The sequence below is a fragment of the Lontra canadensis genome, unplaced genomic scaffold (genome assembly GCF_010015895.1).
Source record: "Lontra canadensis isolate GAN:19392208 unplaced genomic scaffold, GSC_riverotter_1.0 scaffold18, whole genome shotgun sequence".
NCBI lineage: Eukaryota > Metazoa > Chordata > Mammalia > Carnivora > Mustelidae > Lontra > Lontra canadensis.
The window spans coordinates 10,743,618-10,815,706 of record NW_022631012.1 but is presented as its reverse complement, the minus strand read 5'-3'; the positions used below and the strand labels follow the sequence as shown (position 1 = coordinate 10,815,706).

General features: G+C 40.0%; 1 protein-coding gene across 2 annotated transcripts; it reads left to right on the top strand.

Annotated features, from left to right (window-relative positions):
• The first annotated feature begins 20,294 nt into the window (after positions 1-20,294).
• CD28 (CD28 molecule) lies at positions 20,295-48,001 on the top strand. Of its 2 annotated transcripts, none has more exons than XM_032859998.1 (4): positions 20,295-20,385; positions 40,923-41,279; positions 41,518-41,642; positions 47,220-48,001. In XM_032859998.1, the coding sequence occupies exons 1-4, from the start codon at positions 20,295-20,297 to the stop codon at positions 47,346-47,348; spliced, it is 702 nt and encodes a 233-aa protein (XP_032715889.1). In that variant the 3' UTR covers positions 47,349-48,001. The 2 variants fall into 2 exon arrangements, with proteins under 2 accessions (XP_032715889.1, XP_032715888.1); XM_032859997.1 differs by having other exon boundaries at positions 20,334-20,515.
• Positions 48,002-72,089: the final 24,088 nt, after the last annotated feature.

Below are 72,089 nucleotides of genomic sequence, written 5' to 3'. Positions count from 1 at the left end.
GTGTATGTGTATAAAATATTACTTTTTAATGTATAAGCATATGGGCTTATATAAACAGACATAAAGTATATCTATGATATTAACTTTCATGGCGTAGGGAGTAAGTAGAAAAAAATGTCTAAAAATGTTCCTGGGTTGGGAGCTATAATGAAAATAAATAGTTTAGAAACAGTGCCCTTCATGTTATCTTCATGCTGTGCAGAGGAGATAATCTACTTCTATGCAAATTTACTTTCTCTTCATACTGTAGTTATACTATAGTATATAGTACATAGTTTATACTATAGCAGTAACTAGGAAATGACCATGATGGGATGAGGCCAAGTGGTAGCATGGTTAATAAATGATGGAAGATGCTGAGGCAAATTGATAGGCTTCTTAACAGCCTCACTATAAATCTAACAAACCTGGGCTCAAATAGGCTCTGTATTGGCAATAATGAAGTGGTAGGAAGTAAATCCTTTTTTGCTTATTTACAGAATCTTTTTGACAGGATCTATATCTTTCACGTGTACATGTATAGTAGACATTCTTTTAACTGACCCCCAAGAAACTTACTTGCCAGACTAAGAGAGGTTCTCCACACTCTCTGTAATACTCCATGGCTGACATCCATGGCACGTTGAACACTCCAGAGTGGCAGGCTACACTGTTATAACACACACTTCTGTTCTCCCAAGCGGATTATATGTTTACTAAGAGATAGCTTGGTTCATTCCCAAACCACTTGCATTTTTTCCTATATTTAGTTTTTTATTTAATGAAATAGCAGGGAATCCTGTGAAAACAAAAAGAGGATTATTGTTTCCACAAACACCAAGTTGAATACTTTAGAAAAAGTCAATAAAGAGAGTCTCAAATTTAAACTGAGAATAGTCAAAGGAGTTGTGTGCTTATTCCCAGCCATGTTCAATTACAGGTACAGAAAAAGTAGGGCTTTGAATTTAACCAGGCTTGGGATTTTGCCAGAGGACTATGAAGGAAAGAGAGAAGGTCTAGGGAGTTAAGGTGTATATGAGTTAGAGAGTATAGTAACTGATCTTGTCTTTAAGCTGGATAAGGAGGAACATGAGAATACAAATGGCAGGAGAGAAAGGATGGTAGGCATGGTCGGCTAGAGGGGTTTGAGGTACTGGAATCATCAGGAATATTGGAGATTGTAATTGGTTGGATAACGAATGCTTGAAATTGAGATTATGGAAGGGGTACAGTCAATGGTAATGACAAGATAGGATTGGGTGGCCCAAGTTTTGTAGAGGACAACTCAACAGGAGTGAATAGAAAGGTTATGAGAGATCACATTCTATTGGAAGGATATTGAAATCACCAAGAATTACTCCAGGAATAGGGTTGGAGGGAGATAGTGAAATGGCTCAAGGAATAAAGAGGTGACTTTCAATTTGGTGAGTGGCAATTTAGTAAGTGCGGGAGGTGCTCAGAAGACAGAGAGCACTGGTCTGCCATGCTGGGAAAATCGTGGAGCAAAGCGGTCATGCCTGAGTGTCGAAGGTTGAAGAGTAGGGTCGGGATAAACGGAGGGGGTGGGGAAGGTGTTTCAGGTGAGGGTCATAGAATGAGCAAAGGACAAATGGCAGGAAGGAGTGTGATGTATTTCTGAGGTGGGTGAGTTTACTGGGTGTGGTGGCTTTGGACTGTGAAAGGTTTGAAATGCTGGACTGAGGCTTTTTGTTTTTGTGCTTTTCACTTTTTTTTTTGCAGAAAAGTAACTATTGTTTGGCTATTGTCTCCTCTCAGAGTGCTGATCTTTACTGATGCTATCTTGTGAGCCAGAATTCATTCTTGCATTGAAGTTTAAGGCGGTGAGAAATTGTCTATACTTGTAAACACTGGTAAATAGGCAAACACATTGAAATATGAAAGGGCAGATGGAAATAAGTTAGTTAGAAAACAAAAATTGAGTCTGGGCCCAAGTTCATGTAGAGGCTATGTTTGCAGAAGCTTGTGCCCGGTAAACCTCAGATTCTTTATCTTTGAGCACTGATCTTAGAGTTCTTTATCTTATAATGTCACTCCTTCACTTCTGTGATTTTTTTTTTCCATAGAACTAAAAGTGAACTAAGTTAGTTCTACCACCTCCACTTCCCTTTGACTTTCCATTCACTATTTTTATAAAGCACAATAACAATCTTCTGATTTGAGGGGAGATATTGTACCATCCAGAGAACCTGTAGGTAGAGACAGCCTGACCAGGGTCTTCTTCTATTTTTTTTAGCTAGAACAACATGGAAAGCCAAGTTATCAGAAAGTTTCTAGGTGAAGTGTAATTAGAAGAACGGTCATTTCTTTGTTGGTGACATCAGGCTCTGCATGCCCAATGTGTCTATTCCCTAAAGTATTTTCCGTTACTTTTTTTTTTTTTTTAGATTTTATTTATTTATCTGAGACAGAGAGAGAGGGGGAGAGAGAGCGAGCGCATGCATGAGCAGAGGGCAGAGCAGAGGGGGAAGGAGAAGAAGACTTCCTGCTGAGCAGCGAGCCAGTACATGGAGCTCCATCTCAGGACACTGGGATCATGACCTGAGCCAATAGCAGACGCTTAACTGACAGAGCCACCCAGGTGCCCCTTTCTGTTACTCTTCATCACTTATTCCAATCAGGGTCCTGGGGGCAAAGAGATGGCACACTCAAAGATATCACTGAGGAGAGGATAACAAAAGGACTCTACAGGGGTGAGGGCAGGGTTAAGGGTACTCACAAAGGTGATGAAGCACCCAGGGAACTAGCAGTGTTGGGGTGCTGTTACTGCTCCTAGGTCTGAAGGGACACGGAGAGCAAGTGGTGTTAGAGAACCCAGCATGAACATAGCCATGGGAAGGGCAGCCAACAGGAGCTGTGGCCATAAGGAGAGGAATGCAGCCACTGCCCAAACCTCACCAGTCAGGGAAGGAGCAGACAGAATAAACACTCCAGTCTCACTCTGTCCCCACCCTCGGGCTTCTCCAATGGCTGGAACCCAGCTGGACGGCAAGAGAGTCCAGATGATGCAGCCAAAGTGGCCAGCCTCTCGAGGTCCAGCAAAGAAGAGAAAATGAAGACTAGGTCTGGAGAGGAGAAAAAAAGAACCACCAGCACGTTATTCTTTCGACTCTTCAATTCTCCAGAGTTTCATGTGCTTTCAATTCCTCCCCAAAGCAGTACTTCCTTAAGATTCTGAAAAATTAAAAATCTAAAAAGATTCTTTTTGTTATTAAGCCAGTGTTAGGGTTTTGAAGAAGGGTCCATAAATAGAATATACTAGGACAGAATCCAAATGAATGGCAGGTGGAAGCCAGAATAGCTTGTTTGTGATTGGTCACCTTAGGTTGTAGGGAATGACTTAGCGTGAGGACCTCTGAGTCTACCACCTGAGCCCAGAATTCCATCAGTCTCCTCTGGCATCAAACCGTGTTGGGGAGAGCCTATTTCCGGAAGAGAGTAGAGAATGCCTGCTTCCTGTGGGCAATTTGCCTCCTCTCCCCAAAGGAGGAAAGGCCTACTTACCAGGGCAGAGCTGGAAGCTTTAAGTCTAGCTTGTACCCCTTGACGGCAGCTCTTTCTCAAGAGGGAGAGGGGTGAGACTGGGCTGCACCTGCCTAGATCTTCTTCCCAAATCTACCAAGCAGAGAATTCTCTCTACTGCCTGGGAGCAGAATGCGATAGGAATATTAGAGGGGACTGCCTTTTCTTTCTTTCTTTCTTTTTTTTTTTTAAGATTTTATTTATTTATTTGACAGAGATTACAAGTAGACAGAGAGGCAGGCAGAGAGAGAGGAAGGGAAGCAGGCTCCCTGCTGAGCAGAGAGCCCGATGTGGGGCTCTATCCCAGGACCCTGAGATCATGACCCGAGCCGAAGGCAGAGGCTTTAACTCACTGAGCCACCCAGGCGCCCTGGGACTGCCTTTTCTTGACCACATTTTCTCATTAATTGATTCATTCAACTTACAGACTTCCAGGAGCTGGACACCCAGATGCTGGGAATGCAAAGATGAATAGGATGTGATTTATCCCTGGATGGTGATCTGATGATCAGAAGAACAGACAGTAGTTGTTGAAGGTAGACCTTAAGGCGGGACATGTTTTTCATATCATTCGTCATGAAATATTGACAGCCACTGTATTAGACAGATACCACTGCTAAATTTATTTTGTAGATGAAGAAGTTGAGGCTCGGCAAGTTTCAGGAACTTGCTCCAAGTCACAGAAACAAACAAATCTAGGTAGTTTGGCCCCAGAGCTAGTCTTCTTGACCTCATCCCATGTCACAGACCAGTAGAGACAGGCCTGTGAACAAGTCGTCACAGGGTACAAGTGAACAAGTCAGTATAATGAATGAAGTAAGTGCTCCTGGAGGGATGTACCATGTGCTAAGGGAGCAGAGGAAGAAGTGACTAAACAGGACTGGGTGCATATTTGTGCAATGTCCCTTGTCCATTGCCAGAAATTAACACAGTGGAGTCGTTTTAGGGCATGCTTTATTATTACTACACACAGATGAAGATATAGAGCTCAATTCCTGTTGTCCTGCTGACTCTCTCAAGCATAACAGCACTTAAAATAATTTCTTCCTGACATCTTGGACCCCTTCCAAGAGCTCTGTTCCAGCTTTTGGACAAGGCAGAAACAGGAAGAGGATGTCCTAATGTTCCCTGACTAGAGATCTCAGTTGGAAGTTGGAATAGTTTTGTGATTAAAATCGTTGTTGTTAGGACTCTGTTGTCCTATACTATACATATGAGTGATCAACTATATTAAAAAATCAGCCATGATACATGTACTATAAAAATCACTAAAATCCACTGTGTAGTGGCACCTGGGTGGCTCAGTCAGTTAAGCATCTGCCTTCAGCTCAGGTCATGATTTCAGGGTCCTGAGATCAAGCCCGCAGTCAGGCTCCATGCTTAGTGGGGAGTCTGCCTCGCCCTCTCCCTCTGTCCCTTCCGCTGATGTACTCTTTCTCTCTCTAAAAAATAAATAAAATCTTTAAAAAATCCACTGTAAATGGGTATACTTTCATACTTTATAAATCTTAAGGCAAATGGTGATGATGATTTTCTCCTTTAGTGTGGGATTTTCTCACTTTTTTTTGTTATGACTTTATCATAATTTAGTAGTAATATATCAGAATTTCTGATAATAAGACAACACATTCACTTTTCGATATCATCCTTCTAGGTAGGCGTTATTGCAATTTGGCTTCCTTTAATGACTCACTTCACAGCTTATCTTTAAGACATTAAACATCCATATCTTTGGTTTTTATGTCACTCCATTCTAGAGTAAATATCACTAAGCTTATCTGAGCAGATCACATACTGTCAACAGGTGCTGTTGTCTCTGCCAAGTGATGGCCCCATTCATGCCAGGATATTAAGCACATCCTGAAGTTGGGTGTAAACACCAGGTGGGATTCTAATCCATTCAGCATAGAGCCCCTCACTCTTTTCCTCCTTGATGAATGAAAATCTCTGGGAAGTCCCTGCTCAGGAATTTTCTATACTTTTTGAAGTCTATGAGTCTCATTCCAAAATGACTCAGGAAGAGGGCTGGATAAATTACTCCCCCGCCTCCTTTACTCACAACCTATTTCTTGGAGTGACCTCACAAGCTCACGGAAAAAAGTCCAGGTTAGCACGTAGCCCTTTCTTGTTCTAGGTTACACTTTTGGGGTTTCAAGGTTGGAGAAATCCTCCTTCCTGTCCAAAGTTGAAATTGCCTGAGACTTTGTGCCCCTGACTCATCACTACATTATTTTCCTGCTAGGGCTGTAGAGAAGCCAGAATGAGACAAGGTGATCCTTACAACCACGGGATAACCTCTAGGTCTTAAGGTAGCCAAAGTCATGTCTTTGGTTTGAATAAATGATGGCAATACTCAGAACCAACCAAAGCAAGCAGCAGAGGAATGTCCCAGGAGGAGGTACAGCCCTGTGTACTGATTTGGCCAGAGACCGCCACACAAAGTGCACAGGTGGGGGATTCTGCTCTCATGGCCCTTCCTTCCTTAGGCCTACTCGTGTACCATACTGGCATGGGTGGTCTGACTAATGGGCTTATTTTGGAGGGTGGCACAATGCAATAGCTTTGCAGGAAAAGAGGCTGTGTCTTCTGGTGACTTAACCATCATCAAAGCATTAACATGAAATTGACAATTGTAGAAAACCACTGGCTTCCTCTTGGTACTGATTCTCCCTTTTTTTCCATAGTAACCCCTCATATGTAGCTGGGAACGGCCTTGAAGCTCTGTTGGGTCCTACAACCAGGTTTTGGCTAATGGGATATAGGCAGAAGTGGTGTTTTTTCTGGTTTGTGCCTTTAAAGGGAAGGGGCAAGCGCTTCCTTTCTTCATCATACTTTCTGGTTGCCTAGGAGGTTGGTGTGATGGTGATCCCCACCAGACCATGTGGGTCTAAGCATTGAGGAACTACACGGTAGAAGGCATCTGGACCTTGAGCTTTGAGTTGCCATACCAGTCTAGGAGCACTCACTCCCAGACTGTTAGCTGAAAGGGAAGAACCACTGATTGTGTTAAACCAGTATTATCATACATCTCTGTCAAAACAGTCAAGCCTTTATCCTAAATCAGTGACTTTAGATTTTATTAGAATAGAGTCAGTTTAATTGAGAACACTGCTTCGTTATTACAATTCATTTGTTTCAACAGGTAGCATGATTCTTCTCAGAGCTCTGTAGAATTCATGTCTGGTGCTGCCTCTTGGGGGGCTACACAGAAAAAAAAAAGGCTTACCTGCTACATGCTAACCGGGACTTTTTTCTGTGAGCTTCTGAGGTCACTCCAAGAAAGGCCTCAGCTAGAGTAGAGAGTGGAGCTGTGGACTTCTCACTTAGACTCAAAAATCCTTCCCAGAGCTGTCACTTAATCCAAACGTTGCCATATTTCTCTGGTACTCCCCATGAGTGATGTCTATAAGAGCAGAAGTACTTTCTCAGACATGACTATAATGTTTGAATTTGTTGCCAGGGCATCCATGGAATTTCCATATTCTCTCCCAAGAAAGAAATCGAATATTTCTTTGATGCTACATTCTTCTTTAGCCAGAAATACAAGGCAACCACTGTCTGCTGTAGTGTTTTGGCAGAACTCTGAAGCGTGGCCTGGATCTGGAAACCCACAATCCAAGAATAAGGCACCATTTACGTACAAAATTATTGAATTTGGGTAGGAACTAAGCTCAGCTATGCTTGTGAAGCCACCGTCTTGCAGGGCCAAAAAGAGCTTATTTTTCAAGTAAGTGTGTTTCACTGTTTACTGGCGACTACTAAAATAATTATTTCCTGTGTGGGTCATTGGGAGTGAGGTAATTCCAAGGAGAATGTTCCATTGTGCTTACTGGGCTGGGCGACGCTGCAACCCCAGACATTCCCTTAAAGCAACAGTGATCATGTTCACATGCCCTTTGGCGGGAGATTCAGTTTCAGGATCTTGTGAGAGATGGACAGAAGTAAACACACACACACACACACACACACACACACACACACACACACAATCTCTGATGCCCTTATGTTGGTTCATTTAAATAGTGTTTCAGATGTTTTGGAAAGAGAATGTCTATATGAACCAAGAAAATGCTCTGTGGTCCTTTCAATGTAAAAGCAGACGCTCACTTTGTACAAGTGGCTAATGGTTTACTTGTCTGTCTGGAGCCATGTGAGGGCATGCTTCATTTGCCTTTGTCTTTTCCAGCCCACACGAACAGGCCCATCACTGAGTACAATGCTCATTAGTCATCTGTGCGTGAAGATGTGGCTTGTAAAGGATGTGAATTTCAGGGAGGGGACCAGTATTCCAAAGGAGTGCCTGGGCATCTAGTATTGGAGCATCCCTGAGGCAACAAACACCATGGTTCCAGAGATTAAACAACTCTACTTCCTACCATCATCTTCCCTGGGAAGTAAGGCATGGAATCATCCACACCAGACTGACGTAGCACGTACGGTGAACTGTGGCAGCTGGATCAACAGGTGACAATCAAACTAGGCCAAATGGGGTACCCTTTTTGCTCCATAAAGCAGAGAAATGCTTTTGAATAGATACTATCCGACACTTGACTCTGCCTTACCTTCCATTACTGCTCTGCTGTGAGAGCTCAGTGTGTACCTTACAGATGATAGAGCTGAAGATTATAAAAAGGAATGCTCATTACTGATGAATGCACTTGGCAATTTTTTTTTACTGAGCACCTATTATGTGCCAGGCATTGCACTGGTGTCAAGATATAAAGGGGAACAATCCCAATGTGGTCCTTGCCCTGAAGATGTTTAGCCTCTAATGGAAGAGATAGACAAAAGCACAAATATATAAAATAATTATACATTGTGGGCATTTAAAAAAATAAGCTGGATATTGAGGTAGGGAAGGAAAGAAGTACCTAATTTATCTAAGGTGGCCGGAAATGACTGTCAGGAGGAGAAGCACATCTTGAGAAGAGAGAAGGGAAAGAACATTCCAGACAGAGGAAAAAGCTCATGTGAATGACCCAATGCCTAAAAGAAATGGATGTTTCAGTAGAAATAGGTCTGCAGCAGAATGGAGGGTTGCGGGAGAGGACTATGCTCTAACTGGCAGAAGTCCTCCAATGGTTTTTTGATCCAACACCAGGGACAATATCAATGGAAGATGTGGGGAGCTTGTAGAGTGCTCAGGGGGCTTGAGGTTATCCTGTAGAGCAAGGGGTCTGAACCTGAGTGTGGTCCTTCCACATGTGTAGAAAGTCTCAGTGCTGTGGGTCTCACCCTGCTGAGGAACTGTGGGGCAGAAAGGAAAGCGGGAATTCATCTAAAATGCAGGAGGAAAACAAGGGCAGGTGGAGCTGTAGAGCTTACAAGTCTGGCCCAGTATCTGGCCCACACGAGAAAACCGTGGCTGGGAGTAGCCATCCATGCCCGGTCGGCCCTGGGAACTGGGGGCTAACGAGAAACTGACATTGGCGTCTCTAATGTTATTTGCACTTTCTGCTCCTTGATCTTTCAGGCTATGAGACATCTGGGAAGTGTCCTATGAATGTCATTAAGATGCTGTCAGATTCCAGTTGAGACTGCCGGTCATGTAGTGCTTGGGGGTGTGTGTGTGTGTGTGTGTGTGACCCACAGGTTGGTAGATGAGCTGCTGACATCAGCCAGATGCACTAGTTTATTCTGGGGTTCTTAACCAGGAGTCTGATGTAATCTCGGGTAGGAAAAAAATTACATCTTTGTTCTCACTAACCCCTGTAGCTGAGATTTTGCATTGCAACAATATACTTAGGCCGCAAATCACAGTAATTTCAGCCGTGCTTGTGACTTTGTCATCAGTTGAAATCACAGATATTTTCATATCCCATAGTTGTTGCGGATATCTCAAAATATCACTTATATGTATCGCTACTTGAACATTACGGTAGTTATCATGCCACAGCTAGATCTTGTTATTTAATGTGTTAATATAGTACATTTATTACTATATAATGTTTTAAAAATATTTGAAAACTGCATTTCAGTACTTCTGGTTTTCTTTGCTATGCTATGGATTTTATTGTTTTGCATTTCAAACGTGATTGTGAGAAGGGTTTTAGGCTTCCAGATTGCCAGTGGGTCCCTGACATAAAAAAAGCTAAGACCTACCAGACTTCATGGACACAGTCTTGCCGGTTAAATGTAATAGGAATGTTGGGGACCGAATGTCCACATGTCCACTTTCATAGGAAACCTTTTTGTCTTTTGACTGGGGCAGTAAGTACTCGTCAACCCCCTGTTTGTGCAGACTGAGTTTCTGAGAAATGAAAAGAGAAGGACTAATCTAGGGACAGAGAGAGGAGGGAACATGTCCATAATTTTGGGTACAAAGAGTGCATTTTCACAACCCCTTCCTAAGCAGACAGCCAGAAAAGGGCAACCATAATCTTACAACTCTGACCTCCTGGAAAAGGCCTGAGCCTTCTCCATTTCCTTGGGCTGTAGCCTCAGGGTCTCGGAGGTGACATCGCAAACACACACGATGCAAATTATTAGCCAGTCTGCCACCTCCTACAGCTTAGCCACCTGATAGGTGCTATTTTTAGGAAGTCTAATTTCTCTGCAGAGACAAAGCACTGATAGCAAGCCCTGAGAACTCAGCCTGGTTTCCCAAGTCTGAGGTGGCACCCAGAGATAAGAAATCCTTTTATGCCCCTTTGCTGAGATTAAAATAGTTCTATTTCTGCATTTTTTTTTTTTTTTAAGTAGGCTCCATGCCCAGATTGGGGCCCAGTGCAGGGCTTGAACTCACAACCCTGAGATCAAGACCTGAGCTGAGATCAAGAGTCAGATGCTTAGACTAAGCCACCCAGGTGTCCCTCTATTTCTGCATCTTGAAGGGGAGATGAGAGGGAAAAAGAGATGTTTGCTCACTTTTTCAGAGATTTAAAAAATCGAATTTAAAGCTTAAGAGGCCATTCACTTGCTCCCATCCTCTACTCTCCACCACACAAACTGAAGGATGGTTTCTGAAAATGTCTCTCCTGTTGATTTATGGTCTAGTGGAAGCTCTCTCTAAAGGGTCGGGTTAATGGAATGATGGTTTCATGGCACAGAACACCAGATCGGAGGATTCAACTTCCCTAAGATCAGTTTCAGAGCCAGATCAGTGCGTTCCAGGCCTTTTCTGCTACTTAGTGGTCTTCTGCTCTTTAAAATGAACCAACAATCATGGCTCCAACACAGGGTTTATAGGAGTTCATGTGTGTGAACTGAAAAGTGCCTGGTCAGTGTTCACTAATCTGGATTGCTGTAACTTTTGTCTTCCTAGACAAATGTGCTGGTCTCAAAGAAGTGTCCTCCTTTTTAATTAATGCTGAGGTATTAGATTATGATCTAGGTCTAGTTCCTATTACCCTCTTCCTTTTCCTCCTTCAGATGATCCCATCTTACCTCTTCAGTCTTTCTGCAGTGTCTTCTTTGTCTGAGCATGAAAATATGCTTGCTTCCCTGTACCTTCCGCCTTAATCAGCTGTGCCTCCTGAACTCACACCTCCCTCTGGCTCCTGCTGCCTCCTGTCCCCATGATTGGGACTCATCTATGTGCAGAGATCCGTGTTCTGCTCTGGCCCCAGTGGTAGCTTAGTGGTCAAGACTCTGCTCCTGGACGTGGGGCCTGGGGTTTTCCAGTAATGCCCTAACCGGTGCCTGATTCTGGGGTGCTTGTTGGGGCTGCCCGTCTTAGGCACGGTCTTGGGTAGTACTCTAGCAGCCATATTTGCATTCCCAGTGGCCTGATTCCTTTGCCTTTTTTAGTTGTTCTTGATTTAGAACTGAATTAGCAAGTAGAAGGGAATAATTTGTTTGCTTCCTCAAAGCCCAGCAATGGAGCGATGCCAAGATTTAAGGGACAGGTGGAGAAAAGTCGGCTGCAATTTGATCTGTGTTCGTGGCTTTATTATAATCCTGGTCAGGAAGCCACAGAGAGCCCTTCCTGTCCCTCCCCTGGCTTTCCCCATGCTCCTACCGAACCCGGATGCTGTCTCAGAAACCCTGATCATCGCTGTGGTTTGTGAAGCTGATACCAGTCAGCTGGCACTGATGTAAGAGAGTAAACCTACCTGAAAGCCTGGACCCCGCTTGCTGATGCTCCTTGAACTGTGTCAGCAGCCCAGACAGGCTTGCCGACCCAGACTGGTCTCAGGACCAAGAGCAAACTTCTTCCTGTGGCATGACTGCCCTGAGCGCCTGTCACCTCCATTGCCTTTCCTCAGAATTCTCCCTGCTCCAGCCACAACGAGCTTCTTGTGGTTCCTTAAATAAGCCATGCAGTTTTGGGGTTTTGCAAGTAGTATATACTTTGCCCAGAAGGAAGTTACCATTCTTCCCCATTGCTGATGGGGCCCATTTTGTTTATCCTCCTAACTGTAGCATCCCTGCCCCGAGAAGTTTCTCTAAGCAAGTTAGGAGCTTCTTCCTCAGGATTTCTTCCAGAGTTGAGTCTCCCCTGGACCCTCAGGGTGTAGAACAAGGCCTTCTCTATCGTGGGCACTGAGCTTGGGGTTATTGGGTGAATGAGTGCCTTTTCAAGGTCACTCTAGATTTCCTACTCTTCTTGTCCCGCTTTGAAGCCCACTAAATAATTCCCATTTCTCTAGAAAATTCCTGTAACAATTTGGCATAGCAAAGCTGGATAAACTTCACACAATGAACAGCAGTGCGAGAAATCAGAGTAGATTAGAGGTCTTGACATGGGTGAGATTTCCCTGTGTTTCCAATATAGATTCTGTCCCCTCAATGAAGAGAATGATGAGTTAGCTTTTAGTCACTGCAAATCGGAGCAGCCTACATATATAGGCTATACATAATACATATACAATATATATAAAGTATATAATATATATAATATATATAATATATATATGGCCTCTCATAAAATAGAAACTAAACAAGTTCAGTCTGAAATTTTCCTCCAGATTGTGTATGAAAGACATCATACATACTGTGGTGTTAATGGGTTTTTCTAAGTAGTAGATTTGTCTGGACCTTGCCTCAGACCATAGCCTTGGCCCCCCCACCCCAATTCTACACATTACTCAGTGCTACCAAGAGAAGTGTCATCTGTCACCATATAACATTCTTGCTCCCTTACTGTTGGGCTTCTTGCACCAACTCAGTTATAGTTTTTTTTTCTTTTTATCCTCTTTACCTTTCTTTTTCCCTCCTCCACCATTTCTAGACATAAATGTAGTATCTTCAATTTATAACTTGTACATGTGGAAGGTTAGTAAAAGTGTGTGTGTGTGTGTGTGTGTGTGTGTGTATAAAGATGTGGAAATGTAGTGAGAGGAAAATCCTTCTTTTTCTAAAACGTAAGGGAAAAATTAGAACTTAAACAACTTGAGGCACTTTTAGCTTAGTGGTACATCTGGCACATAGGAAATAATAAATTTTTGCTACAATTGCTCTTATAATTTTTAATGTTATTATTAGTATAAAAGGATCCAGTACCTGAAAGCAGGTTGTTTTTATACCAAAGCATATGTGGGGAATATACTCTCTTGGGCCTCCATTCTCCATAGGAAGTGGAGATTGTATATATTAGCTGGAGTTCATCCAAGCTACTTTTGGGACAAACAGGATCATGTGTTTGGAACAGAGGTCAACAGCTGTTACTCCTCTGTGGCATTCCAGAGATGTGGACAGATGTATTCGGATTGACCTCCTTATTCAGTGAGTGTGGGAACCAGTGGGAAGGGGTAGGGGGAAGGGAGATGCCACAGCAGGGAGGGTGGGAAGGTTCCCTTGGGGCCCAGTAACATGAGAGATCACTGAAAATTCTGTTGAAGTGAACAGTTCAATTTCCTGGAGGTTCTGTGCTTAAAAACATGTGAGGGGATGAAGGCCCTTTAACTTTTTTTCTAAAATGAGGAAAACCAGGCATCACAGTTTTCCCAAGGCCAGGACAAGATTGTACTTCCTGGAGAGGTCAGAGGTTTCCTCCTTACCATTCCACTGATTGCACAGTAGGGAATAGGCGAGGGTCAAATCAGGTTTAATACAAGATGTGGAGTGAAATACATTCCTTATCTGGCCCTCCTAACCCCAGTCATATTTAATTAACATTCCCGTTACTAGAAAATATCCAAATGTCCCAGTGGTTTCAAAAAATAAAAAATTCAGCCTGACTCAGGGCTCTTGGTACCTTTGTGTAATGCCAGCAGTAAGGCAGGCAGTGGGTCTTATAGGAGACTGAAAGAACATGGCTCCATGAGACCATTAGAGTTTCTGAAATAAGATTTGAGAATAGCATAGTAGACTTCCCTCATAGCAATACCTCAGGGTCCTAAAACCTATAAATTTACCTGGTCATAACAGTTTAGCCAGAATCTGGTTGGTAGTAGTGGTAGTAGTCTTTCTCAATCTTCTATGATGATGACTGATATTTTCAGTACTTGCCACTCCCCTTCTGCTTTTTATTTTTATTTTTTTCTTCAGATTACCAAGTGAATGAACTTGTTGGTCATGAAACTGACCTAAAGCTCAGTTTAGCATTGCCTAGGCTCACCACGTGTCTTTGCTGGTGGCACACAGATTCCTGGTCTCCTCATGGTGGATTCCTTTCCTGATGATGTCAAAACTACACACATTTTGTTTCTTCCTCTTGGCTGGGTCAGCAGGGAGGTAATGAGAACAGTGTACTTTTCACTTCAGGAAGACTTTGCAAGTCACATAGAATTCTTGCTGAATCTTTTTTTTTTTTTTTTGTATACTTAACATGTATTAGTGTCAGGTGTACAATATACTGATTCAACAATTCTATGCATTACTCAGTGCTACCAAGATAAGTGTAGTCATCATTTGTCACCATATGACATTGTTACAATAGTATTAACTATACTCCTTATGCTGTACTTTTCATTTCTGTGACTATTTTATAACTGAGAGTTTGTACCTTTTATCCATTTATCTCTTTTATCTATTCATTTGTCTCCCACCCACCCCCTCTCTGGCAACCACCACTTTGTTCTCCATGTTTAAGAGTCTACTTTTTTTTTGGTTGGCTAATTGAACATAATAATAAAAAATAATAAAAAGTAGAGTCTATTCTGTTGTTTGTTTCTTTGCTTCTTTTTGAAGTTGGTGCTAAAGATCAGATGAGCCCATTAAAAAAGACACATTTTCTCTCTAAAAACCTTGCTCCTAACCACTGCACCGTCAATTACATATTCAAGCTGTCCGTTGACCAGGATTGCATCTGTTTCTACCATGACACATGGATCTAGACCAAATCACTCAAATCCCTAATTTGCTACTTTCTGTGTGGTGGTGGGTAAATTACTTAACCTTTCTAAGTTTCTGTTCCTTATTTATAAAATGGAGATATTAATAGTACACACTTTCTAGGCTTGTTGTGGAGATTAAATGAGATAATATAGTGTAATGCTTAGTCAGCTACAACAGCTTCTAGTGGAAAGCCTCCAGGAAGTGTTAGCTCCACTTTTACCACCTGGGGTGTTATGTCTTCCTAAGTAATTGTTTTAGGCTACCTTTTTTTTTTAAACCACATTTTTTCATGTAATCCTTGCTAACGCCTTCTAGATTGTTCATGCAGAAAGATCTTTTTGTAATAGCTATTTACTCAGTGGGAGTAGTCAGCAAATATGACAGTAGTTTCCTATTTTTCATTTCTTTTAGGTGCAATTTTTTTCAGGATTTCGTCCTGCTGGCTTGTGCTAGTATGCACAACTTTCTTAATGTCGTCTTTGTCTATTTTTTGAATAAGTTTTTCCTAACAAAAGCTGGGGTGATGCCACAGAGCTCATAGAGAATCTCAGGCTTCATTATTTTCCCACAATCACCATGTGAGCATTTGACACTCTGTAAGTCAGAGCTTTGGGGAGCATTAGAAACTAAAATGAAAGGCAAGTTTCGGGAATTTAGATCAAAGAAGGTGTTATCCAGGTAGGCTTGTTGTATATGACTTAGAGATAACCACACGGCTTATGTTTGACTGGCTTGACAACTAGAAATCTTCGTACTCTTCAATGATACTTTGTAGTTTTTTACTAGTGTATATTATTATTAAAGCACTGAGCACCAAGGAGGAATACTGTGCTAATTTCTAAAACAGAGTTTTGGTGGTACTCATGCTATGAAGAAAAACCAATCCACACAAATATATTGAACATATATTCAACGATCCATTTTGGTTGATCCAACAAACATTTATTTAGCCCATTGTAAATGAGTATGAAATGGAGATCCATTAAATCTTGATTTCTATCCTAAGGGGGGCAAAATTTACACATTTTGTGAGATATGAACAACTTGTTGAGTAAGGTAATCTCATCTCCATTTTATACATGAAGAATTCAGGCTACCCATTTCTAGGATCAGATAGCTACGAGGTGGCCCACCTGGGATTTGACCCCCAAGCACAAGGCTGCAAATCCTGAGTTTTAGCCGCTGGGATTCCAGATGCGTGATTTTTCTCCCATATCTACCATTTCTTCGACACCAACTGGATGTCCTACAATTCAGTTCAGTTCTGACACTGTTTAGTTAGTGTCAGATCCTACAAATTAAGGGCTCAGTTCCAGGAGACTGCTTCTGGATGCCGATTCCAAGCCTCAAGTTGTCACTTATACTTCCATCTGACTTGCATATAAACTGGGTTCCTTCCTTCCTTCCTTTTCTTTTCCTTCTTTCCTTCCTTCCTTCCTTCTTTCCTTCCTTTTTTTTTTTTTTTTAAGATTTTATTTATTTATTTGAGAGAGAGAGAGAGAGTGAGAACATGAGAAAGGTGAGGGACAGAGGGAGAAGGAGACTCCCCAGTGAGCAGGAAGCCCGATGTGGGGCTCGATCCTGAGACTCCAGGATCATGATCTGAGCCAAAGGCAGGCAGACACTTGATGACCGAGCCACGCAGAGGGCCCTAAACTGGGTTTCTACCACTCCTTGCTCAGGTTCAATAAATTGCCCTGAACAGCTCACAGAACTCATGAAAACACTTATTTACCAGTTTATTATACAATAAAGAATATGATAGTGGATGCAAATGTACAGCCAGATGAAGAGATACATAGGGTGAGGTCTTGATCCTGAGTTCTAGAGGTTTACTCCCTGTGGAGTTGGGGTGCACCTCTCTCCCAGCTTGTGATGGGTTTACCAGCCCTGAAGCTCCTTGAACTCTGTAGTTCAGGGGACTTCACCACGTAAGCATAATCAATTATTAACTCACTTTTTAACTGAGCTCCCCTGCCTAGGGGATAGGGGCTGGTGTTGAAAGTTCCAAACTTTCAATAATGGCTTGATTTTTCTGGTGACCAGCTCCCATCCTAAAGCTATCCAGGAACCTAACAAAGTTGCCTCCTTCGAATATAAGATGCTCTTGTCACTCAGGAAATTCCAAGGGATTTAGGAGCTCTGCATCAGAAACTAGGGTCAAAGACTCAAAGGGTAAAACAAAAGTGCTCCTAGCACCTTTACTGAGTAGGAAGTTCCAAATGTTTTAGGAGTTATTAGCAGGAGCCAAGGACAAAGACCAAAATATGTCTTATATCATGATCTTATATGTTCTGAGATTCTCCGTGCCCCTATGTCCCCCATAAGGCTCTTAACCCCAGCCTTAGTTCCTATTATGTTTCAAATAGCCTATAGAATTTGGCTACTTGTATTACATATTTTTTTCTGACAAGCCATGTAGTTGGGACTTCAGTATACTTGTTGATTGATTAAGGTCATTTGTTTCGTCATGATATATATGTCCTTGCATTTCAAGACCAGGTGTGGATTAAGCAATCTGGAATTTCTTCAGGAAAGTACAGGTGCAGTTTTATGAAACATAGGTTGATTTATATCTCCCCTGTGCCATTTTGGGCCATTAGCTCTCTTCCTGTCCATACTCCAGTCACACAGACTCTGAATACAGACTCTAATAAGACATCTTGTTAAATATGCCTTGCAATGGAAAGGTAATGTGCATTCCTTATTCTTTCATCCTGAAGGAATTTACAATACTGGGGAGGATTGAAAGTAGGGAATCAGTAAAGTGCTGTGATTAGGGAACAGCAATTCAAGTTTGAAAGATCTAGGTTTTTGTTTGGTTTTGTTTTGAGAAAGAGAGAGAGAAAGATAGGGCTCATGCAAGTAGAGGGGAGGGGCAGAAGGAGGGGGAGAGTGTATCTTAAGCAGGCTTTGCACTCAGTGTGGAGCCCCATGTGGGGCTCAATCTCATGACCCTGAGATTGTGACCTGAGCAGAAATAGTCAGAAGCTTAACCAACTGAGCCACTTAGGCACCCCAAAAGAATTAGGTTTTAATCCTGGTTGTACTCCTTCCTGACCCTCTGTCTTTCAGGGTCAGTCTTCTCTTCTGTGTAATGGGGATAACAATAGCATGTTCCTTACAGGTTGTGTAAGTAAATTAGATCAGGAGGGTAAAGCGCTTGGCACATTAGTACTTGCTCTTATTATGGGAAATGGAGTAGGGTACTCCTGTACTGAAATGGGGTCCCTTATTTTACCTCTATCATTTCTACTTCCTGGTATATGGGAATACTCTTAAATTTCAAGAAGAAATGTGAAAGGATTCTAATGAAATGATTTACTTCTTTAGTGGGATACATGTTAAAAACATTCAAAGACTGTGTTTCTTTTTATGCTAAAGAATGAAAACCAAATAAAGTTGGTCAAGTAGTGAAATCAAGTACACTTAATTATTGTTTTGTGAGTTAGTGTAAGCCTTCTAACTTCTCTGGGCTTCTTCAGCTTCCTCCTCTACAAAATAAAGGATCTAGACCAGATAATTGCATGGTTTCTTTCCACTTAATTTGATTCTATTAAGCACTGCCATAGATATAATATTAACTAGATGCTATACAGTCATCTTTAATATACTTGAAGATAGTTATTAACTCATGCCTTAGCCTTTGTTATTAATCATAGGAAAATTTAGGGAGTCTTTGTTTCTACTGTACATATTCTTAATCTGTGTAATGAGCTTCAGAGCCTCAGAAGGTAGATCTGAGCTGTCCGGTGGCTCCATAATAGGGATTATCTTTTAGAGAAGGGCACCTTGCCTTCTGTAAGTTGTGCCTGGAACGACATCAGGCCCTGGGTAAGATATAGAGGATCAGAGCCGGGAATCCTGGGTCAAATTCGAGAAGTAAATCTTCCCCAGGGCTGGGAACATGACTTTATCATTTACCTTTTTTAAAAAAAATTTAAAATATTTTATTTATTTATTTGACAGAAAGAAAGATCACAAATAGGCAGAGAGGCAGGCAGGAAGCAGGCTTCCTGCTGAGCAGAGAGCCCAATGCGGGGCTCGATCCCAGGACCCTGAGGTCATGACCTAAGCTGAAAGCAGAGGCTTTAATCCACTGAGCCATCCAGGCGCCCCTATCATTTACCTTTAATTCAGAAGTGTAAGTGAACCATTTCCAAGGATGAATTGTTCCAAAGGGCAGAGAGAGATGTCGGTACAAAAGGGTCACCAAGATCTGTTTGTGAGAAAATTGAAATGGGGACAAAGAGGGTCTGTCAGCAGACAAATACTTCTGATCTATCATTTCTCAGATGAGGAGAAAGAGACATGAAGACTTCTTTCACTTATAGCTAGATCATCAAAGATGTTCACGGTAACATTTTAAAATAGCAAAAAAATCGGTAACAACACTAAGGGATTGTTAAACAATTTATGACATAATTATAGGATGGAATATTATGCATTAACTAACAGTGATGTTTATAAAGAATGCGTAAGTGTCATGGGAAAATGTTTAGGGTGTAACAGATAATAGTATATATCTGTTGAAAAATATAAATAAAACATGATATTAAACTTGTAAAAATCTTGATAGAAAAACATATGGAAGGCAATGTGCCAGAATATTAACAATGTATCAGGGTGGTGAGATTATGGGTGAGTTTGTTTTAATAATTATTTTTAACATATAAAAATGTAAAATGTATCTTTTACTAAGTTTTCTATGTGAATATACCCTACCTTAACAGTCAGAATAAAAAACCATGTAAGTTATCTTTAAAAAATACAGAACGCCCCAACTTAGGGTACTCATATAAAGCTTAGATTATCAGGGAAGGAGAAAAAAATTACCAGGAAGGTTTTGAGGAAGCCATTGAGTACAAGATCTTGACCCGGATGGCAGATGAAGAGAGCAGGGTCAGCCCCACCAGTGGGATGACTCCATGTAGAAGGCCCGGCCCGCTGAAGAGGGTTGCAGAGGTGCGGTTGCTGGCCTGGGGAGCCTGTTACTGGGCCTGTGTTCATGCCTCTTACTCAGCCTTGAATGGCTCCTTGTCATGCTTTTGGAGTCTCCCTTTGCTCAGGAAACCCCCTTCAAATGCTCACTGGTTGGCACTTGTAGGTGGGGTGTGTTCCTGGAAGTGAGCTGGGGACGGCTCAGTATAAACTGAGCAGTGTGTGCTAAATGCTCCACAGGGCTACCTATGCCGCACACAAAAGTTCAATTCCTAATATCTATAACTCCTCCCACACTGATGTGCATGCTTCCCAAATCCCACGCAATTCTTGTTGTCTTCTGACACGGTCTTTCCCCATGCTCCGAAAACCTCTCCTCTGCGATTGGCTTTCTTCCTCCTTTAGAATACTTTGTTTGTCTGCCCTTCAATTCCTGCTGAATTTGAAGCACCTATTTCCACAGCTCCACGTGTGTGGAGAATAATTCTCATGAGCCCATCATAGAGTAACTGACATTCTTTTTCAGTGACAAGAAAAGCTTGTCTTTAAAAGAAGAGGAAAAGTCTAAAGTCATCAAAACAATGTAATATCCTGTGTGAAATGTTGCAGTCATGATGCCTTGTGGTTTGAGTCCCTTGATCATGTGCCCCGAGGGAAATAAGGTGGTGGGGGCTGTGGATGACGGAGACGCTGAGGCTTCAGCAGGTACATCTTCTGTTCCCCTCACATTCCGGGCTCCTCGGGGAGGAGGGGCTGGAGCCCTGGCCCACCATTAGCACAATGATCCTCAGGCTCCTTCTGGCTCTCAACTTCTTCCCCTCGATTCAAGTAGCAGGTAAACATTTTTTATTTCTTTTCTCCTCTGGGTTTTTCTTTCCAAGTCTTTGGTGGGCTTGGCTTCTCTTAAATTTCAGACAACTTATGAAATGTGGACTATTGAAATGTAGTTCTGCTCTACCGTGGCAGCCTGTTACTTAGAAATCCATTGAGTCTCCATCTACAGTATAATATTTTAACAAACATTCTTTGGAATTAAATGAGGCTTATTTAGCTATTAATTGATAGTGTCACAGGAAGCTACGAAAATGTTGCTTTAAAAAAAAAAAACTGTATGACAACTGCTATAAGTAGGTGGGTCCTGAAAGTTCTGGATTTAGACTTCCAGGATTCATACCGCTGATCCATTTTTTTACCAGCTAGGTTTAGACTAGTATGTGGACTTGCTAAGCTTTGGTTTTCTTCTCTATAAACTGGGGATGGTAATAACCTCATCTCAAGTTCATTGTGGGGATAAAATGAAATGATCTGTGTGAAATGCTTTGTATAGTCAGAGCTTGTCCTGCAAGATGAATGTTAGCTGTAGTTACGACTCTACTCGAATCGAATGTATCAGAATGAATTTTGGAGTCATTACAGAAGGTGACACGATACAAATGCCAATAAATTACTTTCTTTTACAGTTGGCTGAAGTCTGTTATCTTAGATTAAAATCCCTTACGTTCCCAACGATGATGAGGAGGATATACCTAACACTATTATAACAGAACTTCATTTCAGATGAAAAGACTGAGGGGTAGGGATGTGAGTTTGTCCAAGGATATACAGATATTAGTTATGGGACTCAGGGTCTGAACCACCTTTAATCTGACTCTTCAGCATATGCCACTGACCATGACATTATTCCACCTAACGTGATATGGTTTATAATTTCATAGCTCCAGAAAATTCCAGGGGTCAAACCATCTTTGGAAAATCACAATTCCAAACAGAAAGAGCTTGTTGCTTTGGTGGGCTGGAGACAGGTATTTGTTCGACTTGTTCTCAGAGTTAGAAAATTGTCTCACTTGGCTCAAGATTCGTACTGATGAATGAGCACGTTTAAATAAGAATCGTTCTTTTTCTCTTGAAGATCCATTGAAAAGCCAGTATCTTCAGTTTTTTTTTTCTCATTTATTTTGGTGGGTGTAGAGGCTGCATTATTTGCTGTTATTCTTAACATAGTGTGCATGGGCTCCAAAGGGTATAATTTCCCAATGTGCACAAGTGACATAGTTACAATTACGCCCATCTATTTTTGTTGCCTTCTGTGCCAGTGAGCATATTTACAAACTGTGTGTATTAATAAAATGTACCCATTCAGTGAAAGACATAAGCTGGTGAGCTGGGTTATGCCCCAGCATCTATCTGGTGCCAAGCATTTAGAGCTACCAAATATATTTCAAAAGAATCTTTAAAATTGATTTTAAAGAAGGTCTTTAATGTCTATCTTAAGGGATCTTTAGAATTTATTTTAAAAAATATTTAAAATTTCTTAATTAATTACAAGGAAAGGATAGACAGAATAGGCAGAAAGGAAAGAGAAGCTCATTCTCACAGAAACTATTTAAGTATTTGTACACAAAATACTTTCCTGATGTGCTCTGTGGACATCCATCTGTCATCAACTCACTGAATCTCTTTTGAAGATGTTTTTGGTAAGACACAAAGCTTTAGATTTTTCCTTTAGAACATTTATTGAAAGGGGGGTAGCTTCAGAACCCTGTTAAGGATACACACATGTGGGACCTTTGTTTTCTATTTTGAGATACATCTACATTGCGAAGACCAACTCACCCCTGAAACAACATTTATGATTTGATGCTGAGTGGCCATCTAATGAAGTAGGAAAGGGCCAAAGAAGGCACTTTTGAAGTGCTTCTCTCAGTAAAAGAAACTTTTGTGATAAAATAACTACATCATACCAAAAATGCATGATCCATTCTAATCAATGGTGCAAAGCCTGCCATATGTTTTTGTCTGTATTTGTCCTCCATGAAGAAATTATAGATAAGGTAAAATTCTCTGGTCCTCCCCAGCATTAAGAAAGTTCTCTGGTATGGCTATGTTGAGATGTGTGTGGTGTATTGTGTATGTGTGTGTGTAGGAAGAACAGTATTACATGGTATCTTAACTAACTGGAATTTGAAAAAAAGTTTTTTAAAAAACAGGAAAAAAGGAAGAACAGTCCCTTTCCTCACTAATTTTAAAGATTCTAACTCACTGGCTCCCAGCATAGCTTAAAATGCTTATTCTATGAAAGTTCAACCTAACCTAATTCTTCATGATTTTAATGACGCTGTAGAAAGATTTTTATGAACTAATTTAAAGAGGCATATAGGGAACATGAGGAAAAATTCACTTACACAATTCCTTTCTTAAAGTCACATGTTTCCTACCAGATTTGAGTAATTATGCAATGGAGATCCACAAATTGATAGGATTTTGTTGAATTTTCAAATAGGAGTCTGATTTAAAACTGTAGTTCCTTGAAAGGGAACCAATTTGTGACGGATGATAGAAGAAGTGTGCCTAAAATAGATGGCATTGTTCATAGATTTTTCAGGCAATATTGGTCATTTTTCAACAAGGCTAATCATCCAGTATGAAGATAAAAATCAGGACAACTTATTTTTCCAGGAGAGGATTTCTTTCATTTCTCCCCAAACCTCAGCAAATAAACTGTCAAAATGGCCAGTTCGAACATGATTGATTTCTCCAATGCTTCTGGATTTCCCTTGGCACTTTTTTTTTTTTTTTTCCTGAGAGAGGCACAGAAGGCAGGAAGATGGTTGGTTTTTAATAAAAAATCCTCAGCAAAGCAAGGTAATGAAAGAGTTCATTTTTAGTTCAGCAAATGCCCCCTTTGAGGTAGTTGTTCATAATGGCAAGTAACTGACCTCTTATAGGGACGAGCTGCCATGAGGGTAGGTTTAGGAAAGGAAGAGAGAGGGAGAGATGAGCATTGAAAAGGCATTGTCGTCCGCAGATTGCCTATCTACCTGATGTCCACTGCACAGTAGCCTGTTTTGTTTTGTTTTGTTTTTGACTTAAAAAATTGACTGGGTGTTTTGTTATCTCAAGTAAATTCAATGGGCATTTCAAATGTATAGATGTTGTTTAAGACAGGATATTACATTCTTTTTTTTTTTTCCAAAGGCAACCATCCAGAAAAAACTTGTACAGCAAGGACTATAAAATCAATATCCATATATCAATATCAAGAAATAGAATGAGTCATTTTCACAGAGAGATTAGAAAGAGAAATGAATCTGTGATCATAATTCTGAAGCTCTCACATTAAAACCTTTCTTATGGGTGGAGGGGTGGGGATCTTGTCTCTTCTTAAGACATAGACTGTCCTCCCTTTTAATGTCTTTGTTCTATTTTCATGAGTGGACGATTGCCACATGAGTACCATTCAGCTTTTACCCTGTGTGGATATTTCCCTTCAAGTATTTCCTGTAGGCAGTGTGCTGACATTTACAAAATGAAAATTTTTATGCTACCAATATCCTAGAAGAAAATTCCGTTTGTGGTTTATCATCTCTAAAACAATAGCTCTTTTATTAACTAGTGTAGGCATAGATAAGGAGACACGATTGCCAACTTTCTTGTCTACAAATCAGAGGGCAGGCCATCTTTCAAAGCACAGTTATTTTGCAGCAGGTCACTGAAAAGGATAAAATCTTTCATTTCCCCCTTTCATCTTGGTTAAATGTTTGCTTGCCTCTTTTCTTCAAGAAGTTTGTTACTTATGGAAATACACAGAGGCCAGTATAAGTATTCTTCTCAGTAGCTGGTTTGGCTGAACTTCTGGGAAAAAACGACATCTGGGTGGTTTTGTGACTGACTGAAGGGGACTCAGGTTTTCGAAGCTGTGTTAGTTAGAAAAATCTGTCTCTTTTATGGCGATTTCTTGACACGGTGTTGTCATCAAAACATGGTACCCCAAGCTTTCAGACTGAGAATTTTTGCATGAGAAGGGGTCCCTGAAGCCAGGGGGAAGGGAACACAGGCCCCGTGGGGAAGTGGTTGCAAAATGGTTGTCTAACTTCTTGCTTGTTACCCTCATTTTGATGACCCTGAACTTCAGAAGAGAGGAGCACTGGATGGGGTCAAGGGCTACTTGGTCATTTGTTAGAGGATGTGAGAAAGAGAGTTTAGACTTCTTTGGTCTTGGTATTTAAATATTTTTTTAAAAGATTTTATTTATTTATTTGACAGAGAGATCACAAGTAGCAGAGAGGCAGGCAGAGAGAGGGGGAAGCAGGGCCCCTGCCGAGCAGAGAGCCCAATGCAGGGCTCGATCCCAGGACCCTGGGATCATGACCTGAGCCGAAGGCAGAGGCTTAGCTCACTGAGCCACCCAGGTGCCCCTTGGTATTTAAATATTAAGGTCATTGGCGTCTTGACTGAGTCTGTGTATCACCGTGCAGGTTACGTGTGTTTATGTTTTCAGTGCTGGATGAAAACCTGCACTGTGATGGAGAATTTCTTACTTAACTCTGAGCTGCAACTTTATCTCTGCATCACCATTACCGTCATCTTTTCATTTGTCATCATCTTCACTATCTGTGGGACTCTGGCTGCCACGGTAACTGCGTTAATGGTTCCTGATGGTGTCATAAATGTTACCCACTCATAGTTCACTCTGACCTCTGATCTAATCGGTGACCCTTTTCTGCAGTATCTAAGTGAACTTCATGGCTCACAATTCACCATGTAATGTATTGATTACGGCAGGAATTCCTGTTCATCACCCACTCATTCATACAAGAATCTGCATTACTGACATGTGTTACATTGTATTAGTGACATCGATTCCCTTGTTAGGAACATAGGTGGTTGTTTGTTTGTTTGTTTGTTTGTTTTTTAACACTTGCTGAGAAGGTAGAGGGTTGTGCTTTTCATTGCTTAGGGATACCTAACAGATGTTGAAGGTATCAGAACATCACTGTGGCTGTAATCAGCTTCCATGTAACCCGATGACTTTCTTTGGTATTGAACACTACTACTAATAAGGCTACAGAATTTAAGACCATCTTTAGGAATGTTGGGTCCAGGAGGGTTCCATTTCTGATCCACGGACTCTGTCCCATAGAAACTGGGTGAGAATGGGCACATATGGGAAGAATGTTTCCTTTTACTGAAGCTCCCGGGGAGACTAAAACAGGGTATTACTAGGTTACTGTTCTCTAAAGTACTAGCTTCCTGTTCTGTAAAGTTCCTCCTTCTTCTTACATGTTAGCAGGACAAGTCTTCATTCATGTGCCCATTTGATAGGTATTTATTAACATCTTCTAGATGCTATTCTAGGTTCTATGACTGATACAAAAAACCCAGTCTGAGCTTCAATGAAGTAAAAATGAGAATTGTAAAATCTTTCTAGATTTTTTTTTCTTTCAATTTAGCATCATCGTGAATGATTCACTGTTTGTGGTAATTTATTTTATTCATTCTCTGTATGTAATAATTTAATTTAGTTATAAGCAGCAGCATCCATATAACTGGTGAATTCAACCAGAGACATTTAGAGATGGTCAAGGACTTAGATATCTCTCAAGCTATTGAAAAGGTGGCTGTGATGATGGCTGCTGGAAGATGCTAAAGAAAAGTGATTTTGCAATGTTCCTCGGCATGTTTTGGATGATCTAAGGCTGGACCCCTCTTGCTTATCTGATCAATCTTCTTTCACACCCTAATATAAGACCCTCAAACCCCAAATTGCAGCTTTCTTCACAGTCCCTGTGGAGACTGCTCTGGGCGTTTTTGACCTTTCTGATGCTATAGCCTTCCTGGGGTTCCCTCTCTCCCCCTTTCCACCTATCCAAATCCTACTCGTCTTTCGTTTCATGACTATAGTGCAAGATTCACTTCTTTTGAGGAAGCTCTCCCTGGGTATTCAGCCTTTATTATGGACTTGAAAGAGGAGTTCCAGTGGCAGTATAACTCAATCTAACAAAGACTTATTAAACCTCTGTTGTATTTTAATCTTTATGGGAGTCTGAAGGAATATAAAAAGAGGAAAAGAAGTATAAGGACTTAGCACACAAGAATTGCTTGTGTAATTAACCAAGTTCTCTCTGCAGCCATTGACTTTTTAATCCAGCTGAGAAGACCAAACATGACATGATATAGCCGTGGGGAAACAGATAACTAAGTCTTTGGCTACTTCTCCTGCTGTTTCATGCCTTAATGACTTTGTATACATTATGCTTGTAATCTGAAATGTCCCCTACACCTCTCACTTGAAGAAGCCTTCTCTGAGACCCCAAATGGCAAAGTGAGGGACTTCCTTCCTTCTCAGGGTTCCCAAAATTGTTATTGTGCAGTGATGCTTCTGTTTCTCCTCCTAGACTATGAGCTCTTTGCAGGCAGGATCATGTCTTATTCATTATTATAACTTCACAGCACAGCAAAGATATAACTGAAGATTCCAGCACAGTGTTGGCAGCATTATTAGGTGTTCAACAAATATTTGTTGAAGAAGGAAATGAATGAGTTAGTACTAAAATGAGGAAGCACAACATCAATATTCTAGTAAGATTAATATAGAATAGTAATATAGAATAGTAAGCATTTATGAGAATTGAATGGGACATTAAAGCTAGATACGATTTAAATGGATAATGTTTTTAATAATAATTCCTAGCTAATACTGATTTTTCACTTATAATGTGCCAGGCACTATTCTCCCTGGCTTCCCTTATATTAAATAATGTGTTCTTCCCTGAAATCCTCTGAAACAGTTGCGATGATCTTCTATCTGTATGATGAGGAAACTGAAGGATGGAGCAGACAGAGCAACTTGCCTATGGTCACACAGCTAGTGAGTGAGTCAATCCAGACCCTTGCTCCAGGATTCATATTCTTAACCAACTCTATGTAACTTCAGAAGGGAGAAGCAATACAAATAAAGAAATTAAACCAGGGATATTGTTTTGTGTTCTTGGCCAGAACTGAATGTGTGGAAGTGAGGAAAGGTAGGGTAGAATCAGGTCAAACCAAGGACTGAGCACTGGTACCCCAAGTTTGGACTTTTTTTTCAAGGCATTTTGATGCAGCTTGAAGCTTTTGGAAGCAGGATGGTCTAGAATGTATAGAGACTAATGGCAAGGGGCTCACATTATAACACTTGGCCAGGAGGTGGGTATTAGTTTAGAATTTGGGTAGCAAAAGTGGGAACAGCAAGAAGTGACTATTCTGAGGGATGCTTGAAAAGTAGAAATTCCAGGATATAGGGCCTGATTTGTGAAAGAGAGGGAGGCATCAAGAGTGATGTCAAGATTTTTGGCTTCATAGAGGAATGGTGGTATCACCACCTGCAATCAAGATGTTGTGCAATTGAGTTTTGGGGCAAACTGATGTTTAGTTTTAGAACATTGAGTTTGAAGTAAAGGCTTGAAATGGCAGAAAAATGTCCTGTACAAACCTGAAGCTATGGGAGCCAGGTAAGAAAAAAATATCCAGAATCCTCATCTTTGGAGTAAAGCTGATGTCATGGGTAAGGATGGCAGTAGAAAGGAGAGAGTTGAACTGTATCTGGAAAATTGCTCTGGTAGGAGTCAGCTGAAGAGGATGATCAACCAGCGAAGGAGACAAAGAACATGTTTGGAGAGATAAGAGGAGAAAGAGACTTGATAGAACATCACTAAAGCCAAAGTAGGAAAGAATTTCAAAAAGAGACAGTGCTTAATAACATCAATTATATAAGGGAAGAAGTGAATAGCGGCCTGGGAAGGCTATTGGTTTTGACTAAAAGGAGGCCAGTTGGGACTTTTGAGCTTAGATAGAATGGTAGGAAAGGAAGATAAGACTTCAAAAGGTCAAGAAAAAGTGGAGGGGAACAATATAGGGATAGTAGAAAGAGAGGAAATTGTTAGGTAAAGACAATTGGGAAGTTCTATCACCTGTGATGTTCACCATTTCTTGTATATGATGTGTGTAGGTGTGTAATAAATGTTTGCAAACCCAGTGACTTTATTATGTTTAAGATGTAGAAGGAACCAAGTGCTGTTCTTGAGTGTGTGTGTGTGTCATGTTGAAGGGCCATTAGGAAATAAAAGAGGAGGAGGGAGGACAATGAAGGACAGAGGCAGTTGTCACCTGGAGATGGGGAGAAAGATTTGGAGCACAGAGGATGGGAGTATTAGAGAGAAGAGGACAAATCTCTAAGAAGAATGGGGAGGGAGAGAAGAGATTTATACAGGCAGCCATATAATGTTAGGATGGAGAAGGGGTAGATGGGTGATTACATGCTGGTATACTTGATATTAAAAACTTTTACTTAAAAAATATATCTATTTCATTCTCTCAGAACAGGTTTTAGTGTTAAACCTGTATCAGCAAGGGCCACTGGATAACACATGCCTTGACTTTGAAGACTTACTTCGCCCATCTCATTTTAAATTTGTCTGAGCCTTCAAAAATGTACAATATGGCTTGGCCTGGCCTCAGCTCATGGCTGAAATAAGAGGGTCATGAGGTTCAGATCAATCCTGCCCAATATCATGGGCAGGGCTCCAGTTTCCAGTCAGGAAATTGAGTCTCAGCATCTCCCTGTGTTTTTTGGACCAATGATGTAGCTGCTTGCCGTTGGCTTTGGGGAGGCCATGTCTGTTTTACTACCCTCCATTCCCTTTTATTTTTTTAAAACTTAAAAGCTAACACCACTTATTTCTCAAGGTAGGGGGGATGTGATTAGGAGTTTTAGTCTGTTGAAATGTGACAAAATCTTTTCTAGGCCTTCATTTCCTTGTCTGATGTGTGAGGGGGTTGGACTTGAAGACATCTTAGGTCTATTTCTGGTTTAAACATCCTTCTTACATGCAATAAAACTGGCTTTTATCAGTTTTAACAAGACAACTCAACCCCCCACGACTTTGTGGATGCTCTTACGATCTGAGAGAGAAAATACAAAGAACCGCTGAACAGCAATATCTGAAACTGCTTGGAGAGACCACAAACCAGAGTGTTAGGTCCAAAGATGCTTGGAAATTATGGCACGACTTGGCTTTTTCTTTTCTTTTTCTCCTCCACCTTCCTATATAATGTTAAGGTTCCACATAGTAATTATTTTCAAACTTCCAAGTCATGACATTTGCCTAGAAGATTCTGTATGTGTCAAGGTGGCCCTGCACAGACTCTTTGGAGATGTAAGATTGAGTTATTGTTATACTGTTTATGTAGAAAGCTATGAAGTCCTAGTTACCTATGGTTTAGATTGCAGGCAACCTTTTAGGGTAATAAAATTGGATATTTGGGAGGGGTTTGGAAGCTTTCATATAAGGTGCTCTGCCTTCTTGGCCTCTTAGATTATCTTCTAGCATTAGGGACTGAGAGGACAATTGTAGACCTTTGAACTGTAGGGGCTGGGTCACATCATACCCATTTATGTTGCTTTGTGTTTAGGAAGTTTGAATCCTGGAGCGCTTACACCCTGGGTACTGTGTCTGAGCTTTTGGGATGGATGACAGTGCAGGAAATGGCTTTAGGCATGTTTAATACTAACTGTAATCCTAATACAGATGACATCCTGATATACATATCTATTTGTAACTTTCTTGAGCTCTAGTCCAACACATTTAACTCTTGGACCTTTCCTTCGGGATGCTTTACCCACCACTCAAACCAAGTGTATCTGAAGCTGAACCCAGCAGCTTTTCTCCAAACAAACCTAATTTTGCCAACAATGCCTCTGCTTTCACCCTTCCCCAGCCCACAAACTCCATGTCATTTCTGATTCTCGTTCACCGTCAGTGAGTACAACCGGGTACCCACTCCTCATCTGTCCTTTCCATCCCAGCTGCCTCCTCTGCACCTCACACCCTGTGATCTCACATCAAAGCTATTGCAACAGCCTCCCAATTGGTCTCTGCCTCCTCTCTACCCTCTCCAGCAAGTGTGCTCTGCACTACTGTGCTAATTTTCCTGAAGGGGCACTTACCACCCTATTCTCAACTCAGGTGTCTTCAACGACTCCTGTTGCCTTCCTAGCAAAATCCATGTGCCTTTTCTTGGCATTAAAGTCTCTCTGTGCTTGGAAGCCACCATCTTTACCTATTTCCCCTTTATGTAAATGGAATGCTCTGCTGATCCCCAATAAACCTTTATACTAAAAGCTATTTCCTTCATCTTAGCCTGTCTACATTTACCCCCGACTTCATGGCCCAGCTAAAGGCCAGTTTGTCTTCATAAAAGCCTCCAAAATCATCTCGACTGGAAACAAGGCCTCTTTTATATGACGGTTAAGACAGGGTTCATGGACCATACATGGCACTAGAGTGTAGCTAATGGTGTATTTACCTTAGGGTTTCCTCTAGAAGAAAGGGGTTGTATCTTTTACATCTTCCATCTCCCAAGAACCTAGTACATTTGGTTCTATTATTTATTTACTGAATAAATCCATGACTTCATCATGGCAGAAGTCAGAATACCAAAGAACAATTTTCGGACACATTGAAATTTCTTTTCAGAAAGTACTTATTGATCATTTTGGTAATTTTTCTCTCTTCATAATTGATGACTAGATACTCATTTGGGACTTTTTGCTACTGAACTATTTGATCTCGGAGTTACTTCCTGACAGTTGTATGAAGCATAATAGTTATGGAGCTTAGACTGGTGCTGGTTAATGGCAGCTTGCTGAGTAAATGTATTAATTAGGTTATTATTTCTATTTTTATTGCTACCTATCTATAATCATTTGCATCTGTTTGAACTAAGGTCTCTAGATTTTGTATAAAAGTCACCCTTTCGATAAGAATAAATGTGCTAGACAGAACTGATAGTTGTACACACACAATCTTGGGCAGGGCTGATCCCATGGTCTATTTGTCTGAACAAAGTCATTGCATCTGTCATGGTGGCCTCCTCTACGTGATTCTCTTTCCTTCTGGTTCTGGTAACCTCACCCTGCCCATGAGCTTTTAGACCTAAGGGTGCTCATAACTCTGCTGCCATGAACTACAGTTTCTAGAATTTGCCTTGTGGCCTCTACACCTTTGCCAATAGTACTTTTAAAAATATACCTTCCTCCTGTTGCCCAATTTTGAGTGTGCCGTTTGTTTTCTGCTGGGGTCCTGAATGGGATAACATATATATACCACATGCTTTTTCACAGCCCCTTTTGGGCGGAGCTTTCCTTAAATCTTAAGCCTTGGGAAAACAGGGAGACTTTCAAGATGATGGCCATTAGAAAACTAGATGGAATGACCACAAAGTTATTTTGAAAATGTGATGTTTGTTACTCTCCACCCAACCCCTGCCCACTTTATCATGAACTTCAGAGGGTCTGGAGCCATTTAAGGTATGCTAGGTCATTCATAGCTTTGTTTTTATCTTCCTAGTAACTCAAAGAAGATGGTCAAAGACTGATGAATGTTTTTTACTCCTCTTTCTCACATCTGTAGGAGGCTGAGCCACCAGCTAGATTTCCAGAGCCACCAACAGAGGAGAGAGCCACTTTCCTCCCAGAAAGCACAGCTGGTCTTGCAGGTTTCTGAGCAAACACTGCATTGCCCTGTGAACAAGCCTGGCCCTTCTGGAGCCTAAAAAGGAACAAGTGGTCAGAGGGCCACGTGTTGAAGGGTATCCTAGGCCTGAACAGGAAATGTACTTAGAGGAAAGTTACAGTCACTTCATCAGTTCTGTGGTCAGGAGGGAGGTGCTCTGTGCCAGGGAAACCAGTGTCACCTTCACAGTGTGTTCACAAACATTGTAGGGCAAGATGGTTGAAAATAGAAAGCTTTCATTTGCTCTGGTTCCTGCCTGACATGTTAAATTCTGTTCAGTCAGAATTTTAAAAAAGGAAACGACGTGATTAGGATCTTATGATCTGATTTTTAAGCTGCAAAAGAAACCGATTGTGATGTGCAGAGATGGAACCCAATGAAGTTCTTAAGAGGTTCCGAAAGAAAGTCACATTGCTAATTAAAGACCTATCATATCTCCTTTTACCGCTTCCTTAACGTTTCAATGCAAATCTCTGTCTTGAGTGCTGTCTACTCCACTCTCTGGTTCTGTTTCTCTGTGGTGCTATGATAGAGAAAAGGAAAGATAGCATATCCTAAATTAGACATGATAAATGTATGCAATTCACAAAGGTCCTGAGGTTGAGAATTTGCTCAATGAGGTTTAGACTGAAAAGTGACGTTATATACTGATGAATGTTCATGTTCCAAGTGTTTTGTTCAAACTTGGGCAAGCTGAAATAGGAGAGCTGAGATGGCATCATTGTTGGTTGTGGATCTGAAATAATTTAGAAGAGGCATTTCCCATGACGGTATTGTCTGTAGGCCTTATCTGGGATCCATCATAACCTTTAGGAAGTCTCTGAAATCACAAGAAAATGTTTTGTGCACATGCATTACAAGCCAAGAAAGTTTGGAAACATACTTTTTCTAAATAGGACCATGAAATCAAGTGAATCTGCTGAATGCACAAAGTTGGCTTTCTGAATAAAACATTCATGACTTCAAACATTATTCCTAGAAACATAAATAAATAAATAAGTTTAGCTTTTCCATTATTTGTGTGACCTTGCTTAAAAAGTCAATTTTTTTTTGTTTTGTTTTCAGTTGTCTCTTCTATAAAATAAGGTTTTGGTTTAGGTCACCTCCAGAGTTCCCTCCAGCTGAGCACTCCAGCAAAATGTTGGAGAAAATAAAAATTTAACTTAGTTTTGTCCTGATTCCACTCCATCTACTCCCCTATTCAATGGTATTTTCCTCCCTAACTCTCACTTCTAATACCATCCAATTATCCTTCAACTTTGAGAAGATCTAGAATCAAACACTGAAATCGTGTTGAAATTTTGATACAAACTAACAGAGGAAAAAAAAAAAAACCACCAGTAGATTAGAAGTCATGAAGCATGAGCCAAGTCATAAAGGTCACTTGTCCTATAAACTTGGGCAACTTGTTTGACCTCTTTAACCTCAGTTTCCCCATCTGTGAAATGCGCATAGAGATGACTGTCCTATTTATTTATTTCACAGGTTAATATGGAGTTCATATGAGATAAAATAGGAAAAAGCACTTTGTAGCCCTGTGAATGTAGGCCGCAATTACTAATTTAAGTCAATGTGTTTCCCATATTGCCTTTTAGGCTTCATCTTCTTTTGAAATCCAAGCATTAACTGAGTTGGTGAGGAGGGTCCTTTTAGGGGCAGGATTTCTTCTCTGGTGCTTGGAACCACACCTGAGAGATGGTTATCCACTCCATCTGTGCAGAGAATTGATGGGTTATTAATATAGTAATTGACCCATTTACAACAGGCAAAAAGGGAAAGGTTTTTTTGTTTTGTCTTGTTTTTTGTTCTTTTGGTGACCAGTTCTCATGGAAGCACAAGCAACTTCCCATTTTCTAAGTCAGCTGTATCACAAGATTCACAGATTATCTGTGGGAAATCTTTTAGCTCGCACTGCCTTACTTATAAGGAGCAGATAAGTACCTTTTCACCTCCAGTCTTACTCTTCATGTTGCCTGTTGTTAAGGAGGAGTTGTGAGGGAAAGAGGTTTGAGGTTACAGCTTCCTGTCTCCACACCTTTAGCTGATTTAGCTGCTAGGAAAGGCTTTGAAAGCAAAGCACTAAATTCATCATCAAAACAACTTGTCAATTCAGTTAGAGAAATGTCAGCCAAGCGAATCTTTTGATACCAGAAGCAAATACAATTGATGGATTGACAATGTTTCTCTTTTAATGCAGTAGGTTTGACCTAGGTGGACCTTGCTTAAATACTCACAAGAAGGAAAGGAAAGGCTAGGTCTGCAAAGACCAAAATAACCTGAGAAGGGTGCTCTTCATTCCTAGCATGAAAGTACTCAAATACAAGATAGTATAGGGAAGCTAAATATTTCTCTAATGTCTTCTGAGCCTGGGTATGTTCTTAAATTTTGCAATGTGTTCTTAAATTATTTGATGTCTCGCGGATTCCCTGAAACTCAGAGAACTAAAAATACATTTCAAAGCCAAATATCATTTGATGTTCCTGTTATTGGTAGCTATGACTTATCCATGTTAATACTCATTCCGGTAGAGTGAGGGGTTCACATTTTCACAATGCTCCATTTTAAGAAAAAAACAAGAATTATTGTGTCTACTGTAAGTTATAATGATCACATATATTCAGTATCATTTAGAGAAATTGGTTCTCTTTTTCTACCACCAAAAGTGAATTTCCTTCATTTAGTGTGTCTTCAAAGCAGTAGATTTTGAAATCCTATGAGATGGTTTCTTACTTAGGTTTCTCTAAATAATTGACATGAACCAAGGTGGGACCAAGGGCTATCAGGATATAAATGATGAAAACAAGAAGTTTTATCAGCTGATCTTTAACTTGGGTTGAACCCTAAGCTTAGGGAATCATTGCCACACACTAGCATATAGTTGGCACACCACTTCATGCATAGCACCTAACGTTAAACTTATGTGCTGACATGGAAGGCAGGGAAAAGTAAACATTGACAAATACATTGGATGTCTCTTTTTATCAAATGGCCGTGTCATCACTATTTTTCAAGTTCTTTTCCAACAAATTTTAGTACAAGGAGTCACACAAAAAAGGACTTTTCTTTCCCCTTTGAAGTTGCTGGATGTGCCATCAACAAGGAGAATATGGACTATGTAACCCCCAGTCAAGATCCTGAGAACTTGGATTACTCCTCTCTGAGAGGTTGTGTAATTTGCAGTGCTGAGGTAGAATGGGTTCAGAGAAATCCCCTATAACCATGCTCACGTTTGAATTTGGAGGCCCCATGATGAGCGGAAGTAAAGTCTATCTTCTAGTTATCCCACTACACTATGTTTTGCGAAGGAAAGCCAGTTCCAGGAGAGAAAGACCACCACTTCTCCCTTGTGAGAACAGAAAACAGTGAACTAAACTCCAGGGAGTCAATTAGTTTTGAGGTAACTAATATGCTCTTTGCAGTGATCTCTTAGGCTGGAAGAATGTTTTTTTCATAGCTCAGATGTCATCAGTTTCTCATAATGAGTGAAGAAGAGATGTAGGTAAAAGAAAAACAGTACTACTTATTGGTTGGTCTGTATGGCCTGAGGATAATCATTTCTAACTCCTCCTCTCTCACTCACCACATCTAAGCCAACACTGAGTTCTGTCAGTTTTAACCTGCACATAATTCTTGAGCTCATCCACTTCTCTGTAATCATAGTTCAGACGCTTATCACCTCTTACCTAGGTCACTATGATTGTATCCTAACTTGTCTCCATGTTTTTACGCTTGTGCCCTTCAAATTTGCCTTCCACATTTTTAATAAAGTGGTATATAGCAAATGAAATCACCTTTCTGCTCACGATACTTCAATAGGTCCCCATCACCAGCAAGAGAGCCCAAGCTGTGAACTATGCTTGTTTTGCCAATATTTTCTTTTACAAGTCATGGTCTGGCAAAATGGAAGCAGCTCTAATTCCTTACATCTGCTGTACTCTTTCTCACCTCCTTATCTCCTCTGCATAGACCCTTCTTTTTCTCTTGTTTTCCCTATAGTACATGACCTCACACCCTATTCTCCACCACATACTCTCCTACCTCACTTCACCCTGACACAAAGGCTCATCTTGCAAGGCTTTTACCTAATAAACTTGTTGAATAAATGTGTGCATACTTCCACGTCAGGTCAGAAGTCACCTTGAGAAATCCTTAGCTGGTTTTCTAGTTGCTTGCAGAAATGCCCTGCAGATCACTGTGCCACTATCTTAAAAGTAGCTGTTTGTGAATCTTTCTTTCCCACCAGACTGTAGCTGCCCAAGGATAGAAACTGAGCCCTGTTCTCTTTGGGAAATAGACTTTTTCCTTCTGTGTGCCTCTTGGGAGGGTGTCACATTCTGAGTGATACAGGACATGTTAAGCAAACTACTGGAGTATAGATGCTAGAGCTTTTCTTCCTTCTTCCCTCTCCCTTCCCTCTCTCCACCTCACTGTGGGTGCTAGGAAGAGGAACCCAAACTGGGTCCAGGGTTTCTCTCCAGCTTTCCTCGGTTTTCCTGCTTATGCTCCCTTTTGTTATCCTAGCAAAGAACTCCTATGCTTATTTTTCCCCCTTATGTCATCTCTCAAAGGCAGAGTAGGAAGAATTTGATTGCCTCTTGACACAGAATCCAGATAATTAGGGACAGTTACAATCCCTGGAGGTGTCAGTAAGCAGAAATACCAGCACCTAACCCGGACTCCCTGAAAAGCAGGCATTTCTTGCTGGATTTGGCTCTTTTAATCAGAACTGGCCCAGTGATTCTTTCTACATAAATAAAAATAAAACCAAGCAAAACGAAACACAACAAAAACAAGTTGAATTTCCCTATTTTTAAAAAGATTTTATTTATTTATTTGGCAGACATAGATCACAAGTAGGCAGAGAGGCAGGCAGAGAGAGAGGAAGGGAAGCAGGCTCCCTGGTGAGCAGAGAGCCCAATGTGGGGCTCCATCCTGGACCCTGGGATCATGACCTGAGCCAAAGGCAGAGGCTTTAACCCACTGAGCCACCCAGGCGCCCCATGAATTTCCCTATCTTGATGGGTTTAAATTTTGGTTACCTACGTGTGCTTTTCAGTGCTTTAAGGGGGTTTTGAGTGAATAATAAATGAAGCTAATGTTGTTGTGGAGACACAAATTTTGAATAAGGATTTAATGAGATGGTAATCAGACCTCACTGCTGATAATAATGACACAGTCAGATTACCACCTTTCACTTATTGATTATTTAATGAGATCTTATCATTAAGATCACAGAAGTATATAAAAAAACATAACAGATTGTTCTTGCTCAAAGAAGACCCAGAAACTGGAAGTCTAGAGGAAATAAATACACATAAAAGCCTGAAGTATATGAAGCACGAGGTGTTCCACATGTAGAACCTGACCAAATGGCAAATGAGTGATACAGATAGTAATCATTTGAGACCCAAGAAGGGAGAGATGCTCTAGGCCATGAACTTTAGTTAGCAAAGTATGGAAAGAGGAATGCTCACACAGTGTATTGCTGGGATGTTAAATAGTCTGGCTGATTGGGAAGATTGGGTTTGAGGAGATGAGACTGGAAAAACCTGTGGAGGCCTGGGAATTGAGGATAAGAAATGAATTTTCAATTGTTAAGTCACTGGTTCTCAAAGTTGACTGCAAATTAGAATCTCCTGAGAAAACAAAAATACTGATGTCTGGGTTCTATACACAGAGATTCTGCTTAAATTGACCTGGGAATCAAGGGTTTTTAAATTGCAGCTGATTCTGATATGCTGTCACCCTGAGAAATCTGTTACAAGACTGTGATTTTCAACCCTTGCTAAATATTAGAATCAAAGGGGGAAATCTTTATGACAATACTAAAGATGACCCACAGAATGGGAAAAAATATTTGTAAATCTGGTAAGATTTATATATGATAAGGAATTTGCATCAAAAATATGTAAATATCTCTGATAATTCAACAATAAAAAGCAGTCTGGTTAAGTGGGCAAATGATCTGAATAAACATTTTTCTAAAAATGATAGACAAATGGAGCACCTGGGTGGCTCATTTGGCTAAGTGTCTACCTTCGGCTCAGGTCATGATCCCGGGGTCCGGGGATCGAGCCGGGGATTGGGCTCCCTGCTCCGCAGAAAGCCTGCTTCTCTCTCTCCCTCTGCTCCTCCCACTGCTTGTGTGCTCTCTCTCACTCTCTCTCTCTCTCTGTCAAATAAATAAAGTCTTTAAAAAAGAATGAGAGACAAATGCTTAAAAAGCACATAAAAAATGCTCCACATTACCAGTCATTTGAGAAATGCATATCAAACCACAATAAGATATTGTTTCATATCCACCAGAATGGCTATGGTAAAGAAAATGAACAATACCAAGTGTTGGGAAGGAGGTGGAGAAATCAGAATCCTCAGACACTTTCGGTAAAATGCAAAATAGTGGGTGCCTGGGTGGCTCAGTGGGTTAAGCCTCTGCCTTTGGCTCAGGTCATGTTCTCAGGGTCCTGGGATCAAGTCCCGCATCGGGCTCTCTGCTTGCCAGGGAGCCTGCTTCCTCCTCTCTCTCTCTGCCTGCCTCTCTGCCTCCTTGTGATCTCTCTCTGTCAAATAAATAAATACAATCTTAAAAAAAAAAAGTAAAATAGTGCAGTTGCTTTGGAAAAGTTTGTCAGCTCCTCAAAAAGCTAAACAGAATTACTATATAACCAAGCAGTACCACTCCTGGCATATACCCAAGAGACCTGAAAGCATACGTCCATACAAAAATGTATAGACATCAATGTTCATAGCAGCATTATTCATAATAGCAAAAAAGTGAAAGCAAATGATGAATGGAAAAACAAAACTTGGTATGTATATACACAAGAGGATATTATTTGGTCATGAAAATAAATGAAGTCCTGATACATTTTGCAATAGAGATGAACCTTGCAAACATGATGCTAAGTGAAAGAAGCCAGACAAAAAAGGCCATATAGTGTATGAGCCCATTTATATGAAATGCCAAGAATAAGCAAATCCATAGAGACAGAAAATAGTTCAGTGGTTGTCAGGGGCTAGAGGGAAGGAGGAATGAGGAGTGGTTGTTAACGGGTATGGGGATTTCTGTTTGGGGGCAATAAAAATACAATATTCTGGAATCAGATAGTGACCATCCATTTGCAATTTGTGAATATAATAAAAAAAACAACTGCCAGAGGGAAGGGAGGTGGGGGGATGGGCAAAATGGGTGAAAGGGAGTAGAAGATACGACTTCCACTTGTGGAATGAGTAAGACTTGGGAATGAACGGTGCAGCATAGGGAACACAGTCAATGGTATTGTAAATACTGATGTGTGGTGATAGATGGTAGCTATGCAGTGGTGAGTGAAACGTAACTATAGAGTTGTTGATTCTCTGTGTAGTATCCCTGAAACCAATGTGACATGTGTGTCAACTATACTCGAATAAAACAAAATAAAACCCAACCATTGAATTGTATATTTTAAAAAGGTGAACTTTAAAAAAAGAGAGCGGCTTTATGGTACATGAATTATATCTCAGGAAGTTGTGTGAAAAAAATGAGAAGAAACAATACAAATCCCTTTTTGTGTCCAGCATAGACTAATTAAATCAGAATTTTTGGAAATGGGAACTGGATATAAGGGTTTTTTTTTTTTTTTGAAGTTTTTGATGTACAGCCAGAATTGAGAACAATGCAGGTGATGGAAAACTGCTAGTAATTTAGTTCTATGCATCTTCCTTTCTCCTAAAGCAAAAACAAAACACCTGAGCACTTGAATGCAAATCCAGGGCAAATTGTAGGTTTTATTTTAATAGATTTTAATTTTATTTGGGTCTTCAGTATGGGTGTGTGGGGTGTGGCTTCAAAAAACCCTTTTTTTAAAGAATGCAAATACGTAAACAATTATTAGCATGACCCAAAATAACAGCAATTTTTTTGGAGTTAAATTTTGAATCAGAGACGCAAAACCATTCATTATTTTTGAGAAATTCATTGTTTAAGAGTGACGGAAAATTTAGAGAAATTTGCAAAGTTGATTTTTAGTGGTTAAGAATGGTGGTTCTAAATGGTCTGTTTCTCAGGTGGTTGTAGTTGGGTTTTTAGTCGCAGCTTTGCTCACCATCTATTTGGCGATTTTAGAGAGGCAATGGGGATGCAATGGGAGACAAGATGGAATACATGTGTTCTCTTCCTCATGTAGGTTTATAATACCTAGCTTCAGGTTCTTTGCTTTAAAAGTGCAAAGATTGAACTGGATGCTCTCCAGATTCTTTGATCATTTACTGGAATAGCATTGAGGCAGAAAAATGGAGTAGAGGGGGAGCTCTTGTACACCCCTTCCATCTCCTGTGATTTAAGAGAACAAATATGGGAAGTTCTTGAGAAGTCTCCTCTCAGAATTTGCTACGGAAGGTAAGTTAAGCTTTTTGGGTTGTGTCTTCTCTTACTTTTTATCCTACTCTTGGAATGGCCAATAAGCAAAGTCCAAACGTTTCAAAACATTTTAGTTCACAAAAGCCTGTATCACAACTTAAAGCCAAATCTATTTGGGTATCGATGTCAGGTGTTCCAAAGCCATTTCCAAGGATCCCACTCAATCAGGAAGATAAACAATTAAGCATGATTAACATCTTTGGAATCTTAGCACAGATTCAAAAATTCCAAATGCGTAGCTGTGGTCTCAGTGCCAACAGAAGGCCACATTCTGCCCTCCAAGTGAAAACATACTGCATTGTCCCAGTCAAAGGAGGATGCAGATAATATCAAAATGCAAACTTTTAAACTCTCACTATAATTTTCTTCCAAAGCACTCCTGCAGCTTCATCTGCCGAGAGAAAGCCTTTGCTAGAGATCCGTTTATTTTGTTAATGATTATGTCTTGATTTCAGGGGGGAAAAGAAAGTCCTCACGCTCTTATGTTAAGCAAATGATTTTTCCTTCTTCAGAAAACAAGATTTTGGTGAAGCAGTTGCCCATGCTTGTGGTGTACAACAATGAGGTCAACCTGAGCTGCAAATATACCCACAACCTCTTCTCAAAGGAGTTCCGGGCATCCCTTTATAAGGGAGTAGACAGTGCCGTGGAAGTCTGTGTTGTGAATGGAAATTACTCCCACCAGCCTCAGTTCTACTCAAGCACAGGATTCGACTGTGATGGGAAATTGGGCAATGAAACAGTGACATTCTACCTTCGGAAGTTGTTTGTTAACCAAACAGATATTTACTTCTGCAAAATCGAGGTCATGTATCCACCTCCTTACATAGACAATGAGAAGAGCAATGGGACCATTATCCATGTGAAAGGTAACACATAACTCTACCAGGGCACCGCTCTAGAGTAAGAGTTTTCAGTGGCAGTCTTGAAAACTAGGTCATGATCAATGGTGGGGTTGGATAAGTCCCAGAGAGGAAGTCTACACATTATAAACTGGTGATATTTTGCATATTTTGATCCATTTCCCATTCTTCTATAAAGTTCAAAAGGAAGGGAATGTACTCAAGTGCCACTCCCATGTTTAACACATTCTGTTCTATTTTTCAGAGAAACATCTTTGTCCAGTGCAGCCGTCTCCTCAGTCTTCTAAGCCATTTTGGGCACTGGTGGTGGTGTGTGGAGTCCTAGTTTTCTATAGCTTGCTAGTAACAGTGGCTCTTTGTGCTTGCTGGGTAAGAGAAGCAACACTATTTTGTGTAACTTTTCCATGCATGTGTAATCTGAACACATTCAAGAAATTTGCCCATGTGGTTCATTTTCTGTTTAATACATGATTGTTAGTATTATTGCTGTTATTTCCTTTCTCTTTTAACCTGTTTAGCTTTATTTGAGATGAAAATCTAATGTGAATTCTATTTTCCAGAAGGTAGTAATTAGGTGGCCATGCAAAAAAAGAAGCTGAGGAGTGGGGATCGAGTCTTAGGGCCAGTTACTTTTCTTTTCCCCCTTTTGCAATATCATGATGATATATAAAATAGTTTTGATATACATATATGTATAAAAATCTAACAACTTGGGAATCAAGGCACTGAAACCAATGCACAATTTTTGTTCAGGGTCCAAAATTGTGAGAAATTTGGTTACTGAAATTATGCATTCAAACCTAGCAAAGAAACTAGGTCTGTTTATCTGAGTCATATTTTTATCTCCTCTGAAGCAGTTGAATTTCGTGAGGCCAAGTATGGTTGCTGTCATTATGAAACCATAATGGGAGTTAGACTTTTCTGAGTTCTCAGCACTGAATTAGAGTTTACCAATTTGTGCAAATGTTCATGTAATGAGCTTGGTGTATTTTTCTTTACCTCCTTCAAAGTTGAAGGTTTGAACACATCTTGATGACCATATCCAACGTTAAGATGGGACTCCCTTACCGACGGTCTTTCCCTTACTCAGAAACCTCCCTTTCTCATGTACATGGTGTGGGACAGAATGTCTCCTGCATTGGTTTCACGTTGTCTTTGAGTTTTTTCCTATGTTAGATGCATGTGTGAGTCATTTCTTCAATAAGAAATGTATGCTCCTCAAGGATAAAGGACCATTTCTCTTGATATATACCATCCATGTGGTATTAAGCATTTTTAATGCTTAATGAGTGCTTATCAGATTTATGCATTAATAACCTTCCTAAAGGCCAAACTAAGGACTTAAATGAACATATATTTAAGGGATATTCTACACATTTAACTAAACCATAGATGGGTCAGTGATTTCTGCAACCCACACCTGGTGAAACCATTCTGTTTACTAAAGACTTGGTGCTGGGGGTGCAGGGCAGGGGATGGACAGAGGTGAGGGGGGCAGCCTTGGGTTCACAATCATGTAAATGATGGATCTAGCCTGAGATTTTTTTTTTTTTAAAGATTTATTTATTTGAGAGAGAAAGAGCATGAGTGTGAGAGTGGGGGGGGGAGGGGCAGAGGGCAAGAATCCTCAAGCAGACTCCCTGCTGAGCACCGGATATGGGGCTTGGTCTCATGACCCATGAGATTATGACCTGAATTGAAACGAAGAGTCCAATGCTTAACCGACTGAGACACCCAGGTGTCCTACCTGAGATCCCTTTATTCTTATTTATTTATTAAATTATTATTATTATTTTTATCATGTTAGGCACCATACTGTATGTCACTAGTTTTTGAAGTAGTGTTCCAAGATTCATTGTTCACATATAACACCCAGTGCTCCATGCAATATATGTACTCTTTAACACCCATCACCGGGCCAACTCACCCCCTACAACCTCCCTACCCTCTAAAATCCTCAGTTTGTTCCACAGAATCCATAATCTCTCATGGTTTGTCTTCTCCTCTGATTTTCCCCCTTCTTTTTTCCCTGTTTTCTCCTAATGTCCTCCATGCTATTCCTTTTAAACTCTGTTGGCCTATTTCCAAAGTCTGCCTCTTGATCGATCCCCACATGCTGCTAACATTTTGGAAACTCTAGGGGCAGAGATGGACATTGGTTAGGCTGCCTGTTTGCCTAATCTGTCTCTTCTGCAGAACAGGGAAAAAAGTGGCTGTTGATTCCTAGAAATCCCTTATACTAGATAGCAACTTGATATTTACCCGTCTTGCTTCCTCCAAGTTGCCCCACCCTGAGAGCCTTTTATGTAGAGAAATATTGCTTAAATTCTTTCTCTGATGTCAGTTCCGTCCCTCATCTTTCTTGATCTTGGGGTCTTCATACACGTTATGTTCCCACTTTGAACCTCTGTGGTGTTTGCCAAATGATTTTAGAGGTTAGAATCTTAGTCCTTATTTTTATCTCTTGGGAATTTCAACTTCTTAATCTAAAATATAGGTAAAGTGGCTTTATGGATATACTTCCAGGACAGGTGCTTCCTTTGTTATTGCTGACCTAGGTCAGTGTCATACCAGCTTCCCAGGAAATAGTTTTGAGACTTACTTTAACTTTCGGTGGCCAGAAGGGTACTGCTCATCATTTAAAACTTATTATAAACACACATTAGAATATCAGTTACTATAATCGGGCACTAATTGGCTCGGTGACTGGCATCACCCAGAGGAACAAAAGCCTTCTCATTTTCAGTGAATTTAAACAGTTCACTTTCAACTTGGAAGTATCATAGATGCTACAGGTTTTTCTTTGGTAGCACTACTTGCTTTGTCTTGATAAAACTTAACTTTGGTCTTATTCTGTTTCATAAATTCCCTGTGAATTAGGAAGAGCCAGTGCTTGGCATGATCTTATCTTCTGCGGCCTCTTATGGTCGATTAGGTTGTCCAATAAGAATCCTTTATTTGCCTAGGTCTTTGTACTATCTGACCAAAAGGGTGTGAAATAAATATATATCTTTATTTTATAAGATAACATCACACCCCCCACCCCAGCTCATCTTTTCTTGCTGCTGTTACTGTTTAAGCAACCAGCACCTTGTTGATCCCAAGAGGTTAGCCATTTCCTGGGTCCTATTCTGGGAGCCTATTTTTGGCTGATCTGCTCTATGCCTTGGTGTGAGGGGCTGTTCTCCAGAACTTCCTGAGGGCTTGTGATGTGCTACCGTAGGCAGTTGTAGGCTGAGCGGGTTTCTGGGAGCAGCTGCACATTCTATCCCAGCTCTTGACTTGTTGCTTACATTTGAATAAATAAAGTGCTCCCCTCTACCAGCCTGCTGGGGAACAGCACCTGCTACTGTCACTCATTCCTCCACTCACCCAGCTGAGCTGGAAAACCTATTCTTTTTCTTAGTCTAAAGGAACCTTTTTGAAAACACGGTCTTCTCCACGATCAGTCACAATGTGGGGAATGTGGACAGTGTGTGGATAGGTGGTATCTTCCTTTAAACCAAGCGTGCCCTTGAAGACTGTGTCTTTAAGTGAATTGTGTCTTGCTGCTGCTTCCAGGAAACAGGTGGGTAAGGGCGGGGGTGGTGCAAGGGCAAGGGAGGAATGGTCCTGAAATCACACATCTTTAGTGGACTTCATAGAACAGTGAAGACCTTATCGGGGCTTCTCTACCAGCTATAGTTGTATTTGAGTGTTTGGAGGCAAAGACTGCCATTTTGTGTTCTGGCAAGGGAAGTCAGAGCAGGAGTAAGTACTAAAGTGCTTTCCAGGGTATCAGCAGCAGCCTTCCACACGTATTCAGAGGCAGAGGTTTCCTTGCCCTTATCCTGCCCTGCCATAACCCTGTGCTCGAGAGAACGCTGGTCTTTATTTATGGAAAGGATGTAAAGCCACGATGTTTGAAGAGCAACTTCCCTCACTCACTTTGTTTCCATGGCTACCTCTCTTGAATGAATCTCCCAATTATGTCTGTTGAACACTATCCTCTTCTTCGTTTCAGCTGGATAACCCGTCCATCATTTATATCCTAAATGACCAAAGCTGAATTTACAAACCTTCTCTTGCAAATCTACTTCTCCTTTTGTCCTGCCTTATATCCGTGGATGGAACAGCCTCCTTCCAGTCTACCAGGCTCAAATCATTGGTCATTTCTGAGGATGAGCAAAAAGGAAAGGTCAAGCAATCCGACAATATTCATTCTAAATTTGGTCCCATGTTTTGTATCATTTGCTTCCTTTTCATCCCATTCTTTTTCATGATCAGATTCCTTAGATCGGGATTTCTCAGTCTTGGCACTATTGACATTTTGGGCTGGGTAATGCTTTGGTGTCAGGGGCTTCCCTGTGCAACATAGTGTGTTTAGTCGCATTTCTGGCCTCTACGCACTAGATGCCATAGCATTCTTCCCAGTGGTGACAACCCCAAATACCTTCAGACATTGTCAATTGTCCCCTGGGACAAGGGATAGGGAGCTGGCAGTGTCAAGGATGAGGCTTAGGAAGTCTTGGGCAATTGTATATGCAGAAGTGTCACTCACTGAGAAACACTGGGGGAAGACCAGACTTTAGGGGAGGATCTCAGTTTTCTTTTGGACAGGTTTTGTTTGAAATGTCTTTGAGGTCCCATCCAGAGATAGAAATTTGGGTGAATAGGTGTAATTGAAGTTGCAAATGGGGATGAGTTTGCCTAGAGAGAGAGGATGGAGTAAGTAAAGGAGAAGGTCTGTGAGGAGCTTTAACACTGAATGGCTACTTAGAGAAGGATGAGCTTGCAAAGGAGGCAAGGAAGGAGTAGCCAGACAAGTAGGATGAAAACCATCATGGTGCCATCTTAGGGAAGGCAAAGTGGAAGAGCGTCTCCAAAAGGCAAGAGTAATCATCAGTAGAGAATGCTACCAAGAAGTCAAAAGATGAGGCCTGAGAAAGATGAGGACATGTTAGTTGGATTTAGTAATGTGGAAGCCAGGGTTTTTCCAGCTTGCTCATGCTCATTTGACAAGCCTCAGGGAGGAGCATGGAAATAAGACCAGGGCAGAAGTCACTTGCTCACTTACTTGTTCAAGTGTTCATGTCATTCACATTCCATGTATCTACGCATCAGGCCTAGGTGCCTAGAAATAGACATTTTTTTTTTTCATAATAGGGAATTCTGAATTTGGAAACCCAGGTAGCTATTTTCAGAATTTTTATGGGTCTTTTAACAAACATGTAAATTTTGCCATTGCATTGGTTCAGAAAAGATGCTCCTGACCTCCAGTAAAAACTATACTAAGATTCCCAGTGCATGTAACTCTTGCTCTGGGTTTAGTATTGCCCCTACTTCCCTCACCCCTGATAGAAATTCATCGAGAAGGAGGTGAATCTGAGGAACAGAGATAAATGACACCATTATCTTTATGGAAATGTCCATACACACAAGAGAATAGGAATGTAATTTGTTGTCTTAAACTATACCTCTCCACTAATTTGGGCTCCAGGGCTATGAATTTATGATTATTTCAGACTCTAGAGGGGTGAAGTTTCTCTCGGATTAATGATGCAAAACCGGCTTGTTAAGCAAATGACAGATGTAAGAATATTGCAGTGGGGATGCTTAACCTTTTCAAAGGAGGAAGGGCCTTCAAGAGTATTTACACATCAACGGTGGATATATTAATTAGATGTGCTTTTGGAATTTAGATCAAATGACTGCATTGAGGGTAACATGGGTACATTCAACCCAAATACCTTCTTTGATTCAGATTTTGCGTGTTAATTTAGAAGAGTCCAAAGAAGTTAGGTTTGATTAGGCACTATCCTGGTCCAAGGTGCTCAATGAATACAGGTGTGTTCAGCTTCATTTGTCAGTCCGTGTTGCCCGCCCCCGCCCAGTCTTAGAGCTACTCCCACTACATCTCGTTCTGTTCCCTGGCCCCCTTCACAGAGACACTTCTCTTTTCTGCAGATGAAGAGTAGGAGGAGCAGGATCCTTCAGAGTGACTACATGAACATGACTCCCCGGAGACCGGGGCCCACCCGAAGGCACTACCAACCCTATGCACCAGCACGCGACTTTGCTGCATACCGTTCCTGACATGGACGCCTATCCAGATGCAAGCCGGCTGGCAGCTCTTCACCCGCCCAACACAACTGCTCTGGATAGGAAAAACCTGCCTCGTCTTCAGCCGGCCACGGGCTCCTTCTACAGGCTCTTCTTAAGCCACTGATGCCAATTTTTCTTGAATGACTAGACCAAATAACATTATTTTTGAGACTCCGAAATGAAGTTAAAGAATATTATTGCGGCAGGCTCTATCTTGTAGTGCCATGACCCAAATGCCAACTTACCACGTATTTATTGACTTAAGAGGTTATAGTAGAAAACAAACAAACAAACAAAATCCATGGATTCTGTCAACCTTGAAATCTGCTTTCCATTTCACTCCTTTCTCACTCACCTGAACATTGTGGTCAAGTGAAATGCGATATGGAAGGACATTTTAGATGGAGAAGAAAGGATAGAAAAACATTCCTTTTGGTTAAATGGGGACTTATAATGGGGATAGTTTAGAGTGGGGGAGAGGGGACGGAGACTTACACATTTCAAAAACCATTAAAACACTCTCTCTCATTCCTGAAATGAACCACTTAGTTCCGATTAATACTGTTTTAGTTTAGAAAGGTATAGACATTATTTTTTTAATTTTTTAATTTTTTTATTAACATGTAATGTATTATTAGCCCCAGGGGTACAGGTCTGTGAATCGCCAGGTTTACATACTTCACAGCACTCATCATAGCACATACCCTCCCCAATGTCCATAACCCCATCACCCTCTCCCTACACCCCTCCCTCTGGCCCCCCTCAGTTTGTTTTGTGACATTAAGAGTCTCTTTTGGTTTGTATAGACATTATTTTTTTTTTATGAACTCTGGTCATATTTAGTCATCTTGACCAATGGAATTCATTTGAAGCAATTTGAGGCAAACAGTCTTGCTCTCCTTTACTCCCTGTGATGGGAATGCAATGTAGTATTCACAATATGATTTGAAAAGCATAAAATAGTCTTCCCCTTTACCGAGAAAGAATGTGTCAGGAAATGAAGCCACTTGATGTCAAAATCATTTGAATATTCTGAAGAAGGGTTACTTCTTCAGAAGATCATTCCTGTCAAATCATATAGGGGGCTTTTCTGTTCCCTATATTGCAGGTTTGCCTGATTGGTCTTTTTGTCATCTGTGTGGAAATCTGAAGTGGGAGACTGAAAGGACATCCAGAGCAGTGATGGTACTCTGAAAAGGGGTTGTTGGTATTCATGAGGGCCTGGGGGTTGAGTCCCAAGAAGCTTCTTCTGGAGGAGGAGAATAGAAGAGAATCATGTGACTCTTGCCAATGTACTGAGGGGAGTGGCCAGTATCTGGTGGAAGATTTCCAGAAGACAGAGGAGACAAGGCGAGAGTTCCTTTACAGGGACTTTATATGATTTAGGGCTCAGAATTCCAGAACTCTGTGGGTTCAGCTGTGTGTTTACCCTGGATTTCCACTGACATGGAAAAGTATTTTGTGTATTTGGTGTATCTTTTCCTTAAGACAGCATCAAAGTTCTCAAGATATCCTGCAAAGCTGGACCCTATAAGACCTGATCTTGTCATGACAATGGATATTTTTCTGCCTCTGGTTGGGGTCAACTGGTGTGCGCCTGGGGACCTTAAAGAACAGCTTTACTGCTGCCTTTACAATTTGTTTTGTGCTTTGATTTACTCAGATGTTAGAGGAGTCTAGGTTTTGGAAGCAGGTAAAATAGATCTGGTCCAAGTCCCCTTTCTAGTTGGCCTTAAGCAAGTCACTGACTTTCTAAGACTCTACTCTTCAACTATAAAATGGAGGTAATGATCATAATTGTTTGTCCCTATACTATAATCACCATCAGGGCATGGCCCAAGTTTGTCTTTTTTTTTTTTTTCTGCTTGTCCCTGGCACTAGTGCCATATCTGACAAATAATGTTAGCTACTATTATTATTGTCATATAAATAATGTATAAAGATTAAACTGGGGGGCACCTGGGTGGCTCAGTGGGTTAAGCATCTGCCTTCAACTCAGGTCATGATCTCAGGGTCCTGGAATTGAGTCCTGAATCAGGTTCCCTCCTCAACGGGGAGTGTGGTTCTCCCTCTGTGCTCGTTCTTTCTCTCTCTCTCTCAAGTTAAAAAAAAAAAAAAAAAAAAAAAAAAAAAGATATCCTGGGCCATGCCCCGAGAAGGGAGAGAATATTTTAACAGATTTAAACCCACTATCTGGGGATAAGGTGCTATAAAATCCAAGAGCCTCTTAACTTCTACCATTTTCCTGTTTTGGAATATTTTAGCTTGTTATGAAATGTGCAGTGTTCTGTCTCCTACTTTTAGGTATAAAAAGAGGTCTTCTTTAATCTTTTTGTGATGTGGAGAGGAGAATCCTACGATTCCAACAGAAAATATTGTATTTTGGTGGACTTTGAAATGGGCATCCATTCCATGAAAATAATTAATCCAGAGAAGGTCAAACTCACTAGAACTGGAGTGACAAAAAACTCTTGAATTTATACTGGCACACGTTCTGCATTGCTAGCCTCTTGGCACACAGAGTTCTTTAAGTTACTGAATTGGATTTGAAAATGATAGAGCTAGAGAATTTTATAAAGAGCAATGGCAAAAAATACATTTAAAAAATGGAAAGATCTGATCTTTGGTAAAAAAAAAAAAGATGGTTTTATTTTCTGATGGGAAAAATAGGTTTACCAAAGATGAATCACACTTTAGATTTCTCTTACTCACTCTGAACAGAACCAAAGTAGAAATGTTAATAGGGAAGTCCGTTTTCACTATTAGTATGAGCCAAGAAATGGTTTAAAAACAGTGGTTGGAGCAATGCTTTTACAGTTTCCGATATGATAATTATGAAGAAAACAATGTCATTTGCTGCTATTATTGTAAGAGTCTGATAATTAGTAGTATTTCTATAATTTTTGATTGTGAGCTCACTTATTTTGGGCTGAGCAGGCCAAGTTAAAGAGACCAAGTTACATTATATTCTGTATATTCAGTGGTAAAATTACTGAACTACCATGTGCCTGTTTTTAATTTGAGCTTTAGTATTTATCTTTCAGAGCAGGTATGTTTAACTTTTGGTCATGAATCTGGAGAAAACTTCCTACTTAAAAATAGTGTGGGATAAATCTTTTTTTCTTTTTTTAATAAATCTCCAGTTCAACTTTTTAAAAATATACCAAACTTTCATATATTAGTTTTATTTCAAGCAAGGTATGCTCCTGGTTTGTTTACTTGGCTTTAGTCACAATCTCTCATTAACCCAATGGTTTATATCTCTGGGATGTGTGCATTCTGTGTGACGTGAATGCTCTGTGAGAGAGATCAGACTTCAGCCTTGACCCCATTGGTCCCTTGGGTTCACTAAGTGAACCACTAGTTTTCATAGCAAATTTAATGGAGATGTTGATGGTTAAATGGATGTTAGATCCCTTATTCCAGCTTTTTGCATTGCTGGATAAGAGCCACGGCCTATCCAGGGACTGATCCCAGTGTTAAATTCAAGTACATGCTGGAGGTTGGAGATGGTGGCAGTGATGGACCCAGAACCAGAGTCATCACTGCCATAGACTGGTTGTTAACCCAAGTCAAGGACCATGGCAATGACTTTCTCAAGTCTTGGACTGAGTGACTTCTTGAAATTTGAAGCTTAGGAAATCTCTGTTATAGATATATGCATACTTTCTGACATATTCCTCCTCAAACATCACAGGCATGTTCTCACCTCAGGGCTTTTGCACATGCTGTTTCCTCTATCTGGAATGTCTGTCTCCAGATATCCACCTGGTTTTCTCCCTCATTTCCTTTAGGCCCTTGCTCAAATGTCACTATCCACCATAGTTAACAACCTCTTTACCCCACCCCACCGAACCCTATATGCTTTCTTGACTTGTCTTTTTTCCATAGCATCTCACCCTCTCTTACACTAGATTTTTTACTTATTTATTTGTTTGTTGTTTATTTCCCTGAACTAGAGTGTAAGCTCCATGAGAGATGGAACTTTGTCTGCTTTGTTGATTGCCATATCCCCAATGTCTAGAATAGTACCTGGCATGAAATAAATATTTATTGAATGAATGACTTTAATATACCTTATGGATTAATGGTCAGTTTAAATGTACCAATCACATTCAGAGAAGGAGAAAGACAGTTCTGTTTTCTACTTTTCTATTAATAAGGACCAAATCCATTTTGTCAACGAAACAGGAGGTAATACATATATATATTTACTGCTGAAATTGGTGAAAGAAAACCTGATGGGTGGAAGTTCATTCACATTTTAGAAATTTTTGTGCAGTGAGGAAAACTAATAATGTTAGGAAGAAACATCTTGAAAAGTCATGCTAAATAAGCCCAGTCAAGAGAAGGTTGATTCTCCACTGAAGTTTCCACATCTATCCTTAATGGACTCTTGACTATGTTTTAAATATTACTTTAGACTAAGACTTCTAAAAATGTTGCCTAGTTTAAATCCCATTTTACTATTGAATTGCTACTCATTTCTCTCCCTCTCTATTCCCCACCCCCCCAACAAATTCTATAAATGCCTTGCCTGGCTATGATTCAAAAAGAGCTCAAAGATGAGAATGCTGGGGACTGACAATTTCAGCTGCTTTACCTGTTATGCTCATAACTGAACACTCTAATTGCTTGCAATAATTTAAAAATAAAAGAACAACAATGAACAAAATTGGAGCACTTGGAGTAAGCTGAAAATTCAAATCAGACATGTTAATCACCATGCACAGAAAGACACACAGACACAGAGCTTGTGGGTAGGGGAAAGTCCTTGAACAGGATACACAGAGCTGGTCTGAAATTTACATAGAAGCTCCTATTTATTTCATTGCAAACTGTGCTTTCAAAGTGGCCTGAAGTCAGGCATGCCATGAGTTCTTCTCCAAAGCGACTCTTCTTTGTTGAAATGGAGCTCATTAAGTTAAAAAAGGTGAACTTGGAAAAAAAATGAGCTTATATGTGTCATTCTACTCCAAGAAAGACTGAAATTAGCTAGTCACTCATGAATTCAACTGGACGAAACAATTCAGTCGGAAAGGGACAAGATTGGTCAAAATTAGCCTTAAATGAATCTGCTCAGTAAGCACTCCTTTGTTGGGCTAATAAAAATAGTGTAACCTAGCTCTGTGAAAAGGTTCTAGTACCTTGAAACCCAAGTTCAAAGAGAAATAAAATGCAAACTTCATAACTTCACCTGACAGACCTCCCACCATGTTCTAGCTACTAACTATGTGAATGGTGTAATCGTTCACAGCCCCGAATTAACTTTTTTTCTCCAATCTAATAAAACATAGGGATTTCTTTTAAAGCAGCCCTCTTTCTCCTCTCTCATCTTACCTGTAACAAAGATAATTAATGAGTGAGAAAAATCAAGGAAACTTCTGGATCCATCTTAAAGGATGTTTAACCATCACACTAAGTGGCAGCAAAAGGGAGGGTAGGGGAGTCATACCAGACCCTTGTTTGGTAACTTATCTGTGTCTCCTAAACTGAGGTACCCCTCTAATTCTTGACTTTTTGTCAGTTTTCCTGGTCCTCGAAAGAAGTTTGGTTCTTCAGGATCAAATCTGAGTGGGTGGACCTCTCAACTTTCTCTGCTTTGACATCCCAAAGGAGTGTGTGCTTTCCCTTTGAAGATTCACGGGTTCTCAGCCCTTAGAAACCTAGACCACTGTCCAGAGCACACTTTATCGGCAGTTCTTTTAGTTCTTTTCAGGGTGTATGGACACTTGGGTTCCATAACTAAAAAAAGCTTGGGATGAAATATGGGTGATCCAAGAATACTTTGTCTTTTATAAGCTGACCCCATTGTTGAGGCCACTCTGAACACCAAACTGTATGCTTTCCAAGCCCTGTTTCCTATCCTTTTTGCCAACTGAAACTGTGAAAGTTTTGGCATGCCAGGAATTTGAGAGGACAAAAAGTCACAGAAGGGTGAATTTATCTCAGGGTAGGGGTGGACTGGATTCTCCTTACACTGCATCTGATAGTGCTATCTCAATGACAGATTAAACGTGCCTCTGGCTCCAGAGAACATAGTTGTGAGAGCTGGCTGGAAATGTCAGTTGAGACAAGAGAGCAGCAAACAGCTTTGTTTTCCTATAGTTGTGGTTTTACTTGGTGATGATGACACATGAAGATGAAAATGTGCAGCATGAACTCCAGTTGTTATCTGAACGAGCATCTCTGCCAACACTGAAGGATATGTGTGGGTGTCACCTGCAAGCAAAGAGAGAGAGAAAGAAAAAGAGGCCCCATTTCGGAAAGAAGAGCCAGTTAATCAAAGATCAACAAGTGGTGCTGTTTATTTCATGAGCTTTATATTCGATTTCCTTCCCCTCGTTAATCTCCAAGTCTCAATTTAGTCTCTGGACTAAATATGTAAGTGTCTGGTGAAGGAGGAAGGGGGGGAAAGGTGGGCTCGAATGGGCATCATGGCTGTAACCATAGTGTGGTCATATCTTTCGTCTCTTGGGTGTGTACTTAACATTTGATACGTTAGCTTCCAAATGGTATGTTAGCTCTGAACTCTTGAGAACCCATGGCATATTATACAAAGGTAGACATACTTGAGTTTGTTGTTGGGGAGACTTTTCCATTCCCAACCCTTGTTTCACTTGTTTTATGCTTCTTTCTCCTCCCTTCCTCTTCATTCACTCAATAACTACTTTATGAGCACCTGCCTGCTCAGCTCCAAGAAGCAGGCTAGGTCCTGGGGATGTGGCAGTGAGCAACATGGGCATTATTCTCTCCTCCCTTGCCAAGTGTAAAATGTAGACTTCATCTAGCCCTTCTTCTTCTCCTTCTTCTTGAAGGGCTCTGCTCCTCCTCTGGATAACCACTTACTCTGAATTATGGGTTTACACCTTCATGCGACCCTTTGATAGCCTTTGCTTGGTTGGTTTGCCTGAAATTTATTTCTTTGAGATGTTCTTATTTAACATTGCTAACACATTTAATGTCTTAGATAGGGATGGGCAAACTTTTTCTGGAGAGCGCTGGAGAATAACTAATCTAGTCTTGGCAAACACACAGTCTTGTGCAGCTACTCAACTCCTGCCCCTGGAGTGCAAAACCCACCATAGACAATATGTGAACAGATGAGCATGTCTGTGTTCTCATAAACTTTTATTTGTAGACATTGATATTTGAGTTTCATATAACTTTCATATCACCCAATATGAGTATTCTTTTGATTTTTTTCCTTCAACCATTTATCACGTAAAATCCATTCTTAGCTCATGGGCTGTTCAAAGGCAGCCTGTGGGCTGGATTTGCCTGCAGGCTGCAGTTTGCTGACTTAGACCCAAGCCACAATTTTAGCTACAAGCACATCTTTGAGTTCCAGCCACCATCTGCATTTGTAGGGCTGGAAGCAATCAGTTTGGATGTGTTAAAGGCTTCTTGGGAGTGGTGAATGTTAAATATCTGTTTTGAAAGAAGGGCATGGATCATTCAAGAAGAAGAAAGAAGAAACTTCATCAGAGGGAAAGCCATTTTAGGTGGAAGGAATGGGAACATGATAAGTAAAGAGAAGAAGAAGCTGTTTCAGAATGATGGAGTCCCCTGCACATTATTGCTTAAAGCCTACAAATCTTGGGAATTGTGGTTACTCTTCTCTCAAGTCGTGTTTGCCTTTTCTGCTCTTTTCTAAGCATCAAATCCTCTTCATCTCCAAGGAAACAAAGTAAATTTTGAGTCACAGCAAGCAGAGGGCAAAAAATATGGCCTTGTCTTATGTAACAAACAGGACTACTTTCCCTGCGAACTCTTCCACACATAGCACAGTCAAATTCAACATGGGCTGGGTGCTGAAAAGGTCAGAAGCAGCTGTCTCCGAACTAGCCTCCTACTTTCTGCCCATCGCCTATGCTTTCAGTCTGAACTTGGCTGCCATTTTATGGGTGACCAAGAGTGACCCCCACCCCCTGGAATTCAACCTTTCACAGGTAACTGGTGAAATCGGTTTTACTCAGATAAGGAGGGCACTGACCCGGTCCTTACCATTCCTTCATCCCCACTCCTGACTCCCGTCTACAGCTGCTGGTTACACCCAAGGTACAAACAGTTCCTGGAAGCAGTCCAGCATACGTGGGCACCCCAAGCCACACACCCATTCACACCATCTGGGCAATTTAAAAATAGGGCCAAATGGAGCATTTAGCCTGATCTGTCCAGCCAAGATCAGGAAATTGCCTCTAAAAGGTCAGATGATTAAGATCATTATACCAGGATGTCAGTAATGAATAAAGATTCTGGCAGAATGAATTTATCCTGACTTTGTTGATGGCATTCAAGTTCTGAGTCTACATGAGCAGCCTCAGGAATTCCCAGATTTTTCTTCTCCATCATTCAGGGCTACTGTGTGCATTTATGTGCTATATGCCGCACGCAAGGGTCCCAAGCCAAGGGGCTGGAGGGGACTGAAATCCAGTAGGATCCCCTTAAGCTACTCACCTGCAAGAGCTACGTCCACTGGGAGAGAACACCTTTCTCTAATGGCCACACATATGGGCTACTGAGGCGCTGACAGGATGCTTGGCTCTCTGCCACTTGGTTACTGAGCTCTCTATAGAATAAATTAGATCTTCATTCTCAAAACAGGAATTATCTAGGATGAGCAAGAGTTAAAAATCAACCAAAAAAATGGAATGATTCTTGATACAATAAAAATTTCTCTCCTGGGTCCCTTCTTTAGTCTTTTCTGCGCAGTTTAATTCAGTTGGTTGATTTTTCCTGAAATGCATCTTGCTGGGCTTGAGGGGGAGGTTGTTTTTTAGGAGTAATGTAAGAAGAAGCTTCCTGGCTCAGATCTCAGAAGAAAAAATCTGTGACCTGGAGAACACTAGGTTTGGAATTCGTTGTGGGGATGTCCTTGGAACTTTTCAATTAATGGCAGTCTACTCTTACTTTATAGTTATCAGTACGTGAGGGGTTTAGACTAAATAACCTCAAGCCGGATACTTATAATAGTTTTCATATTCTTTATTATAACTCTGCCCCAAATAAATGCCATTGTTTTGGGGTTTTGCCCACCATCACATTCCTGTTTTATAGATATAAATATTTTATGTTTGATATTTGTCAGTAAGGATTATTTGAATACACCTACAATTTCCTATAACTCTTAAATTCAACAATTTAGCACCAAGGTTTTCCATCACTTTCTTTTAAGAAAATAATGAATTTTATTCATAAGTTTAGGCTAGAACTCATGAAAAATTTTTGGAACTTGTGGGCTTTTTTGTGAATTTACTTTAAAAAGCACCTTCACATGATAACATAAGAAACTATTACATCATTTTTAGAGTTTGTCATTCTACAAATAATAAATTTCTTTCTTTCTTTTCTTTTTCTTTTTTGAAAGTGTGAGCAGTGGGGAGGGGCAGAGGGAGAGGGAGAGAGAGAATCGTAAGAATTCACGCTCCACTGAGCACGAAGCCTGGATGCAGGGCTTACTCTCACAACCCTAAGACCATGACCTGGGTCAAAATCAAGAGTCAGACGCTTAACAGAGTAAGCCACCCAGGCACCCCTGAAATAATAAACTTCTTGATGATATAAACTTTATATTATTTAGTCTCCCATGCTGAACTCTGTCTTGAATATGACAGGTGCTCAGGTGATCTTAACTGAATGAATAAATGGATGAATGAATGCACATCTTTTATGTGATTAAATATCGGCAACCTCTTTTGGTCTTTGACAGGTTAGATGAACTGACTACTATGAAAAGACTTGGGAAGATTGGGGACTACTGATGAAGATTCAGCATTTCTTAAATTGGTGAAATGTATTCTATTAGTATATACATTTTCAGACATTGTTCAGACATTCAGAAGCAATACCCATTTCCCCCTCCTTGGCAACAAACAGAACTGTAATTGTGTTCAGGTATCTCCCCTCCATGTGTTTCTGGGGAGTTCCAGGGAGTGGATAATGATTGGTTTAAGCCAGAATAGTGGTCCTATCTTCTCATTAGTGACTGTCCTAAGCAGGGATACGTGACAATATTCTGACCAATAGCCATGGCAGTGTTTTCTAAGTTTTCCCTTGCTCTTAAAAAAAATGTCTGCGGAAATAAAAAGTCTCTTTTCTGCTTCAGAGTGTTGTGTCTGTAAGTGGCATCTGGAACAGTCATTTTAGGACGGTGAGGGGAGTTAGCCTGAGAAGAACATGCTGAGGTAGACAGAGCAGGAAGAGGGACGGAACCCAGGTTCTGATGACATTGTTGAGCTGCAGATTGAACCAACACTGAAGCTGTTCTTTCTTCAACTTCTTGTCATGTGAGACAATAAGTAGCTGTATTATTTAAGGTATTTGAGTTGGATTTTCTATTTCGTGAATCTTAAAGCATGTAATTAGCAACTCCATCTTCATGCTTACTGATATTCATAAATACTCATAGATTATATTACTTGTGGATAAACAGACCTTGACTCAATAGTATCTTGTGTTGTTGATTTGCTCAACAATTAGTCTCTGATAACTCTGAATAACTAAATGTTACTACCACACTCAGGACAGTATTCGTATCTGCTGACATGTGAAATTTGGGACGCTTGCTTCCTCGAACATACTACCCCTTGGGGTGTTACAGATTGTAGAATAGCAGAAGATACAAGACCCCCACAAAAGATCAGTAAGATTTTCTCCTTCTTTTCCTTCTATTATATGAACTAATGAAAAGGGGCACCTCTTGGAAGGAGTCTGGGAAATTCATAGTTATTTTTGAATTAAATATATATGTGAAGACCAGGAACATTGGCTTACTTCCTTGCACTATAGGACATTACACACCAGTAAAGTCTTTCAAGATTCTTTTAGCTGACTAGTCTCGTTCTATTCCTGTATTTCTTAATGCTCCTTAAATTCTGGGCACCAGTAAGAGAGGGAGGTCATAGTAGGTATAAAACAATAAATATTTAAAAAACATATTAAATTTTAAAAAATCAAAATATACCTTATTAAAAATATAAATTAAAAATTATATTTTAAATTTAAAAATTTAAATTAAAAATTATATTTTAAATTTAAAAATTTAAATTAAAAATTAATTTAGACTAGTGGGTTAAAATTAGGGGGAAAAAAAGCCCCTCTTTCTTTTAATGAAATCTTATCAGAAGATCAAAGTAGATTTACTGGGCTTGACCCTGACTGATTCAGTTTCTCTTAGCTTCTGGCAGTGGTTACTCAGGTAAGACTGATTTTCCTTGGGATGACACATGAACTTCTAGAGTGACTTTGGGATTTCCCAGAGGAAGCCATGTGTCCTGTGAAAAGAATGCACACTGAACACGCATGTGTTCATGATAGTGGTAGACACTGAGAAGGACAGAGAGGTTTAACACAGAGTCCTGACCTCAGAAACTTATTATCTGGTTGGGGAAGTAACTGGTCATAAATAGTAGATACTAAGCTCCGATTAAATGATACAGAATTCAAATTCAGAGGTGAAAGGTGATTATGGACTGGAAATTCATATCTGGCTCAGGAGTGGAATGAATATTATTGTATATGCATCTTCTCAAACTTGTGTAAAGTAGAAATGCTTTGAGGAGGAGTGTTGGCATTTTAAATTTTTATTGTCAATTTGCTTGCATAGAGGTCCTACTGATGTTCTAGAGAGGCTCTCATCCCATTTATTCCCCAAAATACAGTGTTATCAACACTTTTGATCTTTGCCAATTTGTTAGTTCAAAAATGGTATCTTATCACTGAATTAATTTGCATTTCCTTTTTTATGAATCAGATTCATTATCTTGTCATATGGTTAAGAGTAATTTATATCTTATTTTTCATGACCTGTCAATTCACATTTTTTGTTCATTTCTTTCAGTTCTGTTCTATTGCCTTTTAATTTAAGACCCTTTAAGGAAACTACCCTTTGGTTGTAACTGCTTCATTTTAGTGATGAAAGATGTAAGCTGTTGATTCATTGTTCATTTTTCAATATCTAGGAAACACTCATTTGGTGCCTGCCCTGAACTTGGCACAGGAGTTAGAAATAATCCCCATCTTCAGAAAGCTTCCAGGTTATGGGAGATACAGTGACTTTCCCATGTTTTATTGATATGTTATAAATAAGTTTTAGGGAGATATTGGAGCTCAAGGATGCAGCACCATTTAACCCATGGGAAGAGTGGGGGAGACTCAGGAAAGTATTTGTGGAGCGCATGACACAACCAAATCTTAGATGACAAGGGAGAGTTTGCCAGAACACAGAAAGGAAATTTACATTTCAGGTAGAGAGACCAACTTGTACAAAAACACAAGCACAGTGCCTTTGAGGAGTTCAGCATGTGAATTCAGAGTGGCTGGAGAGTAGATTAAATTTGGGAGAGTGTAAAAGTTGAGAGTAGCATGGGGCTGACATCATATTGTGACAAACTCATGCCAAGAAATTTGAAGTTTATTCCAAGGGCACTGGAAAGCTAATAAAATAAATAAATAAATAAAAATATTTACATATATCTTCACTTTAAATTATTATAATTTATAATTAGTAACTTTACATTATGGAAAGCCACAAAATGAAAACCAGAAGTCTTCTACTTCCTTGTCCCTTCCCTTAGTTCTGGTCTTCAGTTTTTACAGTTTCTACTTATTTTCATAATAAATAAGTTTATGTTCTGGGGCACCTGGGTGGCTTAGTGGGTTAAGCCTCTGCCTTGGGCTCAGGTCATGATCTCAGGGTCCTGGGATTGAACCCTGCATCGGGCTCTCTGTTCAGCAGGGAGCCTACTTCCCCCCCTCTCTCTGCCTACTTATGATCAATCTCTCTCTCTCTGTCAAGTAAATAAATAAAATCTTAAAAAAATATGTTTACGTTCATATTTCTTGATTTGTCAAACTTTACACTACTTACAGACTCTCCACAGTGGAAGATGAAGAATTTAGCTCACTTCCACTAACTCCCACCCTCCCAATTTTTGGGAAGAGTTTTAAGCATACGAGGGACCTAATTAGATTAGCATTTTGGAAAGAGAGTTTTGCTAGCATGTGAAGGGTTCTCTAGTAGCTGCTGTAGTAATTGGGGCAAGAATGTGGAATGGAGGGTGGGGTTACTGAAAGGTACTTGGAAAGGTTAGGATGGAAGCTCACTAGGAGATATTAGAGGGAGGGGAGAGGGTGCTCTCTGGGTGCTAACGTGTGCTACACCAGGTGGTACTTACACTGAGAAAGGGATGCAGGAAGAGACAGTGATTTTAGTGGAAAAGGAAGATGATGAATTTCACTTTGGTTATGTTGAATTTGACATGTTTCTGGGAATCCAGGTAGAGATGCCTTCTCAGGCAGCTGGACACAGAATTGTGGCACTCAGGAGTCAGACCTGGGCCAGGAGATAGATTTTTGAGTCAGACATCAATCCATTCATTCATTTTCTCATTTATTCCTTCAACACATATTTATTGGGTATGTTCTATGGGCTACATGCTGGGTATAAAATGGCGACAGCAGACAAGTTTCTTTACTTCATGGAGCTTTCAGAGAGGCGGGAGATAGTAACACAAAAACTTACAAAAATATGCATAATTACAGATTGAGGTAGGTGCTGCGAAGAAAAGAATATGGTTTATGAGATAGAATAACAGCATAAAACAAATCTGAACTGGGGGCAGGGGGAGAAATATGTGGGTAGGTAAGGTTTCTCTATTGGACCTGCAGAGTGCAGAGCATTAAGGAGGTCTTAAACAGAGGGCCTTTTAAATTAGAAGTCATGGGCAGACCAAGCCCTAATCTTCATGGAGCTCGGGATAAAGTACCAACTGACGGAGGGCCCAGAAAATACCTAAATCATAAGTCAAGACAACAAAGTGTTAATAAATATGTTCTATTCCCCTACTGGGACAAATATACCTTCATGATGATAAAATAGAAAAATATGTGTGAAGACCAAGAGTTAGCAGTTGTCAATGACAACTGAATTTGTCACACATGGCTGGGTCTTCTGCTAATGGGCTGAGATGTCTGGATGAGCAATCAGATTAAAACACATATCATGCTCTGTTTCTTAAACTGGGTGCTGGGTTTTTTTTTTTTGTGGGGGGGTGTTGGTTATTATTGGCTCTGAAACTTCACCGAGCTGTACACATATGATTTGTGCACTTTTCTGTATTGTTCTACCTTAGCACAGTGTTTTTAAATTTATCATATACTAATGCCATAAAGTTTATTCTTCTTGTTTTTATTTTAGCACAAATCATAAGTGTTATAATCAAGATTTTAAACATAGTTTGTGTATGTATTATTGACTATAATGTTGAATGAGACAACTTATCTATCATCACTATAATTCATTGTAATTCTTCATCTAAATTGAGATTGTGCCTTGATCTCAAATGGTCAGAAAATAGTCTGTAGAGAAATTAGTTTCAGGATAATTTATGGGTGGATCTTCTTCATATCCATGTCTTTGTATTTTATTACAATGCCACATTTGTTGTATTTTTCACACGTATTTTTTTCTCATTTAGAAGAATAATTTACTCTGAAATAAAAATACTCTAAGTTTCTTTTAAAAAGAAAACATCCACACTTAGATCTATTTCTTTTTATAATATGTAACAAGTAATAGTCCATACCAAATTAGTGTAGCCAGAACAAGTATGGAAGTAATTTCATTTTTCTAACAAGACCACAATTTGTTTTTTATTCAAGGATCTTCTGTTATTTCACTTCATTCTTCTAATGGATTCTAAGGTCTAAGGTAACTCTAATTGCTTTAACAGTATCTAGTTGGATTCCCATCATGTGTTTAAAAACAGTTGTAAAGTCAAATTTACTGTTTCATGAAGGTTTCTGTCTTTTGGCAAATCCATAAAGTATTGCGCAATCTTTCAATTTTTTCAGAGAAACTTACCACTCACAGCATATTTGAAATCATATCTCATATAGTGCCAAATACAAATAATGAGTCTTATATGACCTCTGTATTTTGGACCAAAATTCTGGCTTGCTTACATTTTTCTTTCCAACCATGTTAGCCTTATTCTCATAGACTTTCTTTTGACTATTGAAAAATTATTAAGATAAGATTATTTTATTTATTTCTTTTGAATATTTAACCAAATGGTAATAATGTTTTTATAAATATTGTATACTTCATGATTCTACCATGTAATGTCTGTTTAGTTGCCCACGCAATTGTGGTGGGTGCTAAGATGTGCCATCCAGATTCTCTGCAGGACCAGCCCTTCATTTCTGAGGTATTGGAGTGCTTGCTTCTGACAGCACCCTTTCTAGGAATTGCTCTCTGCTGATGGCAATTGCCTTAACCAGAGTTACACCTTCTCCCTTAGAATAGCCTTTGTTTAGTGGTTGGTCAATTTGAAAGTTCCACCATTGGGAGAGTTCAGAAGGGCCAACCATCTCTGCTCTAGAACTTCTAGTAGTATTGACTGAGTCTTCTGTTAAAACAGCAACTGCATCACAGTTTGGTTTCTCCCTGTGCTCAATCGTAATTCCTTCATTGCTCTCCCTTACTATTTTTTTTTTTCCCCTGCAAAAGCTCTAATAAATTCTGAGTCTCAGAGTTTGGTCCCAGGAAACCTAACCTATGATACTAAAGAGTCAACCTCAGTCTTCATACATGTTGTCTAGGCTTACAGATACATAATTTTTGGAGTCTTTTTAATTGTTTAATATTGCAAAATATTCCAAAATATTATGTGACCTTATTGCAAATATGTGCTAATATTTGAGCACCTCTGAAACCACAAACTAGAACTGAAAGAGAAGCAAGAAAAAGGATGTTTAGTAATAGTGGGAAGTGATATCTTGTTTTAAAAGGGTCTATTGAATTTATACTGAGAGGAAAAATTTAACGGGTTAATTTTTCTTTTGATGAAAATTTCCTGACATTCAATTATTCTCAAAACTTGGAAGCAGAGTCTGCATCTGAGATGGGCAGAGGTGCAACCTACAACCTTTCATAGCATTCACCCAGCATTTTGTGGTCATAGGATAAGAGATGTAGAAAAGCATTTCCTGCACCCTGATATGCAGGATCCCCCAGACAGAAAATGTTTTCTTGTGGTGTTTTCAGAGTGAGAAGAAAACACAGCACCCTAGAGAGTACCAACAGCTAAGAAAAGGACTGAGAGAAGAAAACCTGCAGAAACTTAAAGGAGCTTCTGGAGAGGAAGGGAGTAGAACTGTTAGGTTGAATCATGTGAAATTGCTAATATTTGACATTTAAAAAATTAGTACATAATTCTTTGAAAGAATAGTTTTAGGCTTACTGCAAAATGAGGTGAAAAAGTAGAGAGAGATCCCATATACATATACATGGGGAGGGTTCTGTGCCCTCAAAAGCCTTCCCCACAGTCAACATCTCCACCAGATTGGCACATTTATTACAATCAGTGAAACACCATTGATGCATCATTATTGATCAAATCCATAGTTCACATGAGGGTTTGTTCTTGGTGTTGTACATTCCATGGGTTTTAACAAATATATAGTGATGTGTATTCATCATTATAACATACGGAATAGTTTCACTGTGCTAAAAAAATATCCCTGCATTCTACTATCACCCTTTTCTTTCTTGGCTATTTGACTATTTTTGAATTAAAAATACAGTTATGAGAAAACATTACATTTACTCTAAAGAATAAGGAAGTTCTAAGTCTGACAGTGTGGTCAGCAGTGGTCCTTAGGTGAGATGAGGGATGAAATCAGCTCTTTGGATTTAGCAACTGGGGCCTGTGTAAGACTAGTTACAGTGAAAGAGTAGGGGTGGAAGTGAAATACTAGCAAAAAAAATTGTGATCGGACAGGGAAAAATGGTAAATCAAGAGCTGAAGAGCACCTGAGCTCCTTTACTGGTCTGGGAGCTTCTTGATTGTATCTCCAAAGTTCAGCACACTATGTAGTAACTGGTTCATGGCAGACCCTCTAATGTCTGTTGATTTGTAAGCAAGAGGGAAATAATTAGGTAAAGGAAAGTTTGGTTGTTGTTGTAAGAAGGCAAAGATTTAAGCTGTTTAAGGAAACAGGGCAACTAGTAGAAAGGCAGAAATGGAAGCTGAAGGAATAAGAGAAATCATAGATGGTGAAAGATCCTTAAGCAATGGGGTGGGATGATAGTGCTGGGGAATGGGATCTAGGGCTGGGTAGAGCAGTGAATCTTGGTCTGGAGAGAGATTCTGGTCACCTTTCACTGATACATACGTGTACAGAGAGCCCTGAGCATTCATTTCTTTTAGAGTACGGGGAAAGGCCATTTCAACCATCCAATCCTGACCTTTTTGCTGCACTATATGCTGAATAGAAAGGAATGGACTAAGCGGGATTTGTTTTCTGCAAAACAAGCTCTTCGATTCTTCTCTTCGTGCAAAATGTGCAGGATGACTTGATATCAGAGGAGCAAAGACAAATCATCAGAGCTTGCACTATATTCCTTTTACATATGGGGAGAGCTATTTCCTATGTAGATCAACTGGTTCTTTGAGGGCTGTTGCCTATATCTACAAATAGTACTGAAAGGTGTGAGTGTTCTCTCCTCACTCTGTACCCTGTTTCCATTCTGTTACTTACTGGTTTGTAACAAACCATCCCAAACTTAATGGCATATAACAGCAACAGCCATTACAACAACAACAACAACAACAGTATATTGTTATTATTGTCTCTTATTGTTTGAGAGTTGACTAGGTTCAACTTGGTGAGTGGGCCTCTGGAGCTTCTTGAAAGCTTGAAAGCTTCCAGGCTTTCCAGAGTTTTCCAAGGCTTTCCAACTTGAAGCCTTCCTCATATAGTCTGGCAGCTGAGGTTGCTGTCTGGGTAGGATTTCAGGGGATGTTATTAGCTGGAGGCTGTTGGCCAACATGGGCCCTCGTCATATGGCCCAAGATTCCTAATTGTATGGCAGCTGGAGGCCAAAGGCAAGGATCCCTCAAGAGATCCAGCAGAAGCAGTTTGCCTTAGAGGTTAGAAGTGAGTCACTGAGACCAACCCATTTTTAAGGAAGGAGAATTAAACTCTATCTCAAGGTGGGAGGAGGGGCAGTGAAACAAAGCATGGCAAAGGGGAAAGGGTATAACATTTGGAATCAGGAGACTTGACTTGGTGGGTAGTTTGCTATGGAAGCTCACTTTAACACTATATTCTCTTAAGCTTGCAGATGAAGATGCCAAAATATAGTATCAGTGTTTGCTGGGACTCCTTCATCTGCATTCAGTATCTCTGTAGCCTCTATTACCTCTAAATTCCTTCCAAATGTCATGTATATATGTGTAGCTTTCCATATATTGGCATTCAAGAAGTTAATATTTGAATCTTCAATAGTAATGTATGGCCAATGTTTAGAGAATGCTTACAAGCACCAAGCACTGTAACGTGTCCATTATATACATAGTTTTACCCAATCTTCACAACTTTTCTATGTGATTGGCTCCATTATTTTGTTCCTTTGAGATACAATGAAACTAAGGCTTACAGAATTTAAGTGGGTTGTTAAGGATTCAAACTCAGGGAATATATTTCCAGAGCCACATTCTTAACCATTTTGCTTTATGTGGTCTCTTCCAACTTGTTGCAACTCATCCGTGCCCATGACTTGTGATAATTTCTTAGATGTGAATCTGAGACTTTTTTCCCCATGAGGTTCACCTGTGGAGACAAGTCACTTACCTAGAGAATGAGCTATGCTAGGAATTGCTTGGATATTGCAGGTTCCAAAGTGCTTACCACTGCCAACCCCTTCACATTTTTGCTAGCAACTATATAGTCAAATTCTTTCAACCCTCTGTGACTAAGCCTAGGGGCCTTGAGGGTAGGGTACGTGTGTGTAGGAGGGCTAATGAGCACATGCTGACCTGACTGAGCCTGAATTTTTATAATCTATTCCTATTTATCTGAATCCACAGTCTCCTCTGTTAGTCCTTAATATAGCCCTTGCTACCATCCAGCCCCAGTGTCTTCCTCCTTGGGCAGTTGGCAACCCCAACATCAAGGACACACTTTGTAACGAACTGCTAGATAATTTTCCAAAGAAGGAAAGGACTGACTAGGCAAGCAAAGAGTTTCTCATCTCTAAAGTGAAGATAGGTGGATGATCATTTATTAAATATACAAGAATTAAGCAAGTAAATAAATAAGATGATAGCTACCATTTATTTGGTGCTAAGCACAATATCAAACTTCTTAAACCTATAACCTTCTATGTTCATGATAAACCTGAACACTATTTTCAGCATTTTTCATTTGAGGGAACTGAGACCCAGGGAAGTAAAGTAACTTGTCTAAGGCCATGTGTCAAGAAGTGGCAAAGTCAGCCATTTTCTCCAACTTCAAAGCATCCTTTCTTTTCACTAGTGCTCGTGTCAGTCTTGTTGTGGGTTAGGTGCTTAAATCATCATGACCTTCAGAACTTTTCTAATTCAGAGATTCTACAATTTGATGAGCTTTTGTATCAAGGCATGAAATAATACTGTATGAGTTTTCCTTCCCACTTGTTTTTCTTTTCTTCATTTTTCCAGGGTGGGGGGTGGGGAGTAGTCCAGAATTTTAAGTGATTAATACATCTTCATAACTCTTTTAACAAACAAGTGAATACGTGGTTTTCACACTCAAATCCAAGGTTGTTTTCTGACTGTAGATGGGTCTTTGCAGAATGTAGTCATTTATAAATTAGGTGGAGCTTGTGCCTGCTTGCCCTAGCTGGAGTGGAGAAAATGAGCCATGAGGGTCTGTGGGAGTGTGGGGGTCGTGCTGGGGGAGGTGTGGGCAATATTTGAAACACAAACTACCACAGTCACAAATATGTTACACCTGGGTGGCCTCTGGGTGTTTGGGAAGGATTACAAGTACTAAATATAATACAAAAGGAAAAAAAGCAGGGCAGGGGAGTTGGGTCTGGCCCAAGAACTTATGATCTGACTCATAGAAGCATGAAAACATTTGAGAGAAGGGGAAGGTGTGTGCTTTAGGCAGATATGAATGAACACACATAGGACAGCAAATTTGTGACTTTGAGAGTGTGTTGGAACTTTTTCATGCCCCAGATTAGGAACTGAGTGTCACTTATATTGTGCTAAGGCGTAAAATGTGCTAAATGAAAAAAACTTACTATGCCTTCTGTCTTTATATTTGCATGCAAACTAATGCCTATTGAACCCCATGTTGTATCGTGCAGGCACCTAAACTACCATGTAACTCAAAACTTGAAAAACTGAGATGGTGGGTGTTGAAAATCTACAGTAAAGGGACCTACAACTAAGACTTCATTTCATACTATTATTTCATAAGAAAGAATAATTAAATATAAATTATGATGTTGATTATTTACCTTTATGAAAACCTGTTTTGTAGGTCAGAAAGTATAACTACAGTATAACTCATGTTTTTGGTTCCTTTTCATAATTTGTTCCTTTGTATTCCTTTCTTTAAAAAAAGATTTTATTTATTTATTTGTTTAGAGCACTCATGCAGGTGGGGGTAGGTGCAGAGGGAGAGGGAGCAAGAGAATCTCAAGCAAGCTTCCCACTGAGTATTGAGCCTGACTCAGGACTCTCACAGCCCTGAGATCATGACCTGAGCTGAAACCAATAGTTGGATGCTTAACTGAGTGAGCCACCCAGGCATCCTCATTCCCTTACATTCTTCTCCTCCTCCTCCTCCTGCTCCTCCTTCTTCTTCTTCTTCTTCTTCTTCTTCCTTCTCCTTCTTCTTCTTCTTCTTCTTCTTCTTCTTCTTCTTCTTCTTCTTCTTCTTCTTCTTTTTAAGATTTTTTTTGGTCTGTTTACTTATTTGAGAGAGAAAGGGAGAGAGAGCACAAGCAGGGGGAGCAGCAGGCAGAGAGAGAAGGAGAAGCAGGCTCTCCACTGAGCAGGAAGCTTGACTTGGGACTCAATCCTAGGACCCAGGGATCATGACCCAAGCCAAAAGCAGATGCTCAACTGACTGAGCCACCCTGGTGCCTCTTCCTTACTTTCTTATATGCTATAATATATCATATAGAATGGGCTTACCCATGTAGTTTTTGCTCCAACAAAACAGTATTTTGGAAAATCTATTATTCTCTGTCTATTAATAGATTTCTAACATAAAAAAATTAACATGTCCTAAGAGTAACAAAATATACAAGTGCAAAAATGGAAGAGAATGGGCAAAAGATAAAGTTGTGCTTGCTAGAGATAGCATTTTGCAAAAAGAAAACAGATGGGGTTCAAAAAATTTGGGGAAACACTACAGATAATATTCCCTTCAGATAGTGACCATGTACCTTAGCACATTAAATGTTCTGAGAAGTCTTGTAATTAAAAAACTGATTTACCTTTTTTAAAAATTGAAGTATTGTTGACATACAATGTTACATTAGTGTCAGGTGTATAACATACAATGTTACATTAGTGTCAGGTGTATAACATAGCGATTTGACAACTCTATAGGTTGTGTTAATGCTCTCCAAAAACTGATTTACTTTTTAGATAAATGTTTCCCAACTAATTTGATCTTTCCACTTATTTTTAACACACTATAATTATTAGTAACTCATAGAAATAGTATTCTGCATCACATTTTGGGATGCTGATTTAGGATTCTTTTTGTTTCTGTCCTTTGCTCTACAGAAGGTTGCTAATACTTGTCTTACCCAGTGTGAAGCTGAGAATTAAAATAATAGCAATAAAACTAAAGTTATATATTACAATTCAGCTTATGAAACTTTGTCACATATACTTTCTCTGTCGATCTTCATGGCAACACTCTAAGGTAGACATATTGTTCCAATTTTATAGATAATGGAACCAAGCACAGAGAGTTGAAGTGGTTGTTATGGTAGCACATGCACTAGAGAAAGGAGTTGAACCTTAGCCTTCTGCATCTAAAGGACAGACCCATACTGACGGTACTATTAGAAAAATTTTAAATGAATCTGTATATTTAATTGAGCATATATAACTGGCTGAGAGGGAGAGGAAAGAGAAGTGTACAATTATGTAAACATCAGTGAAGGTCCTAGTCTTTCTCTGGACAACCAGCACTCCCTGCTGGAGCAGATGTGTGGATGTGGAGAGTTTTCTTGCTCTCTTTAGGCTGGTATTTTGCCCCAGGGGTTGCCCTAAAGGAAGACCAAAATAGTTTAAGGAGAGAAGAGTAGGCTGGGCTACTCTGGAAATTCAGACCAATGGGTGCAGAATCCATCCATCTTGAATATCTCCAGTGGATGCTGGAAAAAATGGTTTATTTTGTTTATTGACATGGATTTCATAATGACTCCATGTTTATCATGATTTGAATGATTCAGTTAACATTCTTTTTAACTAAACACTTTAATCATTGGGAAGAAAGGACACAGAACCATGACAGAACTGCAGAATATTTTATCCCTGTATTTGGTAATTGGATCATGGATTAAAAACAAGGGCTATAGAATTTGTCAGTTTCCAGAAAGATTTCTAAATAGTCACAGCCAAAAGTTTTAACAAGAATTCTTAATGGCATGTGAAATTAGAAATTTCACAATACTTTCTCAAAATAAAATCAAAGTTTTAATCTCTAATGCATATGCATGTGGCTCTATGTGCATGTGTGATTGTATGATCATATGACCACACAAAGCACAATATAGTTAGACTACAGGAGCTTCATGAGAAACCTAATTTTAAGGTCAGCTATTGAGGTCAAGGGTGGGAGAGCTTTTGATAATATGAATCAGGAAACAATCATAAACAAGAAAAAAGACTTATAAATAATAGAGGGGAGAAATTCAGGTCACCATATACCCAGAAGCCATACTTTTTTCTTCCTTCAAGTAAAGAATCTCTAAAAATATAATCTTTATAGATACAGAGAACATTTTTATAGATATCTTTTGTAGGAGGCTATTTGCAGATAATATTCCAGAACATAATTCTCTGTTAGAGCTTTACTGATTTTTTCTGAATTTTCAGCATTTGCCTGGGTAATGATGCATAGGAACATAATGAGCTATACCAATCTAGACATAATTAACAAAGCAAGTGGTTGAATTCGAAAGTATAGGTGAAAATGGAAGTTCTAGCAGGTGAAGAAATTGGGAATGTGTTGTAAACATGTTGCTATTAGATTTGATATCTAATATCAATATCAGAATGGGGTATGGATCAATATATTTCATTGACATCAGTGTGATCAGAGGATCAAGACAGAAGACTATAGTTGGGACTAGAATCCTGAGGGTTTCATCAATAACCTTTGCTCTAGGATTTCATTCAGGTGAGAACCAAAGACAGCCTGGCTTTAGTAGCAAATTTCTCAATCACAGGAAGTTTCCTAGGCTGTCCAGGGCTGATACAGGGGCTCAACTACATGATCCAAACCTGTTTTGGGGGAGTCTGGGTGGCTCAATCAATTAAGCATCCATCTTTGGCTCAGGGTACTGGGATTGAGCCCCAGTCCGGCTCCCTGCTCAGTGTGGAGTCTGTTTCTCCCTGTTCCTCTGTCCCTCCTGCCTGCAACCCCCTCTGCCAGCCATGTTCTGTTTTGCATGCTCTGCTCTCTTTCTCTCTCAAATGAATAAATAAATGAATAAATCTTAAACAAACAAACAAAACCCAGGCTTATTCTGTCTTCCCATGCCACCATCTTTCTTATGTGGCTATTCAAGGTTGTGTGTAACTTACTTCATTTCTGGGAATCATATCTATATAGCACTAAGGAGAAAGGTTGAAGCGTGAGCTTGTCTTCTTCTTGTCCTTAAAAGTGTTATTCTATTATAAGCTATATCATACATGCAAAATATTCCAAATAATGTACATGTAATGTGTGTACACACACACGATTTAAAGCAAAATAATATAATGGAAACCTGCAGACAACTGTCCTAGAATCAGAAAGGGAATGTAGAACACAGCCAGTATCCTGGGAGTTTCCTGTATTCATCTTCTATTCTATGTCCCTTTTTCCTTATCTGAAATAAATATTGGTTTGTGTTTTGTCATTTTCTTGGCTTGCTTTAATTCTGTTATATATGTATGTGTCTTTATTCAAGGTACATTTTAGTTTTGCATTTTTTGGCCTTTATGTAAAGAGTCATTTTACGTTTTCTTCTGCAACTTGCTTTTTTGCTCACTATTCAACCTAAGGTATTTATTCATTAGGATGTTATTCATTTTCACTGAACTATGGTTTTTCTGTTGTTTGACTATATATCAGTCCAGTCTCCAATTTAAGTTCTATTCTGCTTTTTCCTTATTTTAAAGAAGAAAGCTAGTATCTCCTTGTGCATGCACAGAAGATTTTCTTTAAAGAACACATACCTAGAGGTGGAATTGCTGTGTTACAAGTTATGTTAATTCCTAACCTTTGTAGATAATTGCAAATTCTTTCCAGGTATTGTATGTATTGTATCAATTTTCTTTCCCACCAGCAATGTTTAAGATACCTGTTTCTCCACCTCCTTGCCAACATCATTATCATTTAATTTTTATGAGTATGATGGGTATAAAATAGTATCTCAATGTGTTTTACTTTGTATTTTTCAGATTACAAATGAGTATATTTCTTCAACTTTTTTGGCTATTTATATCCTCTCTTCTGTAAAATGCCTGGACAAGTCTTTTATCCGTTTATCTATTTTTTTTTGGCGGGGGGCGGGGTAGGTGTCGACTTCTCATTTACTTTAAGGAATTCTTTAGATTTTCTGAATTCTAGTTCCCTATTACTGATTTGTGTTACAAATACAATCTCCTATCTTGTGGTTTACCTTTGCCTGATCTTTATAGCGCCTTTGAATAAACA

Excerpts from the sequence above, each read along its gene's own strand:
- CD28 (XM_032859997.1), top strand. The coding sequence starts at position 20,359 with ATGACGGAGACGCTGAGGCTTCAGCAGGTACATCTTCTGTTCCCCTCA. Across the intron at positions 20,516-40,922 it reads CCCCTCGATTCAAGTAGCAG|AAAACAAGATTTTGGTGAAG; the intron begins GTAAACATTTTT and ends TTCCTTCTTCAG. Across the intron at positions 41,280-41,517 it reads GACCATTATCCATGTGAAAG|AGAAACATCTTTGTCCAGTG; the intron begins GTAACACATAAC and ends TCTATTTTTCAG.